The sequence below is a fragment of the Hyla sarda genome, chromosome 2 (assembly GCF_029499605.1).
Source record: "Hyla sarda isolate aHylSar1 chromosome 2, aHylSar1.hap1, whole genome shotgun sequence".
NCBI lineage: Eukaryota > Metazoa > Chordata > Amphibia > Anura > Hylidae > Hyla > Hyla sarda.
Genome location: NC_079190.1, coordinates 8,120,327 through 8,192,415, shown reverse-complemented (window position 1 = coordinate 8,192,415; position 72,089 = coordinate 8,120,327). Strand labels below are relative to the sequence as shown.

General features: G+C 44.1%; 4 protein-coding genes across 5 annotated transcripts; 1 reads left to right on the top strand and 3 right to left on the bottom strand.

The window, feature by feature from the left end:
• Positions 1-7,558: 7,558 nt before the first annotated feature.
• On the top strand, positions 7,559-8,586 carry LOC130357314 (olfactory receptor 1509-like). Its single transcript, XM_056559996.1, has one exon. The coding sequence runs from the start codon at positions 7,591-7,593 to the stop codon at positions 8,584-8,586; it is 996 nt and encodes a 331-aa protein (XP_056415971.1). The 5' UTR covers positions 7,559-7,590.
• Positions 8,587-14,830: 6,244 nt separating this feature from the next.
• LOC130357574 (olfactory receptor 142-like) lies at positions 14,831-25,049 on the bottom strand. The gene is made up of 2 exons (XM_056560279.1): positions 24,150-25,049; positions 14,831-14,988 (listed from the first exon to the last, which is right to left on the bottom strand). The coding sequence occupies exons 1-2, from the start codon at positions 25,047-25,049 to the stop codon at positions 14,935-14,937; spliced, it is 954 nt and encodes a 317-aa protein (XP_056416254.1). The 3' UTR covers positions 14,831-14,934.
• Positions 25,050-35,655: 10,606 nt separating this feature from the next.
• On the bottom strand, positions 35,656-38,272 carry LOC130357573 (olfactory receptor 4C6-like). Of its 2 annotated transcripts, none has more exons than XM_056560278.1 (2): positions 38,169-38,272; positions 35,656-36,798 (listed from the first exon to the last, which is right to left on the bottom strand). In XM_056560278.1, the coding sequence occupies exon 2, from the start codon at positions 36,756-36,758 to the stop codon at positions 35,760-35,762; it is 999 nt and encodes a 332-aa protein (XP_056416253.1). In that variant the 5' UTR covers positions 36,759-36,798; positions 38,169-38,272; the 3' UTR covers positions 35,656-35,759. The 2 variants fall into 2 exon arrangements, with proteins under 2 accessions (XP_056416253.1, XP_056416252.1); XM_056560277.1 differs by lacking the exon at positions 38,169-38,272 and adding an exon at positions 37,022-37,048.
• A 21,646-nt stretch (positions 38,273-59,918) lies between these two features.
• Positions 59,919-60,923, bottom strand: LOC130357313 (olfactory receptor 52E8-like). The gene has a single exon (XM_056559995.1). The coding sequence runs from the start codon at positions 60,921-60,923 to the stop codon at positions 59,919-59,921; it is 1,005 nt and encodes a 334-aa protein (XP_056415970.1).
• Between the last annotated feature and the right edge of the window lie 11,166 nt (positions 60,924-72,089).

Sequence of the window (72,089 nt, the reverse complement as noted above, 5' to 3'; positions counted from 1 at the left end):
GAGGCAGACAGCTGAGGAAGGCTCCCAGGTCGAACTGCATCCTTCCGTGGAATCTGCAGTGGTGCACAAGGTAGGGTAATGCCACAGGTAGAAGAAAAATTATACCCAGCACTGGTTTAAGGACGCATTTCATCATCAGAGCCTACGGCAGACAGCTGAGAAAGGCTCCCATGCCGAAACGCGCCCTTGTACTTCACTATGGCATGATTAATCTTCACTGTGCATTACTGGTGAGTGCTGGGTATCATTTTTCTTCTACCTGTGGCTTTACCCTTAGTGTAGTACAAGGACTTGTTTTGGCATGGAACCCTCAGCTGTCTGCCATAGGCTCCAACGCCAAAATGCGTCCTTGAACCACACTATGGCATAATAAATCTTCACTGTGCATTACTGGTGAGTGCTGGGTATTACCCAGGTGAGTGCTGGGTATCATTTTTCTTCTACCTGTGGCTTTACCCTACCTTGTGCACCACCGCAGATTCCATGCAAGGACGCGTTTCGGTGTGGGAGCCTTCCTCAGCTGTCTGCCTCAGGCAGACAGCTCAGGAAGGCTCCCATGCCGAAATGTTTCCTTGTTCCACACTATGGCATAATATATCTTCAATGTGCATTACTGGTGAGTGCTGGGTATCCTCTTTCTTCTACCTGTGGCTTTACCCTACCTCGTGCACCACCGCAGATTCCACGCAAGTGCTGACATATCACTATATAAAGGAAGGGGATCAGGCTCTGCTTCAGTACGTCACAGTACATGTCGCATTCATGGTTCCCTCAATGATCTGTAGCTCCCCCAGTGCCAGCAGCACTCATGCTCTACCATTAAGCATGGTGGTGGACAGGACACATTTGTCTTTGTACTCATCGCCTGGTTGTCACCACACACGCATGACACCATCTGAACCAAATAAGCTTATCTTGGTCTCATCGGACCACAGGACATGGTTCCAGTAATCCATGTACCTTAGTCGCTTGTCTACAGCAAACTGTTTGCAGGCTTTCTTGTGCCTCATCTTCAGAAGATCATTGAACAACAAACCCCAGGAGGTTACAGGGTAACTAACAATGAGCAACAATTTCAGGGGAAACCCCCAAAGGGGTGCCCTAAACTAGAAACCACACCCCAAAAAAACAAATATGAAAATGTAACTTTTATTGTACACTTAAAATAGTGAGCAAAAAAACCACATATGGTGATTAAACTAGACACCACTGGGTGCCAGTACCACACTGGATTAAAAGCACAGGGTTAGTCTAGCACATATAAATATGTCTGCTTATTGAGATGCCTTTCCATATGTTTGCCACTTACAGTATATTTACATGGCCGCTATTGAGGCTATTGATATATAGAGGTGATAAGGCTGACTATAATCACTGCGGTTAAAAAGTGACAAAAGCCAGAGTCTTGACGTTTCGCTGGCAACCCAGCTTCATCAGAGGACTGGCGGCTGAGTAGCCGCCAGTCCTCTGATGAAGCTGGGTTGCCAGCGAAACGTCAGGACTCTGGCTTGTGTCACGTTTTAACCACAGTGGTAACAGTCAGGCCTATCAAATTCAAGAAGAGAAAACAGACATGGTCGCATGTCCATAAATTGTATTTGGATCTAATTGTTTCTCAGCATAAATTCAAAAACTAACTGGTAGTTAGTATACATTTTGATCAAAACTTACAAGCCCACTCACCACCTCAAGGCCACCTATTTAGATGGGTCCCTAACTTCCCTAGCATAAAATGGCGTAGCACTGGGCGGCGACCACCACCGCCGCGACACCAGTGCCCACAGGGGAAACGACCCACTGGCAGAGCAGCCCCGATGTCACTCAAACCAGTCCCAGGGCCGCGCCTCCCCATAGACATGGTGCCACGGCAGCAACTGACGTTGCACAGCACCACACCAGTGTGAAACATAGAAACTGGGGCAGAGTGCAGACCAAGTAAAAAAAAAAAAAAAAAGAAAGGGAATGTGGATGTGTGACCATGTCTGTTTTCTCTTCTTGAATAGTCAGCACTATCGCCTCTATATATCAATAGCGACCATACAAATATAAGTGGCACATATACGGAGAGGCATCTCAATAAGCAGATATATGTATATGTGCTAGGCTAACCCTGTGCTTTTAATTCAGTGTGGTACTGGCACCCAGTGGTGTCTAGTTTAATCACTATATGTGTGTTTTTTTCATTATTTTAAGTGTACAATAAAAGTAACATTTTAATATTTGTGTTTTTTTGGGGGTTCCCCCTAAAGTTGTTGTTCATTCATCTTCAGAACAGACTTGCTTCTGATACGACAGCCATGCAGACCAATTTGATGCAGTATACGGAGTATGGTATGAACACAAAAAGGCTGACAGGCCCCTATTTTTAGGGGACACAACATTAACCATTTAGGGACCACGGGCGTACAGGTATGCCTTCGCTCCCTGGTACTTAACCCCTTAAGGACTGAGTTTTTTTTTCGGTTTTTGCACCTCACCTTTTAAAAATCATAACCCTTTCAATTTTGCACCTAAAAATCCATATGATGGCTTATTTTTTGCATCACCAATTCTACTTTGTAATGACGTCAGTCATTTTACCCAAAAATCTACAGCGAAACAGAAAAAAAATCCCTGTGCAACGAAATTGAAGAAAAAACGCCATTTTGTTACTTTTGGGGACTTCCGTTTCTACGCAGTACGTTTTTCGGTAAAAATGACACCTTCTCTTTATTCTGTAGGTCCGTATGGTTAAAATGATCCCCTACTTATATAGGTTTGATTTTGTCGTACTTCTGGAAAAAATCATAACTACATGCATGGAAATTTATACGTTTCATATTGTAATATTATGACCCCTATAACTTTTACATTTTTCCGCGTATGGGGCGGTATGAGGGCTCATTTTTTGTGCCGTTATCTGAAGTTTTTAGCGGTACCATTTTTGTATTGATCTGACTCTTTGTTCGCTTTTTATTCATTTTTTCATGATGTAAAAAGCGACCAAAAATACGTTATTTTGGACTTTTGAATTTTTTTGCACGTACGCCATTGACCGTGCGGTTTAATTAACGATGTATTCTTACAGTTCGGACATTTACGCACGCGGCAATACCACATATGTTTATATTTATTTTTATTTACATAGTGGGTTAAATCACATTTATTAACTTTTTTTTTTACACTTTTTTTTGCAGTGTTATAGCTCCCATAGGGACCTATAACACTGCACACACTGATTGCCAGCACTGTGCACTGCAAAGCCATAGCTTTGCAATGATCAGTGTTATCGGCGGTCGATTGCTCAAGCCTGCATCTCAGGCTTGGAGCAATCAATCGCCGAGGGGACACGCCGGAGGCAGGTAAGAGGACCTCCGCTCATGTCCCAGCTGATCAGGACATCGCATTTTCACTGCGGTAGTCTTGATCAGCCCCGCTGAGCAGCCGGGCAGCTTTCACTTTCGTTTTAGACGCGGTGTTCAACTTTGAACGCCGCGTCTAAAGGGTTAATAGCGCGTGGCTGCCGCACGCTATTAGCCCCGGGTCCCGGCAGATACATGCCGGGACCGGCCTGATATGACGCGGGGTCACCGCGTGACCCCGCGTTATATCACAGGAGCCGGCCAAAGACGTTAATATACGTCCTTGGTCGTCAAGGGGTTAAGGATTAAGGGCATACCTGTACACCGGTGGGAATTTTGGTCCCCGCCGCGCGCCGTAAGGGTAATTTCTTCTGTGTCATTTTTGTTAGCCTTGGCAGCAGCTGCCTGGCATTGATCACTAAAGTTGAGTTTACTGTCAGGTTTACTGTAGGTTTTACCTAATGTTTTATTATTTATCACATCATTGTACATTTTGTTATTTTCGGACATCTATCCACATTACAATCTGTTTGCGATGTCTGTGCCCAAGCCTCCAGCTTTCCCAGATCCCTCTGTAATATTATATTATCCTCCTTTGTGTATATAGAAATTCTATAAAATGTTGCTGTAATGATACTTACTAAGTTGCTCAAAGCTGAAGGTCTGAACAATATTTTGACTGGTTGGAATATTGTTCATCAAATATTGGCTTGTCGAAAAAAATTCTTTCATTTTATATCAACTCTGAATATTTAATATATTTTGGATATTCTTTACATGAGGCTTCATCTTCGATGTCCCTGGATGTCAGTAAGGCTGCATTCACACGGCTGTCTGGACCCGTCCTTCCCCCGTCAAAAATTAAAACGGACTTTAAAACGGACAATAATGGATGCAAACGGATGACATTAAAGGATCATCCGTTTTCCATAGACTTCAATGTAAAACTTATTGTATCTGTTTTTTCTTCCGTTTTTTTTCTCGTTTTTTGACAGAAGAAAAACTACTGCATGTGCCATTTTTTCTGCCGTCAAAAAAACAGAAATGAGTGCAGACGGGTACAAACGGATGTAAACGGATTGTAAAAAAATCCCATTGACAATGAATGGGATTTTTTTAAAACCGTTTTTAATCTGTTCACAGCCTTTAAGAACGGAACCGAAACGGGGATAAAAAATTGTAAACGGCGTAAAACAGTAACTGACAGTCAGAAACAGTGTAGCGCAAGGAACAATGAAAAAATTTGAAAGAATTCTTTACTTTCGTTTTTTTACCGCATGCATTCGGTAAATAATTTATGCTTTTGTTTTCGGATAACGAATGCATTCGTTTTTTTACCGCATGCATTCGAAGAATAATGAATGCATTCGTTATGTTGCTATTCGTTTTATCGGTGCTATTCGGAAATATTCAAAAAATGTTTTCGTGCATTCGGAACGGCCCGAATGCACGAAAACGGCAAAATTCGATAAATTTGACATTGCTATTGCACGCTTTATGATAAAAATTTTTTCTAATGTACTTTGTTTAAAAAAAATGAAGTTTTCTATGTTTTATTTGTGTTTAAAAAGCTGCCACTAGGTGTCTCCCTACTTGTCCAGAGCACATTTCCCCTGTATGGCTTCAGACGATGTCACGCCTGCTGGGGAACGCCCCTTCCCAATCTGTGAATCTGACTGAGACTGAGCAAAAAATACAGAGCGATATCAAGGTAGAAAACTAAAAAATAATAAAAATAAAGGCAGGGGGTGGTTTATCATGATGGGGGCAGTGAACTTGGAAGGATAATAAAATGTATTAAGATCATGAGAGGTTCTCTTTAAAGGGGTACTCCGCCCCTAGCATGTTATCCCCTATCCAAAGGATAGGATGTCAGATCGCGGGGGTCCCGCTGCTGGGGACCCCAGGGATCTTCACTGCAGCACCCGTTATCATTACTGCACAGAGCAAACTCGCTCTGTGTGTAATGACCGGTGATAGAAGGGCCGGAGCATCGTGACATCACGGCTCCACCCCCTCGTGATGTCGTGGTCTGCCCCCTCAATACAGGTCTATGGGAGGCGGCCATCACACCCCCTCCCATAGACATGCATTAATGGGGCGGGCCGTGACGTCACGAGGGGGTGGAGCCGTGATGTCACGATGCTCCGGCCCCTGTATCGCCGGTCATTACGCACAGAGCAAGTTTGCTCTGTGCAGTAATGATAACGGGGTTCTGCAGTGGAGATCCCGGGGGTCCCAAGCGGCGGGACCCCCGCGATCTGACATCTTATCCCCTATCCTTTGGATAGGGGATAAGATGCTAGGGGCAGAGTACCCCTTTAATGTCCTTTCTGATTACTTCTGCTTTAAATTTAAGGTGTATCCTGACAAGGTCAATAATTGAGTTACAGTAGGGTCTCTGTAGGACTTCCTTTCTTCTTGTTGGCTCTTAAGCATTTTTTTTATGGTTTCCCTTTTTCTGAGCAGATTCTTTCGAAGGTAAAAGGTTCACATAATTGTAATGATGCTGGATGTGGATCCACTGACTTGTGTGGCAGATAACTGGGCCGTATCGGGGAACGGAGTCTAAGGTGCCACTGGTCTTCACCAGAGCCCAGGATGGGCTTGTTGCAGCAGGCGGTACCCAGGTCGCTACCCCCGATATGACTCGACCACACAGGTAGCTGGGCGAGGCGAGGTACAGAAGGATGAGGCAAATGCGTAGTCGGACTTAGAAGAGAGGTCAAGGCAGGTGACAAGGAGGCATAGTAAAATAACGTAGCGGTAGGGTCAAGTACACGGGCAAGCAACATACAAAGGAATGCTTAAGCTCAGGCAATGGGGCACTGAAGATCCGGCAGGGAAGAGATGGCAGAGCTGCCTAAAATAAACTAGCAGAAAGACCAGGCACCAATCAGCGGTGCACTGGCCTTTTAAATGTCAGGAAGCCGGCGTGCGCGCCCAGAACCAGAGAGCAGAGCAGGTAAGGGACGCGTCGCGACTCTCATGCAGATGCGTCCCCCGATGCCAATCATGGCCCGGACAGGAGAGCGGGGCGGCGAGCGCTCACGGTAAGAGCGCCGGACTGGTGCGCTCACTGTGACAATAATTGTACTAAAGATTAAGGTTTATTGTTATAATTTAGCAATAAGTTCAAGACATTTCTTGGCAAAGTCAAGGATTAGTGTTGAGCGGCATAGGCCATATTCGAATTCGCACATCAGTCTCACACAGTAGTATTAGAGCCTTCTTTACACCACACAAGCTGGAAGCAGTGATGTGTACTGTGAGAAAAAAAAATAACCAAAAAAAACCAGAATATTCGTAATTACGAATATATAGTGCTATATTCGCGAATATTCGCGAATTCGCGAATATGCGATATTCGCAAATAAAATTGGCATTGCGAATATTCGCGAGCAACACTATCAAGGATAAAGTTCGTTTTGACCACACAATGGTGTTTGCCGAGAACTTCCTCTCTTCTCTTTGGATCTTCAGCATTCTTGATATTTTTTGTAGTTATCTCTATCCATCCTTTATTGTTAGTCTTCGTCTCTTTTATTATCCCTTTACATTTTTTGGGCATAATTACTTTCTTTTTTGAGTTGAGTCTTCACATAATTTGTACTTAAAGGTGTACTCTGCCCCTAGACATCTTATCAGATAAGATGTCTGATTGCGAGGGTCCTGCCGATGGGGACCCCTGCGATCCTGGCTGCGGCACCCCAGACATCCGGTGCACGTGGCAAAGCTTGCTCTGTGCCGGATGATTGGCGTTGCGGGGCAGAGGCTCGTAACCTCAATACAAGACTATGGGAGGGGGCATGACAGACTTGCATTGAAGGGGCGCGGGCGTGACATCATGAGCAGGGTGTGGCCGTGATGTCACGAGCCTCCGGCGCTGCACCGGACGCTCTAAATAAACACTGGGTGCCACAGGGAGATCGCGGGGGATAGGGGATAAGATGTCTGGGGGCGGAGTACCCCTTTAAGATTAAGGTTTATTGTGATAATTTCTGCTATAAGTTTAAGACATTTCTTGACCAAGTCAAGAATAAAGTCTGTTTTGACCATAGTGTTGGTCCAGACGTTGCCGTCTTCTCCTTCAGGCTTCTCGATGGCATGTCCATGACTTCAGTCATCGATCTCATTGTTGATCAGATCTGAACTGATAATATCTTTGGGGGAAAAAATGATTAATCTTATATCTTCTTCTGTTCTATAGGATCCTGTTTTAATATCTCGGGTTTGGAAAAGAAATAAGATGGAAAATGCCTTCAACCTCAGCAAAAATCTGGTCCTCCTTGGACTTTTGGAGATGGAAGGACTAAGATATCTGTACTGCGTCCTGTCTATTTTCCTATATTCATTTATTTTACTCTTAAGTGTTATTATTGTTTTTATCATATTCATAGATAAAAGGTTACATGAACCCATGTACATCCTCATAAGTAACCTGGTCCTCAATGGAATTTTTGGCAGCTCGTCATTTTTCCCGAAGTTGATATTTGACCTCATGACCTCGTCCACGACCATCACTCATGGTAACTGTGTTGCGCAAGCTCTGTGTGTTACGTTATTTGCTTTCTATGAAATGAGCACCTTCACCATAATGGCGTATGACCGATATTTGGCTGTTTGTCACCCGCTGCACTATGGCATGTTGGTAACCAATGAGAGGATTATACAGCTCACTGTTGGCTCCTTAGTATTGGCCTTCATACTTGTACTCATAGGCTTGCTCCTCACATGGAAGCTTCCCCTTTGTGGGAACATGTTAAACAATATTGTTTGTGACAATATGTCCATGGTCATTCTCTCCTGTGTGGACTCCTCCATCAGTCAACTCTACTCCGCTTCTGTATCCGTCATCTACTTGTGTGTCACCATCTTGGTCACCGTTTTCTCCTATCTCAAGATATTTTTTGTTTGTTTGAAAATCTCTGGAGAATCGCACCAAAAAGCCGTCCACACCCTGGTCACCCATCTACTCAACTTCTCTGTATTTTTAGTTGGATTCTTCTTCGTTTTCATGCGTTACAGGCTAGGCAATGTTAAGCTCCCGATTGTGATTCACGCTCTTTTCTCTGTGACAGCTCTCATTGTCCCACCATTGCTCAACCCCTTGATCTATGGAGTCCGGACACATGTCCTGAAGATGAAGGTTACTCATTATTTACAGACGATGCACACTTGGCCAAAGTCTACTAAAATACATAGGCCTTCTGCACCTATATCTGTCATAAGTCATAATGAGTAGTGTGATTCCTCTATGTTTTTCCATTTCATGATGTCATGGTTGAATAGGAAAAGGAGTATTGTGAGTCCTCTAAAGTCCCTGACAAACTAACCTAAGCCAGATCTACTCAACAACTGAAGTTTGTTACTGTGTATCAGTCTGGTTAACCCTTTTATAGCTAAACACGGAGACAGCAGCATGAATCTATCTCCTGTCTCTGATTCCAGGCTGACTGCCATAAGGCTCTGTGCTTCATGGGCTTTACTTAGAGCCTCCATTGCAGATTAAATCCTGATGTTGACAAGTTGAGATCCCTCCTGGAACACTTTAGAGTAATGGCCATACCACTGGTTCCATGACAAAATCAATGTAAAGCCGAGCTGTTATTGTAATTAGAATAAAGACTAGAGGGGTCTGGCTGCCATCCATTATGCCACCTTACACCATAATTCTAGGACGGGTGTGACATTCTCTCATGAAGGTCCTTTCATGTTGGTGCCCACTTGGTCTCCAGATCAATCTTCTGTTATCATACAGTGGGGATCAAAAGTTTGGGCACCCCAGGTAAAAATTTGTATTAATGTGCCTTAACTTCCAGGCAGTGGAAGAGAGAGGTGGATTGTGGTAAATATAAAAAACAAGTACACTAAGCGATTGTTGAGCTAGCGATTGTGTGTCTGTATACAAGAGTGTGAAGTATACAATTGAGTGTAAGTATAAAAGTGATGGGAATTTAAATTCAGGGAGTTTAAATTGAAACATTTGATTGTTTTTTGTTTTTTTTCTGTTAAATTTTGCAATCTGCAAATCTAGTATGGCCTCCATGTTGGAAAAGGCAGTCCAGTGTGCATCTTGCACAATGAATGCAATCCTTGAACAGCAGTTTGCGGGTGCATATTGTTGTGTGAGATGTGTGTGAGTTGTTCATTTGGAAGCCCAGATCCTGGATCTAGAGGAGCAACTGGCAACACTTAAACCCATTGACAACTTAGTATTCTTTGGGGTAGAGGTGGGGGAGGGTAGAGGGACGGAGGTGCAAGACAGTAAGGCAGTTAGCTGGGTTACAGTTAGAAAACGGGGTAGAGGGAAAAGTGTCAGGGAGGCTAGTCCTGATCTAGCCCACCCCAACAAGTTTGCCCTGTTGGCAGATGAGGGGGATGCCATTTCAGAGCTAGCAGTACTGCAGCAGGACTCTGCCTCTGACCGCCGGTGGGGGGGGGGGGGGGGGGGGGGGGTTGGTCTGCTTCAGTAAGGAGGGAGGGAGGAGTACAGGGCAGGCCAGACAGGTACAGTGGGGGACTCAATTATTAGGGGGACAGACAGGGCGATCTGTCACAAAGGCCGGGATCGCCGAACAGTGTGTTGTCTTCCTGGCGCTTGAGTTCGGCACATCGCGGAGGATGGGGTTAACAGGTTGCTGGGTGGGGCTGGAGAGGACCCAGCAGTCATGGTACATATTGGCACCAATGACAAAGTAAGAGGTAGGTGGAGTGTCCTTAAAAATGATTTCAGGGACTTAGGCCACAAGCTTAAGGCAAGGACCTCCAAGGTAATATTTTCAGAAATACTACCAGTACCACGAGCCGCACCAGAGAGGCAGCGGGAGATCAGGGAGGTAAACAAGTGGCTTATAAGCTGGTGTAGGAAGGAGGGGTTTGGGTTCATGGAGAACTGGGCTGACTTCACTGTCACATACCGGCTCTACCGTAGGCACCTCAATAGGGAGGGTGCAGCTGTGCTTGGGGCGAAGATGGCCAGAAGGATGGAGGAGTGTTTAAACTAGGGACTGGGGGGGAGGGAACCTACAGCAAAGAGGGGTAAGATAGTGTAGATAGAGGGGGGGACTTATTAATGTACCTGGGGGTGGAGCGGAGGGAGGGGTTAGAATAGTTAATAGGGATAGGCTTCATAGGGAAAAAAAAACACACACCATTGAAGTGCATGATGACTAACGCCAGAAGCCTGTCCAATAAAACTGACGAACTGGAGTTGAACATTTCTGAGGAGGATTATGACATAGTGGGTATAACAGAGACTTGGTTGGACGATAGCTGTGACTGGGCGGTCAACATACAGGGTTATAGTCTATTTAGGAAGGATCGGACAAAATGGAAAGGGGGAGGAGTCTGTCTTTATGTAAAGTCCAGTCTGAAGGCCGCACTGCGGGAGGATATACGGGAGGGAAATGATATTGTGGAGTCATTGTGGGTAGAAATATATGGAGATAAAAATAAAAAAATTCTGATAGGGGTTTTCTATAAGCCACCAAACATAATGGAAGAGGCAGAAGATCAATTACTGAGGCAAATAAACAAGGCAGCAAATCAGAATGAGGTGATAATAATGGGGGACTTTAACTATCCTGATATAAACTGGAGACTGAGACCTGTGAATCTCATAACGGAAACAGGTTTCTGACTATAACTAAAGACAATTATCTGTCCCAAATGGTGCAGAGTCCGACCAGAGGGGGCGCCCTACTAGACTTAATATTAACAAACATACCTGACAGAGAAACTAATGTGCAGGTAAAAGGACACCTAGGAAATAGTGATCATAATATAATACATTATAACTTGTTCTGCAATAAGGGAATCTCTCGAGGGGCCACAAAAACAATGAACTTTAGGAAGGCAAAGTTCGATCAACTCAGAGAAACCCTTAAAGGGGTACTCCGCCCCTAGACATCTTATCCCCTATACAAAGGATAGGGGATAAGATGTCAGATCACCGGGGTCCCGCTTCTGGGGACCCCGAGGATCGCTGCTGCAGCACCCCGCTATCATTACTGCGCAGAGAGAGATCGCTATGCATGTAATGACGGGCAATACAGGGGCCGGAGCATCGTTCCATCACGGCTCCACCCCTCGTGACGTCACAGCCCGCCCTCAACAATACAAGTCTATGGGAAGGGGGCGTGGCAGTCGTCACGCCCCCTTCCATAGACTTGCATTAAGGGGAGGGGCCGTGATGTCATGAGGGGCGGAGCCATGATGTCACGCTGCTCCGGCCCCTGTATCGCCCGTCATTACACACAGAGCGAACTCGCTCTGTGCAGTAATGATGGCGGGGTGCTGCAGCGGCGATCCCCGGGGTCCCCAGCAGCGGGACCGCGGTGATCTAACATCTTATCCCCTATCCTTTGGATAGGGGATGAGATGCCAGGGTCAGACCACACATAGAATACTGTGTACAGTACTGGTCAGACCACACATAGAATACTGTGTACAGTACTGGTCAGACCACACATGGAATACTGTGTACAGTACTGGTCAGACCACACATGGAATACTGTATACAGTACTGGTCAGACCACACATAGAATACTGTGTACAGTACTGGTCAGACCACACATGGAATACTGTGTACAGTACTGGTCAGACCACACATGGAATACTGTGTACAGTACTGGTCTGACCACACATAGAATACTGTGTACAGTACTGGTCAGACCACACATAGAATACTGTGTACAGTACTGGTCAGACCACACATAGAATACTGTGTACAGTACTGGTCAGACCACACATAGAATACTGTGTACAGTACTGGTCAGACCACACATAGAATACTGTGTACAGTACTGGTCCGACCACACATAGAATACTGTGTACAGTACTGGTCCGACCACACATAGAATACTGTGTACAGTACTGGTCACACCACACATAGAATACTGTGTACAGTACTGGTCAGACCACACATAGAATACTGTGTACAGTACTGGTCACACCACACATAGAATACTGTGTACAGTACTGGTCCGACCACACATAGAATACTGTGTACAGTACTGGTCAGACCACACATAGAATACTGTGTACAGTACTGGTCACACCACACATAGAATACTGTGTACAGTACTGGTCAGACCACACATAGAATACTGTGTACATTACTGGTCAGACCACACATAGAATACTGTGTACAGTACTGGTCAGACCACACATAGAATACTGTGTACAGTACTGGTCAGACCACACATAGAATACTGTGTACAGTACTGGTCAGACCACACATAGAATACTGTGTACAGTACTGGGCCCCAGTGTACAGATGTTTTGGAGCTGGAGAGGGTTCAAAGATGGACAACCAGGGTAATAAGGGAATGGGAGAACTACAGTACCCAGAAAGATTATCAGAATTAGGGTTATTTAGTTTAGAAAAAAGAAGGCTTAGGGGCAACCTAGTAACTAGTGTTGCTCGCTAATATTCGCAATTCGCAATATAGCACTATATATTCGTAATTACTTTTTTGTTTTATCACAGTACACATCACAGTGATCATCCCTCTCTGCTTCCAGCTTGTGTGGTCTAAAGAAGGCTCTAATACTACTGTGTGAGACTGGCGTACGAATTTTCGCATATGGGAAAATTTGCATATGCTAATTTTCTCATATGCTAATTTTCGCTTATGCTAATTTTCGCATATGCTAATTTTTTGCACATTTTTTGCACGTTTATGTTAATTGTAGCATAAGCAAATTTTCACATACGCGAATTTTCGCATATGCGAAAATATAACGCAAATATTACGAATATGCGAATTTAGCGAATATATGACGAATATTCGTCCATATATTCGCGAAATATCACGAATTCGAATATGGCCTATGCTGCTCAACAATACTAGTAACTATGTATAAATATATCAGGGGACTGTACAGAGATCTCTCCATGATCTATCTATACCCAGGACTGTATCTATAGCAAGGGGGCATCCTCTACGTATACAGGAAAGAAGGTTTCTACACCAGCACAGACGGGGGTTCTTTACTGTAAGAGCAGTGGAATTCTCTGCCTGAGGAGGTGGTCATGGTGAACTCTGTAAAAGAGTTCAAAACAGGTCTGGATGCATTCTTGGAGAATAATAACATCGCTGGTTATGGATACTAGATCTATAGGGACAGAACCTTCTGATGCCATATTTGGAGTCAGGAAGGAATTTTTACCTCTAGTATGAGGTTTTTTTTTTTTTCCTTCCTCTGGATCAACTCAGTAGGGACTTATTAGGGGTATAGGTTGAACTTGATGGACTCTGGTCTTTTTTCAACCTTATGAACTATGTTACTATGTTACTAAAGAAGCCAAGGAAAGATGGAAAAATCTCCAAAAGGTATCAAATTACAGATTAGACATTCTTATAATATGTCAACAAAAGTTACATTTTATTTCCATCATTTACACTTTAAAAGTAACAGAAAACAAAAAATGGCATCTGCAAAAGTTTGGGCACCCTGCAGAATTTATAGCATGCACTGAGACTGAGACCTGCCAGTGTCATGGATTGTTCTCAATCATCATCTGGGAAGACCAGGTGATGTCAATCTCAAAGGTTTTAAATGCCCAGACTTATCTGACCTTGCCCCAACAATCAGCACCATGGGTTCTTCTAAGCAATTGTCTAGAAATCTGAAACTGAAAATAGTTGAGGCTATAAGAAGATAGCAAAATGCTTTCAGATGTCAATATCCTCTGTTCGGAATGTAATTAAGAAATGGCAGTCATTAGGAACAGTTGAAGTTAAAGCAAGATCTGGAAGACCAAGAAAATATCAGACAGAACAGCTTGCAGGATTGTGAGAAAAATAATTCAAAACCCACTTTTGACTGCACAATCCCTCCAGAAAGATCTGGCAGACACTGGAGTTGTTGGACACTATTCCACTATAAAGAGATACTTGTACAAATATGGTCTTCATGGAAGAATCATCAGAAGAAAACCTCTTCTACGTCCTCACCACAAAAATCAGCGTTTGAATTTTGTAAATGAACATATAGACAAGCCTGATGCATTTTGGAAACTAGTTCTGTGGACCGAAGAGGTTAAAATTGAACTTTTTGGCCGGAATAAGCAAAGGTACGTTTGGAGAAGAAGGGGAACAGAATTAAAAGGGGTATTTCAGGCAAAAACTTTTTTTTATATATATCAACTGGCTCCGGAAAGTTAAACAGATTTGTAAATTACTTCTATTAAAAAATCTTAATCCTTCCAATAGTTATTAGCTTCTGAAGTTTTCTGTCTAACTGCTCAATGATGATGTCACGTCCCGGGATCTGTGCATGATGGGAAATTATCCCCATAGGAACTGCACAGCTCCCGGGACGTGACATCATCATTGAGCAGTTAAACAGAAAACAACAACTCAACTTCAGAAGCTACTTCTATTTTTTAATAGAAGTAATATACAAATCTGTTTAACTTTCCGGAGCCAGTTGATATGTATAAAAAAGTTTTGGCCTGGAATACCCCTTTAATGAAAATAACCTCTGTCCAACTGTTAAGCATGGGGGTGGATCAATCATGCTTTGGGGTTGTATTGCAGCCAGTGGCACAGGGAACATCTCACGAGTAGAAGGAAAAATGGATTCAATAAAATTTCAGCAAATTTTGGATGCTAACTTGATGCCATCTGTGAAAAAGCTAAAGTTAAAGAGAGGATGGCTTCTACAAATGGATAATGATCCTAAACACACCTCGAAATCCACGGGGGATTACATCAAGAGGCGTAAACTGAAGGTTTTTCCATGGCCTTCACAATCTCCTGACCTCAACATAATTGAAAATCTATGGATAGAACTTAAAAGTGCAGTGCGCGACAGACAGCCCAGAAATCTCAAAGAACTGGAAGACTTTTGTAAGGAAGAATGGGCAAAGATACCTCAAACAAGAATTGAAAGACTCTTGGCTGGCTACAAAAAGCGTTTACAAGCTGTGATACTTGCCAAAGGGGGCAGTACAAGGTATTAACTCTGCAGGGTGCCCAAACTTTTGCGGATGCAATTTTTTTTTTGTTTTCTGTTATTTTGAAAGTGTAAATGATGGAAATAAAATTTAACTTTTGTTGACAAATTATAAGAATGTCTAATCTGTAATTTGATGCCTTTTGGAGATTTTTCTATCTTTCCTTGGCTTCTTTATGCACATTAATACAAATTTTTACAGACAGAAGTGGAATTTATGGATTTATCGTTGAGGAGGATAGACCTCCATTCCAGCCTTCTTTGCTGTCTTGCTCGGCACCATAACCTTACCCCTTGTCCTTTTTTGAGTACCGGTAGTACTCCAGGGATTATGGTGTAGGGTGGCATGATGTACGGCAGTCTCTAGTCTTCATTTCAGGTATACTAACAGCTCAGCGTTACATTGATTTGGTTGTGAAACCAATGGTACAACCATTTCTCTGAAGTCTCCTGGGGGCTGTTTTTCACACAACACCAGGCTACTTGTTGCTCATACTACTGTGAGCTGATTGCATGGCCTAAACATTCTACGATGTCTTTTAGGGCCTCTGAACTTGTCAACCATGGTGCACATCTAGGACATCATTGGTCGGAGGTTGCAGAGGGCGCTGTCCCCAGAGAATTTTGATGGTTTTCATGCTTAAACGGGTACTCCGGCCCTTGACATCTTATCCCCTATCCAAAGGATAGGGGATAATATGTCTGATTGCGGGGGTTCTGCTGCTGGGGACCCCCCGCGATTACCTTGCTGAACCCAGTGTTCGTTTAGAGAATCGGTGCAATGCCAGAGGCTCTTGACAGCACAGCCACGCCCTGCTCGTGGCATCATGGCCACACCCACTCAACGCAAGTCTATGGGAGGGAGCATGACGGCCGTCACTCTCATAGACTTGCATTGAGGGGGTGTGGCCATGATGTCACTCAATGCAAGTCTATGGGAGGGGGCAAGACGGCCGTCATGCCCCCTCCCGTAGACTTGCATTGAGGGGGCGTGGCCATGATGTCACTCAATGCAAGTCTATGGGAGGGGGCATGACGGCCGTCACACCCCCTCCCATAGACTTGCATTGAGGGGACATGGCCGTGGCCGGGCCTGACGTGACTCCACACAGCAAATTTCGCTCTGTGCACCAGATGTCTGGGGTGCCGCAGCCGAGGCCCAGGATATGGGGATAAGATGTCTAGGGGCAGAGTACCCCTTTAAGTGCATTTAGCGTTGCAGAACATTTCGTAAACATCCATTAATAATCTCATTGACAGAATGCCAAGGTGTGTAAGTGCATGTATTTCTGTGAGTGGCATTCATACTCCATCCTGAATAAATTAAGATATTTTAAATATTTTGTTTCATTTTTTTTTCATTATTTGCATTTTATTAAATTGTCTTAAATTTGCATTTTATTATCGATCCTGTTATTTCCATAATTCCATGGCCTTTGCTTCTTTGTGTTGCAAACTAGAGTGTAGGATAGCAAATCCCCTTAGACCCTCCCCCTCCCCCTCCCCAGCAGCTGTAAGTGGGCCCTGCAGATAGTGGGCGGTGGTCAATTTTGAATATCATTGTGAACTAGGGCGGTATACTCCCATCTAGTGGGCAAATTTAGGTATTACTGTGACATAGTATGGTATAATGACATTATATTGATCTGCATATTTTTATTGTATTTTAGATTTCTATATTTTTATTAATAAATTGAATATCTATTTTTACATATTTTATTGTTGAGGTCTTACTTGTGCAACGATATTCCTATCTTCCAAATATTAACGAATAATAGAGGTACTTGTTGTGTCGGCCTCTGAGGATTTCACTTGTTTAAAAAAATGTTATCCGCGGTCCTCATATTTTTATTTTTGAGAGATAACGTTTATTACTTTATCTTCTTCGTGTATAAATGATACGACAGGGCTCCGCCCCCGTGTGACTTCACGCTCCGCCCCCTCAATGCAAGCCTATGGAGGAGGCGTGAAAGCTGTCACGTCCCCTCCCATAGGCTTGCATTGAGGGGGCAGAGCGTGACGTTACACGAGGGCGGAGCTGTGACATCACTATGCTCCGTCCCTGTGATCGCCAGTAATCAGACCCGGAGCAAGCACGCTCCGGGGGCTGATTCTAATGAGGTGCGATGTGGAAGATCACAGGGGTCCCCAGCGGCGGGACCCCAACGATCAGGCATCTTATCCCCTATCCTTTGGATAGGGGATAAGATGTCTTAGCGCCGGAGTACCCCTTTAATCCCAAAGGTGTTGAGGTACGGACTCTTAGGCCGGTCACGTTCTTCCACACCAGACCCTCCCTCCATATTGTTATGGACCTTGCTGTGTGCACTGGGGCACAGCCATGTTGGAACAGAAAAGAGCCGAACCCAAATTGTCCCTGTAAAGATCAAAGCAACAATTGTCCGAAATGTCTTGGTGCTGAAAAATGAAAATTTCTCTTCACTGAAACCAAGAAGCATAAGCCGACCCCTGAGGAGCGACCCTCTAGCATTATCCCTCCTCCACCCCAAAGCTGGCACAATGCAGTCTGGTAGGTAACGTTCTCCAGGCTGTTTCCAAACCCAGGTTCATCGATCAGAAAGAGAAGCGTGAGTCTATTGGTGGCTTCCATCATGCTCTGTAACATTACATTTAAAATTTAAAATTCATACATTTAAAATTCATAAAATATATGTAAAGTCATAGAGGGAGATTTATCAAAACCTGTCCAGAGGAAACATTGCCCAGTTGCCCATAGCAACCAATCAGATTGCCTTTTAAATTTTTTTCAGAGGACTTTTCAAAAATTAAAGCAGCGATCTGATTGGTTGCTATGGGCAACTCAGCAACTTTTCCTCTGGACAGGTTATGATAAATCTCCCCCATAGAGAGTAATATTGGTAGGAATGGACCAGGGATGATCACACCCCAGAAGAAGCCATTGGAGCGAAACGTTGGGGTTTGGAGGCTTACCTGTCATATCTTTCACTTGGTAATGATTGTTTGACATTTTTCTTTTTTTGAATACTTCTGTATCTTTTTTGCCATTAGACCATATCTATTAAGCACTGTGGGGGAGATTTATCAAAACCTGTCCAGACTAAATGTAGCCCAGTTGCCCATAGCAACCAATCATATCGCTTCTTTCAATTTTAACAAGGCCTCTGCAAAATGAAAGAAGAGATCAGTCATCACGCCCCCTCCCATAGACTTGCATTGAGGGGGCGGGGTGTGACATCACGAGCTCCTGACTCCGGCTTCAGCGTTTGGAACAGTTTGTCCCAAACCCTGAGCAGCGGAGTACCCCTTTAAGCCTATCAGGCTGTATTTGTGGGAGGGGCATTAGTATCTTCCGCCCCCCTTCACTTCTAGGTGGGGCGTCAAGGAGTTGTATGTAGGGGGCGGGGGCATATAACGCCCCTGCACCTAATAGGTGACATTTTGTGGATTCCTCCCGACCCTTTTTCAATGTATCCATTACAGGGTATGCCCTCTAAAGGTGTGCCCTCCGTTTGCGGTTATGGGCACAAATCTGGCCGCTTAGTTAAGTTTTTCATACAGGTATGTATGCATCATTGTAATCACGAGCACGAGTGTCAAGCCCTGAGCACAACTAACTTATTAAAAAGGAAAAACTGAAATCTTGCAGTGACATAAGTATTCATGCCCTTTACTATAACTCATGCCATAATTATTCATTCCCTTTACTCAGGACTTTGGTGAAGCCCCTTTGGCAGTGATTCCAGCCTCCAGTCTTCTTGGGGATGAGGCCACAAGGTTTACACACCTGGATTTGGAGATTTTCTGCCATTCTTCTCTGCAGATCCTCTCAAGCTCTGTCAGATTGGATGGGCGCCGCCGGTGGAAGACATTTTCAGTTCTCTTGAGAGATGTTCCATTGGGTTTGGGCTCTGGCTGGGCCACTCAAGGACATTCAAAGAGTTGTCCCTAAGTTACTCCTGTGTTGTCATTGTTGTATGATTCGGGTCATTATGGTGTTGGAAGATTGATCTTCACCCCAGTCTGAGGTCCAGAGCTCTGGATCAGGTTTTCATTAAGACTATCCCTGTACTTTGCTCTACTCAGCTTTCCCTCAACCCTGACCAGTTACCCCCTCCCCACAGTATGATGCTGCCCCCACCATACTTCACTGTATTAGAAGTAGAGCAGGAAAAAACCCTCAGGTATGGCGCTGCAGACTCTTGTAGACAGATGAGGCGGATGCCAAAGGTAATAGGAAAGTCCTCAGCAGGACATTTTATTAAAAAAACAATAAAATGGACAAGATTACGCGTTTCGGGAGGATCCCTCCCTTCCTCAGATCAGGAGGTGGTGGGCAGTGCCTGGTTTCCCCCAGACATGATGCTGCCCCCACCATGATCACTGTAGGGATGGTATTGGGCAGGTGATGGGCAGTGCCTGGTTTCCTCCAGACATGATGCTGCCCCCACCATGATCACTGTAGGGATGGTATTGGGCAGGTGATGGGCAGTGCCTGGTTTCCTCCAGACATGATGCTGCCCCCACCATGATCACTGTAGAGATGGTATTGGGCAGGTGATGGGTAGTGTTGCTCGCGAATATTCGCAATTCGAATATTATTCGCGAATATCGCATATTCGCGAATTCGCGAATTTCGCGAATATAGCGCTATATATTCGTAATTACGAATATTCGTTTTTTTTTTTTTTTTTTTTTCTTCACAGTACACATCACAGTGATCATCCCTCTCTGCTTCCAGCTTGAGTGGTGTAAAGAAGGCTGTAATACTACTATGTGAGACTGACGTGCGAAAATTCGCATATACTGAAATTCGCATATGCGAAAATTAGCATATGCTAATTTTTGCATATGCGAATTTACGCGCGTGTTAATTTTGTATGCCAATATTCACATGCTAATTTTCGCATACGCGAATATTCGCATATGCGAAAATAAAACGAGACTATAACGAATATGCGAATATTCGCGAATATATGACGAATATTCGTCCATATATTCGCGAATATTCGCGAATTCGAATATGGCCTATGCCGCTCAACACTAGTGATGGGCAGTGCCTGGTTTCCCCCAGACATGATGCTATCCCCACCATGCTTCACTGTAGGGATGGTATTGGGCAGGTGATGGGAAGTGCCTGGTTTCCTCCAGACATGATGCTGCCCCCACCATGATCACTGTAGGGATGGTATTGGGCAGGTGATGGGCAGTGCCTGGTTTCCTCCAAACATGATACTGCCCCCACCATGATCACTGTAGGGATGGTATTGGGCAGGTGATGGGCAGTGCCTGGTTTCCTCCAAACATGATACTGCCCCCACCATCATGACTGTAGGGATGGTATTGGGCAGGTGATGGGCAGTGCCTGGTTTCCTCCAGACATGATGCTGCCCCCACCATACTTTACTGTAGGGATGGTATTGGGCAGGTGATGGGCAGTGCCAGGTTTCCTCCAGATATGATGCTGCCCCCACCATACTTCACTGTAGGGATGGTATTGGGCAGGTGATGTGCAGTGCCTGGTTTCCTCCAGACTTGATGCTGCCCTCACCATGATCACTGTAGGGATGGTATTGGGCAGATGATGGGCAGTGCCTGGTTTCCTCCAGACATGATGCTGCCCCCACCATACTTTACTGTAGGGATGGTATTGGGCAGGTGATGGGCAGTGCCAGGTTTCCTCCAGATATGATGCTGCCCCCACCATACTTCACTGTAGGGATGGTATTGGGCAGGTGATGTGCAGTGCCTGGTTTCCCCCAGACTTGATGCTGCCCCCACCATGATCACTGTAGGGATGGTATTGGGCAGATGATGGGCAGTGCCTGGTTTCCCCCAAACATGATACTGCCCCCACCATGATCACTGTAGGGATGGTATTGGGCAGGTGATGGGCAGGGCCTGGTTTCCTCCAAACATGATACTGCCCCCACCATCATCACTGTAGGGATGGTATTGGGCAGGTGATGGGCAGGGCCTGGTTTCCTCCAGACATGATGCTGCCCTCACCATGATCACTGTAGGGATTGTATTGGGCAGGTGATGGGCAGTGCCTGGTTTCCTCCAGACATGATGCTGCCCCCACCATACTTCACTGTAGGGATGGTATTGGGCAGGTGAGGGGCAGTGCCAGGTTTCCTCCAGATATGATGCTGCCCCCACCATACTTCACTGTAGGGATGGTATTGGGCAGGTGATGTGCAGTGCCTGGTTTCCCCCAGACATGATGCTGCCCCCACCATGATCACTGTAGGGATGGTATTGGGCAGGTGATGGGCAGTGCCTGGTTTCCCCCAGACATGATGCTGCCCCCACCATACTTCACTGTAGGGATGGTATTGGGCAGGTGATGGGCAGTGCCTGGTTTCCTCCAGACATGATGCTGCCCCCACCATGATCACTGTAGGGATGGTATTGGGCAGGTGATGGGCAGTGCCTGGTTTACCCCAGACATGATGCTGCCCCCACCATGATCACTGTAGGGATGGTATTGGGCAGATGATGGGCAGTGCTTGGTTTCCCCCAGACATGATGCTGCCCCACCATGGTCACTGTAGGGATGGTATTGGGCAGGTGATGGGCAGTACCTGGTTTTCTCCAGACATGATGCTGCCCCCACCATGATCACTGTAGGGATGGTATTGGGCAGGTGATGGGCAGTGCCTGGTTTCCTCCAGACATGATGCTGCCCCCACCATACTTCACTGTAGGGATGGTATTGGGCAGGTAATGGGCAGTGCCTGGTTTCCTCCAGACATGATGCTGCCCCCACCATGATCACTGTAGGTATGGGATTGGGCAGGTGATGGGCAGTGCCTGGTTTCCTCCAGACATGATACTGCCCCCACCATGATCACTGTAGGGATGGTATTGGGCAGGTGATGGGCAGTGCCTGGTTTCCTCCAGACATGATGCTGCCCCCACCATGATCACTGTAGGTATGGTATTGGGCAGGTGATGGGCAGTGCCTGGTTTCCCCCAGACATGATGCTGCCCCCACCATGATCACTGTAGGGATGGTATTGGGCAGGTGATGGGCAGTGCCTGGTTTCCTCTATACATGATGCTGCCCCCACCATGATCACTGTAGGGATGGTATTGGGCAGGTGATGGGCAGTGCCTGCTTTCCCCCAGACATGATGCTGCCCACCACCATGATCACTGTAGGGATGGTATTGGGCAGGTGATGGGCAGTGCCTGGTTTCCCTGGTTGGGGAACACTGCCTTAGGGCCTGGAAGCCTTACTGTTGTTGAGAGGACAATATATTCAATGGATTAACAAACCATAGTACAGAAGACTGTAAGGCTAGCAGTCTATATGCGTTTTTTTCCCAGCAGGATTAGCCACAGAAATATGGACTGAAAATCACTGTGTAATTGACCTATGTGCTTTTACTTCCAGATTCTGGTGGAAAATTGTTCATTCTTTTTCCAGAATTCGAATCCCCATCGGAGGTTCCATCACGGAAAGTCACTAGGAATGTGATACAAGGCAGAATCTGCGAGGAATTTCTTGCAGAATCCACCTGGAATTTCTGTAGTGTGAATGAGCCCTAATTGTGACTTAAATGAAGAAATCCTAGTATTCCCTATGGGTTCACTTTCCTTTTCTTGCAACTTTACAAAGCTCAAAGGGATCCGCAACATAGGATCAGCAGATAGACCTCAGGTCAAGCAACAGAGACCTTAGCAGTACAGGATACAACCTTGCTGAGGCATTCTTTATAAAGGGAGTGCCCTGCAGGAATTGGAGGGGGAACCACCAGGGAGTGCACACTGACTGTATAAAATGCAACTAGTGCTCTTGCTCAGCTCCTAGTGGCCAGAATGAAAACTGCAGCATGAGACACATCAGACCGGGAAATACAGCAGCCAGGACACATCGTTGTGATCATATTAACTGAAAAAATTAAGATAACATGTCAATTTGACCGAACGGGGAATGGCATAAAAAGGAAACAACAGGAAAAAAGTATATGGGGCCGTGATCTGAAGTGTTGTCCTAGAAACATTTATAGTAAGTTGGAAGCACGAAGATCAGGCAGCATCCAAGCCGTCTCAGTGTGTGGGCAATCCAAGGAAAAGAAGGGGAAAAAAAGATTCTCCTGCTTAAAAATCTCAAAATGTATTAGTACATATTAACAATCTAAGGGACATAACAATGTATAAAAACAATGCAACAATAGAGTCACATAAGGGCTTATCTTTTTGGTGTTTTGTATAACAAATCTTTCATGGTCATTTTACTTTTTATATGTACTAATACATTTGGGAATTATTTATTTTGGAGACCCTTTTTTTATTCTTTTTTATTGGATTGTAAAAATATTCCTTACCTACCTCCTCCCCCCCCCCCCCCCTCAAATTTGCAAAATTGCACTATATTTTATATAGGCAAATCCTAACAAAAAGTGAGGGGGAACAAACAAAAACTTAAAAAGTTCTGAAGGGGTTATTCAATTCTCAGGGTTCAACCAATGCTTTTTATTATTATTTATTTAATTTTTTTTTATACACTGTGGTGTCTTTATGTATAGTCCAGCCAGACGTTGGGACACAGCATGGTAGACAATGGGGGTTCTTCAGCTGTAAAGGGAACTGTCCCATTATCTGGTGGAGACCTCAGTGTGCAGTAAAATCACAGACTATCAGGGACTACAGAGAACTCACAGTTTTCCTATCACCGATCAACCATAACATCATTAGAATTAAAATACATAATCGAGTCATTGACCTTTATTTCTTTATGGTTTTATCAATTCATCGACCCTGGTTGTGACTTATGACAAATACAGGTGCAGAAGATTTATGCATTCTAGTCCATTTTGGCCAAGCGTAGGTTGTACGTAAATAATGAGAAACTCTGATTTTCAGCACATGTGTCCGGACTCCATAGATCAAAGGGTTGAACAATGGTGGCACAAGGAGAGGAGTGACAGAGAAGAGTATGTGGATGATAACCGGGAGATTAACACCGACCAGCCTGTACCTGATAAAAATGAAGAAAAGTCCAACAAAAAAGACAGAGAAGTTGAGTAGATGGGTGACCAGGGTGTGGACGGCTTTCTGACGTGATTCTCCAGAGAGTTTCGAGCAGACAACAAATATCTGAAGATTGGAGAAAACGGTGACCAAGATGGTGACACAGATGTAGACGGCGGATGCAGAAGCGGAGAAAAGTTGACTGACGGAGGAGTCCACACAGGAGAGATTAACAATCGACATATTGTCACAAACAATATTGTTTATTAAGTTGCCACAAAGAGGAAGCTTGGATGTGAGGAGCACGGCTATGAGTGAAAGTATGAAGGTCACTAGAAAGGACCCAATGGTAAGGTTTATAATCCTCTCATTGGTTACCAACATGCCATAGTGCAGCGGGTGACAAACGGCCAAATATCGGTCATACGCCATTATGGTGAAGGTGTTCATTTCATAGAAGGCAAATAAGGCAACACACAGAGCTTGAGCAACACAGTTGCCATGAGTGATGGTCGTAGACGAGGTCATGAGGTCGACTATCAACTTTGGGAAAAAGGACGAGCTGCCAAAAATTCCATTGAGGACCAGATTACTTATGAGGATGTACATGGGTTCGTGTAACGTAGTATCTGTGAATATGACAAACACAATAATAACACTCAAGAGTAGAATAAATGAATATAGACTAATAGACAGGACGCAGTACAGATATCTTAGTTCTTCCATCTCCACAAGTCCAAGGAGGACCAGATTTTTGCTGATGTTGAAGGCATTTTCCATGTTTCCTTAGCTCCAAATTAAAGAGGTTTAAACATAAGATCCTGAACGAAACAAGAAGATTTCATTATTTTCATGTAGTAATCTCATTGGCTGCTCAGAACCTGTTGACTATATGAAAGGAAGTATTGAAGAACTATCAAGGAAGAGACGTGGATCCTTTTCCTGAGGTCAATGGATCAGGGTGAAAAATGATTTTAAAGAGGTTTCCAGGCTTTGTAAAATTTGTACAGGGGCTGAAATGGGAGTGAGAATTAAAGTAAAAAAAACAAAAAACAAAACAACAACAACAACATATGCTTTCTCTCATTCCCAGACCAGTGCTGCGCCACTTTATAGTTCCCGGCAATATTGGCCTATTGATGCCTCGTACACTCTACAAGTGCAAGAACAAAATCCCTTAAATATGGACAGATTACGAGAAGACCCAACTCAGGGGAGAAGACCGTTCAGTTTTAAAGAGTTGGAAGAGAAGGACGACAATGAGATGAATGAAGACAAAATGAGGAACAGGCGATAAAGAAGCCTGAAGACCCAAGGAGAAGACAGGACGGTCTAAACAAACACCATTCATGTCCTTGAAACAGACTTAAAGGGGTACTCTGGTGGAAAAAAAAAATTCTAAATCAACTAGTGCCAGAAAGTTAAACAGATTTGTAAATTATAGAAAAATTTATGGAGATACAGACCTCTAGATGCTCATATGCTAATAATATGCTAATAAGCTATGAGGGATGTAATGATGGGATATATAGTGATTGCTGGTCTGGTGTTGGAATGTGGTGATTGTATAATACTGACTGGATTAGATAAATGTAGTACTAATAAATATATAAATTATATGTAAAATGAATACAGGCTAGGTGATAAAAGTAAAATGAATATAGATTTAAATTATTTTACTTTTATCACCTATATTAATTTTACTTTTATCACCTAGCCTGTATTAATTTTACATATAATTTATATATTTATTAGTACTACATTTATCTAATCCAGTCAGTATTATACAATCACCACATCCCGACACCAGACCAGCAATCACTATATATCCCATCATTACATCCCTCATAGCTTATTAGCATATTATTAGCATATGAGTATCTAGAGGTCTGTTTCTCCATATATTTTTCTATATTATACCTAGACACGTAGGGTTAACGTGTATCATACAGCAACTCGACACTCATTCATCACCTATTTAGTGTGAGCCCCCCCACCTCCAATTTCAGATTTGTAAATTACTTCTATTCACATAGTAGAGTTTTTTGGGTTGTTTACATTGAAAAATTGGTACATATTTTGGCATGTAAATGACCCTAAAGATGTCCTGTGCACTTACTTTTAAAGGGGTACTCCGGTGAAAACCTTTTTTCTTTTAACCCCTTAAGGACCAAGGACGTACCGGTACGTCCTTGGTCCTGCTCTTCTGATATAACGCGGGGTTACACAGTAACCCCGCGTCATATCATGGCGGGCCCGGCGTCATAGTGAAGCCGGGACCCGCCTCTAATAGCGCGCGGCTAAAAGTGAAAGTGAAAGTTCCCGGCTAGCTCAGTCGGGCTGTTCGGGATAGCCGCGGCTAATCGCGGCATCCCGAACAGCTGACAGGACAGCGGGAGGGCCCCTTCCTGCCTCCTCGCTGTCCGATCGCCGAATGACTGCTCAGTGCCTGAGATCCAGACATGAGCAGTCATGCGGCAGAATCGTTGATCACTGGTTTCTTATGAGAAACCAGTGATCAACATAGAAGATCAGTGTGTGCAGTGTTATAGGTCCCTATGGGATAATAATGATCAGTATAAGAGATCAGTGTGTGCAGTGTTATAGGTCCCTATGGGATAACAATGATCAGTGTGTGCAGTGTTATAGGTCCCTATGGGATAACAATGATCAGTGTGTGCAGTGTTATAGGTCCCTATGGGATAACAATGATCAGTGTGTGCAGTGTTATAGGTCCCTATGGGATAACAATGATCAGTGTGTGCAGTGTTATAGGTCCCTATGGGACCTATAACACTGCAAAAAAAAAGTGAAAAAAAAAAGTGAATAAAGATCATTTAACTCCTCCCCTATTAAAAGTTTGAATCACCCCCCTTTTCCAATAAAAAAAAAAACACAGTGTAAATAAAAATAAAAATAAACATATGTGGTATCACCGCGTGCGGAAATGTCCGAATTATAAAAATATATCATTAATTAAACCGCTCGGTCAATGGCGTGCGCGCAAAAAAATTCCAAAGTCCAAAATAGTGCATTTTTGGTCACTTTTTATATCATTTAAAAATGAATAAAAAGTGATCAATAAGTCCTATCAATGCAAAAATGGTACCGTTAAAAACTTCAGATCACGGCGCAAAAAATGAGCCCTCATACCGCCCCATACACGGAAAAATAAAAAAGTTATAGGGGTCAGAAGATGACAATTTTAAACGTATTAATTTTCCTGCATGTAGTTATGATTTTTTCCAGAAGTCCGACAAAATCAAACCTATATAAGTAGGGGATCATTTTAATCGTATGGACCTACAGAATACATATCAGGTGTCATTTTTACCGAAAAATGTACTACGTAGAAACGGAAGCCCCCAAAAGTTACAAAACAGCGTTTTTTTTTCAATTTTGTCGCACAATGATTTTTTTTCCCGCTTCACCATAGATTTTTGGGCAAAATGACTGATGTCATTACAAAGTAGAATTGGTGGCGCAAAAAATAAGCCATCATATGGATTTTTAGGTGTAAATTTGAAAGAGTTATGATTTTTTAAAGGCAAGGAGCAAAAACCGAAAATGCAAAAACGGAAAAACCTCCGGTCCTTAAGGGGTTAAATCAACTGGTGGCAGAAAGTTAAGCATATTTGTAAATTACTTCTATTAAAAAATCTTAATCCTTCCAGTACTTATTAGCTGCTGAATGCTACAGAGGAAATTCTTTTAATTTCACCCCGCCCCCTCCCATAGACTTGCTTTGAGGGGGCGGGCTATGACGTCAAGAGCTCCCGACGCCGGCTTCAGCATTCGGAACAGTTTGTTCCAAACGCTGAGCAGCGGAGTACCCCTTTAAGAATGCAGGATGTATGTTTTACGTCTTGTAAGCTGCGCTTGTAAGCTGCGTTTACGGTGCCCCGTGCCCTTTGCTGACGATCACTTACCTGTCCTCGGGGCTCCGGCGCGTCCTCTTCGGGATCCCCTGCATGGTCGCCGCGCACGCTGTTCCGTCATCCAATAGGAGCCCTGTGCGTAGCGTCGTGATGGCAGCGACGGAGAGCGAGGATGCCGGGGAAGCAGAGGCCTTACCAGAGTGTCGGGGACACCCCGGGGACGCAGCGACAGCGATGGACGGCGACATCCTGGGCAGCGGTGACGGTCCGGAGCGGCGGGGACACGTGAGTACAACTTCGTCTAACAGTGGTCTACAACCTGCGGACCGCCAGATGTTGCAAAACTACAACTCCCAGCATGCCAAAACTACAACTCCCAGCATGCAACTTTACATTGCACGGATCCCTCAACATACGATGGTTTCAACAAACGATGGTCCATTTGGAATGGATTACCATCGTATGTTGAGGGACCACTGTACTATATATATAAACAAGTTAAAGCACATATACAAATAAAATGCTGTAGTGAAAAAGACATAACATGGCTAATGATACTACACGTTTGGTGTAAAAACAGCTAACTGGTGTAATTCTAAGATCCTGGCCTGCTATTAGTGTTGCTCACGAATATTCGAAATTCGAATATTCGTCGCGAATTCGCGAATATTACGAATTTCGCAATTAAAATTCGCTATTACGAATATTCGTCTTTTTTTCAAACTGTTTTAAAAACTGAGCACATTGTAGGGATCTCCGTCGACTGATAAATGCAACGCTTGTATCATTTCATTAACCTCTTAAAGGGGTACTCCGCCCCTAGACATCTTATCCCCTATCCAAAGGATAGGGGATAAGATGTCAGATCGCTGGGGTCCCGCTGCTGGGGACCCCGGGGATCGGTGCTGCAGCACCCCACTATCATTACTGCGCAGAGCGAGATCGCTCTGCACGTAATGACGGGCAATACAGGGGCCGCAGCATCGTTACGTCACGGCTCCGCCACTCGTGACATCACGGCCCGCCCCCGTCAATACAAGTCTATGGGAAGGGGGCGTGGCGGTCGTCACGCCCCCTGCCATAGACTTGCATTAAGGGGACGGGCCGTGATGTCATGAGGGGCGGAGCCATGACGTCACGCTGCTCCGGCCCCTGTATCGCCCGTCATTACGCACAGAGCAAACTCGCTCTGTGCAGTAATGATAGCGGGGTGCCGCAGCGGCGATCCCCGGGGTCCCCAGCAGCGGGACCTCGGCGATCTGACATCTTATCCACTATCCTTTGGATAGGGGATAAGATGCCAGGGGCGGAGTAGCCCTTTAAGGACCCAGGACGTATGGGTACGTCCTGGGTCCCGGTCCTGCGATATAACGCGGGGTCACACGGTGACCCCGCATCATATCACGGCGGGCCCGGCGTCATAATGAAGCCGGGACCCGCCTCTAATAATGAAAGTGAAAGTTGCCGGTTAGCTCAGGGAGCTGTTCGGGATCGCCGCGGTATAATCGCGACATCCCAAACAGCTGTACTACAGGAGGAGGTCTTCTTACCTTCCTTCCTGCAGTCCGATCGCCGATTGAATGCTTCAAGCCTGAGATCCAGACTTGAGCAATCAATCGCCGAAAACACTGATTGATACATCCCTATGGAGATGGATCAATCTGTGTTAAAGATGAGTTAATGCAATGTTATAGCCCCCCCTATAGGAGCTATAATATGGCATAAGAAAAGTGTAAAAAAATCATTAACCCTTTCAATGATCCCTTCCCCTAATAAAAGTTTGAATCACCCGGCATTTCCAAGAATAAAAAAAAACACAGTGTATATAAAAATAAAAATAAACATATGTGGTATCGCCGCATGCGGAAATTTCCGAATTATAAAAACATACCGCTTTTTAAACCGCACGTTCAATGACGTACGCGCAAAAAAATTCCAAAGTCCAAAATAGCGCATTTTTGATCACTTTTTATACCACAAAAAAGTGAATAAAAAGTGATCAAAAATTTTGATCAGAACAAAAATGGTACCGCTAAAAACTTCAGAGCACGGCGCAAAAAATGAGCCCTCATAGCGCCCAGAACACAGAAAAATAAAAAAGTTATAGGGGTCAGAAGATGACCATTTTAAACCTATACATTTTCCTGCATGTATTCATGATTATTTTCTGAAGTGATACAAAATCAAACCTATATAAGTAGGGGATCATTTTAATCGTATGGACCTACAGAATAATGATAAGGTGTCATCTTTGTCAAAAAATGTACTGCGTAAAAACGGAAGCCCCCAATAGTTACAAAATAGTGTCTTTTCATCAATTTTGTCGCAGATTGATTTTTTTCCCGTTTCACTGTAGACTTTTTGGGTAAAATGACTGATGTCATTGCAAAGTAGAATTAGTGACGCAGAAAATAAGCCATCATATGGAATTTTAGGTGAAAATTTTAAAGAGTTATGATTTTTTTAAGTTAAGGAGGAAAAATTGAAAATGAAAAAATGGAAAAAGCCCGGGTCCTTAAGGGGTTAAAGACCCAGGGATGAGACCGTGAGGCGAAAGGTTTATGCATGCGAATATTCGTGGAAATTCCGCCCTACTTATGCCTGTGAGCCAATGAGAGTTCTGCAAGCACAGTTGTCAGAGCTTAGCAACGTCCCTAGCAACGTCCCTCGCATGATGTTATAGCGCGCATGGGCAGATGAGCGAAATGTCACTATTAATTTCGCATTCGCAATAGCGAAATTTCGCAATTCAAAAAAATGTCACGAATATTCGAATTTCACGAATATGGGATGAATATTCGAATTCGAATATGGCATATGCCTCTCATCACTACCTGCTATATGAAATCTTTACATGCATACATATAAAAGTAAATGTGGTCAAAAACATACGTAACAAGAGAGGAAACAATCCAGGCATGTAACAGTATGTAGACATGCTAACATGGCAAGAAAGCAGGCTAAAAAGTCCAGGGCCTAAATTATATACTCTGCCCTACGTGTATTGCCAGACCACACAGTGTTCTTCAGGGGTCCAATAGCCACAAGGAACATTGCTATCATGTCTTAAGAGGCTCAGATCCGGTCATGAGAAAATCTACAGGTAACAATATATTGCAATGTAAAGGACCTGATGGACTGTGACATATAACACCAGCAAATACATGGAAGCATATCCATACCTCACATCTAGGGATCTCTGCAGATGGGAATCGCACTAAGTTTCTGAATATTTATATACTGTATATATACTGTAAACGCTCAAGACTGAAACCACAGGGGAGGAAAATCCTCCAGATGAGCAAATGTAGAAAATGGCAGTAAATGAGGCTGGGAATATATAGACGCAATGGAAAACATAGACGAAGATGTGTAATGGGGATTCATGATTTATAATGAGGGGGATAGACTGTCACCTAGACCAAGAAGAGTTAAACCAATACACCTCAGAGAAAATAGGTATATATGAAAAGTCATGTCAATGTAGGATGAGAATGGGCCATAAGATCATGGAGTTCTACCATATTCAGTGTTGGTCCAGAGAAAGACAAAACAACGTCTACTGAACCTCACCCAAAACTGTGTACAGGACTCTGTGTGTGGTCTAAATATAGATTTCTAGTCTATAATAGTCTATAAACCTGGGTTCTTATCTCGGCCACATTCGATGTGTCCTATGATCTTATTTGACTTTGCAGCAGCTGCCTGGCATTGGTTGCTAAAGTCAAGTTTACTGTCTCCTCGAGACTCTTTTAAGGTCAGTTGTAGCAAGTATTTTTAATATACAAACCTAACTTGCCTGTCTTTATCTATCGTACAATATTACTTCTTGGGCGACTTATTTTACAGAACTATTTTACAGAGCAGGGCCACCCAACCAGTTTAACTTTGTCTAAGTCGCCCATGGTAGTCCCTAGGTTTTCACTTTTTACCGCTCTCCTATGAGGATCTGGTTTTTGTTGCTAGGGACTACCAGGTCGCTACCTCTCATGGTCCTAGTGTGGGTGGCTGCAGGTCTAGGGGGCCAAGAGACACCGACAGAAGCACCTAGGGGTCAGGCATAGGATGAGGTCTTGGGCGGGTAGCAGGATAGCATAGTCAGGAACAAGTAATCCGGTTAGGGCCACCAGCACAGGTAAGAAGTAAACAATACAGCTCATACAATGCCTTTGGCATTGGCCGAAACGCGTCATACTTTTGAGTTGTTATCCACACCGTGTGAATTAAACACGTTATATTTGCAAAATATCCAGCGAGTGCCGGGAATTCTTTATCTTACCACGGTTTTTGATCCAGGTGAAAAACTGTATTAAATCATATACGTTTTTTTTTTTAACATTGGAGTCAATGGGAATCGTACAGAACTGTATGTGCTAATGGTTCCATACGGTTTTCACCATATAGTTTTTGACTTTGCACAGTTATTTTTTCTTGGAATTTCAATCAAACAAGTAAGTCTGGAGAGGAAAAAATGGCAGAGCTCCTCATGGGACAAGTATCGTTTGATACACAGTGTGTTATCAAGCAAGTGGTGTGCAGTGGGTGTTAGTGAACCACTCACCTTGCTTAGTTGTGTATGAAGACACAACTACAAATGCGCTTGTGTGATCATGCAGGTGGTGCAGCCTCCTGGTCCCGGATCTAGGAGTGCTCCTGGCCAGTGGGTACAGTGGTAAATATGAGAGTAAAAATTTTCCAGGTTTTCGGCGCAATCCACCAAGGATGGGTCAGAGTTTCTTCAAAAAAAATTTATTTGCCAAAGAAGCAACGCGTTTCAGAGCTTTGGAGCTCCTTTGTCAGGTAAACATGGCAGTATGACAGAACTGAGTGCAGGAGTGCTCTTTATGTTCAAAATTGGCGCCAAAGTGTAGTTAGCCCCGCCCCCTGGGCGTGGCCACCAGCTCCAGGCCAATGATAGACACAAGAGTTTAACATTGTCTCACTTAATAACATTGGATAAAAACACATAAAAACGTCATAACATCAATATGGTTGAACACATGAATAGACTTAGTATACCTTGCTATCGGTTTTGAGTCACGGTAATGGCTCATATAAGCCGCTGAACACTGAGTGTCTAGTGCGCATGTGTCCGGTAGTAAAATGCGGACACAGAGCGCACGCGTCCACTGGTCTGGTGCGGGTGTAGTGAAGGATCATGACGTGTGTCGGCGCACGCATACTAAGTGCTGGGGCCGCATTGACTAGATCTTGGATTAGGCGGCACCTGTGCACGCGTTCGCAGTGAAAAGAGGAGGGGGCGGGGCTATTAGACACATATGGCGCGTGCGTACTTGTCAATGGCCAAAATGGTCTTAACTGCGCATGCGCTAGCAGCGATGTGTAAAGAGATAGATGTGTGTGTGGGGGCACAAAGTGCCAAGCTGTCTTACATAGCGCATGCGTAGAGAAAAAAGAGGGGGGGAAAGCCAAGGCTCTAAGCGCAAACAATCCATTATTGCTAGTAGTGCGATATGTTTAAGCACTGGAATTTCTAATATTAAAAAAGGGGGAACAATTAGTGATCAAATGCGATGATAGTTCATATTTGAATGGATAAATAAATGCATGCCTTGTACATCTAAAAACAAAAATTTACATTTAAAATACATAATTAACATATAATTAGCATATACTATATATGTCAAGGTATATGTCACATGCATGGGGAGCATATGACAAATATGTATAAAATATAACACGTCGTCTGACAAATAGAAGAAACCTAAATAGTAGGATCACACAGGAATATAAGGTGGGTAGTGTTTATGGTAGATACAATAGGATACATGCTATAAATGATATGCTGTGTATGATGTATATGACTAACGAATGATATCGATTGCTTCATTCAGACCTGCTGGATGTAAGCTATTGAGCTTATAAATCTAGTAGGATTCACGGCGTTGAAGTTTCTCAAATCTATTGTAAGTGTGACTTGGAATATGTTCAATTGCTAGTAACGAAAATGCTGTAAAATCACTATTGTGATGTGATGCCGCATGTCTGGAAACACTATGTTGTAGGAATCCTCTGGTGACATTATACCTGTGACTATTCATGCGGGTCCTAAGTTGTTGAGAGGTTCTGCCCACATAATGGAGTTTACATGAACATTCCAACAACTTAGGACCCGCATGAATAGTCACAGGTATAATGTCATATTTGTCATATGCTCCCCATGCATGTGACATATACCTTGACATATATAGTATATGCTAATTATATGTTAATTATGTATTTTAAAAGTAAATTTTTGTTTTTAGATGTACAAGGCATGCATTTATTTATCCATTCAAATATGAACTATCATCGCATTTGATCACTAATTGTTCCCCCTTTTTTAATATTAGAAATTCCAGTGCTTAAACATATCGCACTACTAGCAATAATGGATTGTTTGCGCTTAGAGCCTTGGCTTTCCCCCCCCTCTTTTTTCTCTACGCATGCGCTATGTAAGACAGCTTGGCACTTTGTGCCCCCACACACACATCTATCTCGTTACACATCGCTGCTAGCGCATGCGCAGTTAAGACCATTTTGGCCATTGACAAGTATGCACGCGCCATATGTGTCTAATAGCCCCGCCCCCTCCTCTTTTCACTGCGAACGCGTGCACAGGTGCCGCCTAATCCAAGATCTAGTCAATGCGGCCCCAGCACTTAGTATGCGTGCGCCGACACACGTCATGATCCTTCACTACACCCGCACCAGACCAATGGACGCGTGCGCTCTGTGTCCGCATTTTACTACTGGACACATGCGCACTAGACACTCAGTGTTCAGCGGCTTATATGAGCCATTACCGTGACTCAAAACCGATAGCAAGGTATACTAAGTCTATTCATGTGTTCAACCATATTGATGTTATGACGTTTTTATGTGTTTTTATCCAATGTTATTAAGTGAGACAATGTTAAACTCTTGTGTCTATCATTGGCCTGGAGCTGGTGGCCATGCCCAGGGGGCGGGGCTAACTACACTTTGGCGCCAATTTTGAACATAAAGAGCACTCTTGCACTCAGTTCTGTCATACTGCCATGTTTACCTGACGAAGGAGCTCCAAAGCTCTGAAACGCGTTGTTTCTTTGGCAAATAAAATTCCTTTGAAGAAACTCTGACCCATCCTTGGTGGATTGCGCCAAAAACCTGGAAAATTTTTACTCTCATATTTACCAATCAAACAAGTAAAACTTTATTCATAATGGAGTGAAAAGTTAACAACGTATACGTTTTTTCTTAAAAAACTGATGCAACCGGACATCATTTTTTAAACCGTATACAGTTTTTAACTGTATACGGGTTAAAATTTGTACACACATTTTGATACCGTTTAGTCCGGTTTTGAGGAATCAGCTTTTCATCAAAAACCTGATACGGGAACTGAATTGCAAAGACGTGGTGTGAATGCAGCCTTATTCCTATGTTGTAACTTCCCAATACTCATCCCACTATAGTGACACCACAGTGTGTATTATTTCTGTGCATTAGGTGAACTGAAATATTCCCAATTTTACTATAGTGCCTCATGGTTAGTTTTTACACCTCTCAATAAGATGCAGATACATTGTGGAATAACTTGACCTTTATTTCTTATTTTTTTTGCTACTGATTAACTCTGATTGTGACTTATGACTAATTTAGATATAGATGGCCCGTGTATTTTAGTCATTTTAGGCCAAGCGGGCATTTTCTGCAAATTGTGAGTAACCCTCATCTTCAGAGCATGTGTCCGGAATCCATAGATCAAGGGGTTAAACAATGGTGGAACAATGAGAGATGTGACTGAGAGTAGAATATGTCCAATAGTCAGGAGCCTAACACTGCTCAGCCTGTACCGGATGAAAACAAATAAAAGTCCTATTAAAAAGACAGAGAAGTTGAGTAGATGGGTGACCAGGGTGTGGACGGCTTTCTGACGTGATTCCCCTGACACTTTCAAGCAGACAACAAATATCTGTAGGTTAGAGAAAATGGTGACCAAGATGGTGACACACAAGTAAATGGTGACAAAGGAAGCGGCGAACAGTTGACTGAGGGAAGAGTCCCCACAGGAGAGAATGACCATGGACATATTGTCACAAATAATATTGTTTATCTTGTTCCCACAAAGAGGAAGAATCCATGTGAGGACCAAGCCTATGAGTACAAGAATGGAGTCCACCAGTAAGGATCCAATGATGACATTTATAATCCTCTCATTGGTTACCAACATGCCATAGTGTAGCGGGAAACAAACGGCCAAATATCGGTCATACGCCATTATGGTGAAGGTGCTCATTTCATAGAAGGCAAATAAGCCAACACACAGAGCTTGAGCGGCACAGTTACCATGAGTGATGGTCGTGGATGATGAGATGAGGTCGACTATCAACTTTGGGAAAAGCACAGAACTTCCAAAAATTCCATTAAGCACCAGTTTACTTATAAGGATGTACATGGGTTCGTGTAACCGTTGATCTACAAATATGACAAATACAATGACAACACTTAAGAGTACAATGAATGAATATAGGACAATAGACAGGACACAGTACAGATATTTTTGTCCTTCCATCTCTACAAGTCCCAGGAGGACCAGATTTTTGCTGACGTTGAAGGTATTTTCCATGTTACCCTTATTCCAAATTAGAGATGTTTAAACTTGGATCCTGGAGGAGAGAAGAAGATACGAGTTCAATCATTCTTATCCAAAGATCTGACCAACTGCACAAAAATGGTTAAATAGATGAAAAAAAGTACAAATATCATGAAAAGATGGAGATCCTTCTCCTTCTCAATAGAGGAGAGAATTCTGCTCAGGAGAGGTAAAGGGGGAAAAAGAAAACCAATGGGGAAAAAGGGAGAAAAAGAAAACCAATGGGGGAGATTTACCAAAACCTGTGCAGAGGAAAAGTTGCCCAGTTGCCCATAGCAACCAATCAGATCGCTGCTTTCATTTTTGAAAAGGCCTGTGGAAAATGAAAGCAGCGATCTGATTGGTTGCTATGGGCAACTGGGCAACTTTTCCTCTAAACAAGTTTTGATAAATCTCCCCCAATGACCAACAACAAAATGGATGACGATGACCACAAAATCAGGATCAGATGACCAGAAAGCATGAAGATCCAAGAAGAAGACAGGAAGGTCTAAACAAGCACTTGGTTCCCGGGTACTGTACATATGAGACGGGCTCCAAAACATAATAAAAATGCAAGTACAATGAATGAGAAATGGTAAATGACAGAACTGATATAGACCACATGCAAAGAAACAAAGAAAAAGGGATACGCGCCCCCTAGAGTAGTATATTACACAATGTGGAGAAAACTTTAATGCAGAAGATTGCCCTTAGGGTGGGTTCACACCAAGTACGGTTCCCGTATACGTTTTCATTATAGAAAACGTATGGAACCGCATTGAAAACCGTATACATAGACAAACAATTGAAAACCGTATGCACCCGGATGCATCCGGTTGCGTACGGTTTACTTGCAATATTATTTTTTCCCATACTCAAAACCATGGTTGACCACGGTTTTATCTCTGGGTTAAAAACCGTACTGCAAACACATACGTTTTTTTTAAACATGTGCGTCAATGGGAAACGCACATGTGTACGATTCCATATGGGAAACCATATACAGTTTTTACTTTGCACATGCGCTTTTGCATCCTAAAGTTACAATTTAAAAAAAATTATATATTTTAAATAACATTTTCAAAAATGTTTTTTTTTAAATTAAAACGGACGGAACCGTATGCACTTTTAAAAAGAGTATACAGTTTAAAAACTCATACGGTTTACTTTTTCCCTTACGGTTCCATCCGTTTTTTTCCCATACGGTTTTGTTTATTAAAACTGATGGCAAAAACGTGATGTGAACCCAGCCTTACCCGGTGGGGTTGCGCTAAGAGCACAACACCTCAGAAGGCTTCTAATATTAGGAACTGATGCTGCAGTTCGGCCATTGGAAGCTTGACTATCGCCGTATAACAGATTGGTAGCAAAGGAAAATGAACTTTCTGCCGCACTGGTCACCTTAAACTGGGTACTCCACTGCTCAGCAAACTGTTCCGAACGCCGGAGCCAGTGCCGGGAGCTTGTGACATCAAAGCACCGCCCCCTCATGATGTCACATCCCGCCCCCTCAATGCAAGGCTATGGGAGGGGTGTAACAGCTGTCACGCCCCCTCCCATAGACTTGTATTGAGGGTCAGGGCGTGATGTCATGAGGGGGCGGGGCTATGAAGTCATGAGCTCCCGGCACCGGCTCCAGCTTTCGGAACAGTTTGTTCCACCCCTTTAAGTCACTCATTGGCATCAATGATTGTTATTAAAATCCATTTATTAGCACAAAGCATCGCGTTTCCAGTCCGTTCCGGACTCTTCGTCAGGCAGGTGCATCTGCCTGATGAAGAGTCCGTTCCAGACTGGAAACACGATGCTTTGTGCTAATAAATGGATTTTAAGAACAATCATTGATGTCAACGTGTGACTTAAGGTGACCAGAGCTGCAGAAAGTAAATTTTCCTTTGCTACTAATCTAGAACTGATATAGAGGGACTGAGGGCCCTTCCCCTGAGGGCTTAAAGGGGTACTCCGCCCATAGACATCTTATCCCCTATCAAAAAAAAAAACGTATACATAATAGGTATTGCCACATGTGTAATGACTTATCAAATTAAACAATAATGTTATTTATCCCGATCTGTGAATGTCAAAAAAACTGTCCAGGAACTGTCCGGAGCAGGAGCAAATCCCCATAGCAAACATCTCCTGCTATGGACAGTTCCTGACACAGACAGAGGGGGCAGCAGAGTGAACTGTGGTTCACAACTTGCTGTGGAGCATACAGCAGCTGATAAGTACTGGAAGGATTAAGTATTTTAAATAGAAGTAATTTACAGATCTGAATAACTTTCTATCACCAGTTGATTTAAAAAAAAATAATAATTCCACCAGAGTACCCCTTTAACTCCTTAACGACGCAGGACGTATATTTACGTCCTCCACCGACTCCCGCGATATGCCGCGGGATCACGCGGTGTCCCCGCGTCATATCGGGTCGGTCACGGCGACTATCAACGGCCGGGATCCGCGGCTAATACAGGACATCACCGATTGGGTGTGAAGGTGAAAGTATCCCGGCTGCTCAGTCGGGCTGTTCGGGACCGCCGCGGTGAGATTGCGGCATCCCGAACAGCTTACAAGACACCGAGAGGGCCCTTACCTGCCTCCTCCTTGTCCGATCGACGAATGACTGCTCCGTGCCTGAGATCCAGGCAGGAGCAGTCAAGCGCCGATAACACTGATCACAGGCGTGTTAATACACGCCAGTGATCAGCATGAGAGATCAGTGTGTGCAGTGTTATAGGTCCCTATGGGATAACAGTGATCAGTGAGATCAGTGTGTGCAGTGTTATAGTTTTATTAAAAGTTTGAATCACCCCCCTTTTCCCATAAAAAAAATAAAACAGTGTAAATAAAAAAAATTTATAAACAAATGTGGTATCGCCGCGTGCGTAAATGTCCGAACTATAAAAATATATAATTAATTAAACCGCACGGTCAATGGCGTACGCGCAAAAAAATTCCAAAGTCCAAAAAAGCGTATTTTTGGTCACTTTTTATACCATTAAAAAATGAATAAAAAGTGATCAAAAAGTCGGATAAAAACAAAAATCATACCGATAAAAACTTCAGATCACGGCGCAAAAAATGAGTCCTCATACCGCCCTTTACATGGAAAAATAAAAAAGTTATAGGGGTCAGAAGAGGATATTTTTAAACGTATACATTTTCCTGCATGTAGTTATGATTTTTTCCAGAAGTGCGACAAAATCAAACCTATATAAGTAGGGGATCATTTTAACCGTATGGACCTACAGAATAAAGATAAGGTGTCATTTTTACCGAAATATGCACTGCGTAGAAACGGAAGCCCCCCAAAGTTACAAAATGGCGTTTTTTCTTCGATTTTGTCGCACAATGATTTTTTTTTTCTGTTTCGCCGTGAATTTTTGGGTAAAATGACTAATGTCACTGCAAAGTAGAATTGGTGATGCAAAAAATAAACCATAATATGGATTTTTAGGTGGAAAATTGAAAGGGTTATGATTTTTAAAAGGTAAGGAGGAAAAAACGAAAGTGCAAAAACTGAAAAACCCTGAGTCCTTAAGGGGTTAAGGGGTTTAAGGAGAAAACAAATCTGGTAAGAAGAGGTGAAGAGGAAAGAAAAAGACAGAAAAAAGGATGAAATTGATGGAGACAACTGCAAAAAACTTTTCATCGACAATACTGACGTCTCAAAGAAAAGACTATGCTTTTTTTTTTTTTTTTTACCATAGGAACCTATGTCAGACAGAATCCACAAAGTTGTGTCCATCACAGTTATACAGTTGTAGCCATTGTCATCTTGAGTGCATTATAATGACACATGAATGTGTTGTGTTGGGATGTTGTGTGGTATGTGTGGTATACCGGTGCGGAACACACTAGTCCACCTGCCCTGTCAGGTCGATGTCACTTCCGGCCCACAGTTCAGGTTTACATGTTACAGTAGAATGTCCCAATAGCAGACACAGGGAATAAAAAAGTGTCCCCTATTGAGAGATGTCCCCTATTGAGAGATGTCCCCTATTGAGAGATGTCCCCTATTGGGAAAAAAGGCACAAAAATATTTCTTAATGATCGAATACTGTCCTGTACTCACCACAGAATGTAATTACCTATAAAAAAAAATGATAAAAAGCAATATTACAGTAGAATCTCCCAGTGTTGTTTAATCACCCCTTATTCCCCCCCCCCCATCATTTCATCCACCCTTTATACCCTGCGCCACCTTATGCCTTGTGCCAAACTATCCCCCCCCCCCCTGGGCCACATCATTCCCCCTGTGCCATTTCATTCCCCCATTATTGCCCTCTGTGCAAATTCATCACCCCCCTCTATATGAAGTGGCACAGGGGAATAAGGGGGGAATGAAAAAGCACCGGGGGGGGGGGGGGGGGGGGGGGTTGTGGATCAAGAGGAAATTATGTGGCAAAGGGGGTAAAAAAAGGGGGGGGGTCTGACACAGGGGGAATAAAGTGGCACGGGGGGGGGGGGGGGGGATCAGGGGAGGAGGGGAGTGAATGATGTGGCTGGCGGACGTAAGGAAAGAGACCATTATTTAAACATTGGTCTTCTGCTTCTGTGCTGGGGCTTCTGCAGGGAGGGTGCAATGGGGGCCTCGGCCCCTCACTGGGGTATTTGCTGTATCCCCTTGACAGTGACCCTGTGTACAAGGTAGGGTCAACACATAAGCCTAGTTGCCCCTATTGGGAGTGTTTTGTCCCCTATTGGGAGTGTTTTGTCCCCTATTGGGAGTGTTTTGTCCTCTATTGGGAGTGTTTTGTCCTCTATCGGGAGTGTTTTGTCCTCTATTAGGAGTGTTTTGTCCCCTATTGGGAGTGTTTTGTCCTCTATTGGGAGTGTTTTGTCCTCTATTGGGAGTGTTTTGTCCCCTCTATTGGGAGTGTTTTGTCCTCTATTGGGAGTGTTTTGTCCCCTATTGGGAGTGTTTTGTCCCCTCTATTGGGAGTGTTTTGTCCCCTATTGGGAGTGTTTTGTCCTCTATTGGGAGTGTTGTGTCTCCTATTGGGAGTGTTTTGTCCCCTATTGGGAGTGTTTTGTCCCCTATTGGGAGTGTTTTGTCCTCCTATTGGGAGTGTTTTGTCCCCTATTGGGAGTGTTTTGTCCCCTATTGGGAGTGTTGTGTCTCCTATTGGGAGTGTTTTGTCCCCTATTGGGAGTGTTTTGTCCCCTATTGGGAGTGTTTTGTCCCCTATTGGGAGTGTATTGTCCTCTATTGGGAGTGTTTTGTCCCCTATTGGGTGTGTTTTGTCCCCTATTGGGAATGTCCCTTATTCGGAGGGAGCAAATACATTAAGTCTTATGGGACTCTGACAGGGAATTAAAAACTGTCTGCTGTTGGGAGGTGTCCGCTAAGGGAGATTTCACTGTATATGTTTTATGAGGTCTTTTGATGTGTTGTCATTTATTTAATGTCTTTGCATTCTTTATTACCATTAAAGTGTTAACTTTGTCTGTAGAATGATGCATAGAAAATCACATGAGCACTTTGGCCAATCAGGGCCTTCTGCCTTGCCCCCCAGGTCTGTCTAGACAGGTAGGAGTATAGTTAGTTATAAGTAGTGTGAGTCTGGAGTTGAGAGTGAGTGGAGGTCCAGTCCAGACCTCTGCTGTGTGACCTGCCCCTCACCCCATAAGGACAGGCCTGAAAGACCCAGTTGCAAAGATTCCAGTTCCAGAGTAACATCACCCTTCACAAGGATCCTGCTGACCAGGTCGTCCATCTATTAAGTTCCAGTCAGCTTTGGGGACAAGTGCCAAGAGAGCCATCGGGCCCCATAGCAAATGAAAATATAACGTGAGTGAAGATCCTCTGGCCACTCTGGTCCATACAGGTCTACCCTGGTGGTAAGCCCTTACACTGGGTCCTCAAGTGAAGTTCCAAGCGTCAGTCATCTCCCATGTCAAGCCTATTTCCAGTCAAGTCTATCTCAGTCAAGTCTCAGTCAGCCAGTCTAGTCATGTCAAGGCTAGCTCAGTCAAGTCTGTCCACATCAAGTTCAGATCAGTCGAGTTACAAGTAAGACTGAGAAGACTACAAGTCCCTGGGTGCCAATACACCGACTGTGGTTCACTATAGCATCCTTCGGCAAAAATTGCCCTAAAGTGGAACTGTCCTGTTTGTATTACACTGCTGCAATTCCTGAAGTAATGTTCCAAAGTGGTTTCCCTAACCTTGCATTTGTGATATTCCTTACCCGGCGCTTGGCTCCGGCAACCGCTTCATCCTTGAAGTGTGGTGGGTTAACACTCCTGGTTTTAAGAACACTTACCATAGTCACATCACCCATAAGTCTACATACACGTCACCCTGCTCCCCACAAATGCACCAGGAATCAAGATATGGACGGTAATTGAGGAGACATGTTAAATGTAGCTTTCTGTAATGAATTAAGACAACTTATCTGAACTTTAGGAGTGCAGGATAAATATCTTAACCCACCAGGGATCACGATGAGTCGGGCTACATGTGAATGTGAGATGTACACGTATATGTATACTTCCCTTGACATATAAGCCAAGCCAAGCCCAATTGTTTGAGAAGTTGCCTCAGAGATGGTTATACCTATAAATGTTTAACGTAAAGACGTAAAAGGTCAGATGAGTGTCGGACAGAACGCCCTGCGGGATAGTAAGCTGCTTTGTTCTCATTGTGCACACAGGTGATGTAATCTATAAGTGGTAACAGAAATGAGAGGAAACAAGAGAACCACCACCGAAAAGAAAAGGGATATATCCACAATTGTCAGGCAGAGTAAACCGATACTGCACTTCACATTCCGAATGACCCCTTTGTCAGACCTGACGTGGCCAACAATGGGGCCAATTTAACCGTGAAATGTGTTGCCAAGTTTACAATGAAGGTCTTTGCTGTTACGCGAGCGCTCCGGGTCCCTGCTCCTCCCCGGAGCGCTCACGGCGTTCTCCTCTCTGTAGCGCCTCGGTCAGACCCGCTGACCGGGAGCGCTGCACTGTCTCTGCCGGCGGGGATGCGATCCGCGTAGCGGGACGCGCCCGCCCACGGGTCGCATCCCAATCCACTCACCTGTCCCGTTCCCCGGCTGTCACATCCCGGCGCGCGTGGCCCCGCTCTCTAGGGCCAGTACACCACTAATTGGTGCCTGGCCCAATCAGTGTCAATCACTCCAGTGTTATTAAAACCCATTTCCCCTTCCTGTCCTTGCCGGATCTTGTTGCACTAGTGCCCTGTGAAAGAGTTTAGTGTGTTCCCAAGCCTGTGTACCCAGACCTTCTGCTGTTGCCCCTGACTATGACTCTTGCTGCCTGCCCTGACCTTCTGCTAGGTCCGACCTTGCTCTTGCCTTGTCCCTGTGTACCGCGCCTGTCTCAGCTGTCAGTGGGGTTGAGTCGCTATCGGGTGGAACGACCTGGGGGTTACCTGCCGCTGCAAGTCCATCCCGCTTTGCGGCGAGCTCTGGTGAAAACCAGTAACCCCTTAGATTCCGTTCCCCTGGTACGGCCCACGCCATCACCCCACTGACACAGAGGATCCACCACCAGTGTCCTCGCTGCATACCAGTCCGGATCCTGACATTTGCTTACCTGAAGAAGGTGGATAGATTTCCTCTCACTTTCATGACAGCTCGCCCAAGTTCTCTCGTCTTTATTCTGCCGGTTTTCTACTTCGAAAGGTGAATTCCATAAAATGATAAGAAGCAGATGTCACAATTCCCTCTCACTATTGTTCTCCATGTGACCGTAACCCAACCCAGCTCATGCACCCTACACACCTGCACTGTGAAGCAATTTTATTTTTATTTTTAGGACTGAATATTGGGGCATAACCTAAAAAACTGGTAAACCGAACCCTACCGCTCTCCTATTGTCACATCCAGTCTTAAGACAATCTGCTTGTAATGTTGCGCTGCGCCGTTCTTATGAAGAAAATGCTTCAAGCAGCTGAAGGACTGTAACTAATACACAGAAGTATATTGGTCACTTTCTTGCTGTATCTCGTGTCATGCTATGTTTCTGAATATTTATATACTCTATATATATATATATATATATATATATATATATATATATATATATATGGTGGCAATTCTCACGAGTGAAATCACAGGGGAGGGAAATCCTCCAGGCAGAGAATGGCAGCAAATGAGACTGGGAATATGTTGGTGCAATGGAAAACAGAGGAAGATATTTATGATTTATAATAAGGCCTTAATGACCTTGAGGAGCGGCATCAATACACATTAGAAGATATTAAGATTCAATTCACAAAAGTGCATCTATACGATTATATACAAAAAATGGGAATGTAATATAATACAAATGAAATGAGTCCATAAGTTCAGTCTACTATGCTTCCCTGATGATAGGACAGAACAACCTCTGATGGACTTCACCCAAAACTATTCTCATATATCAATTTCTTATCTATTTATTCAAATAAGGGTAAAACTATAGATGAGGTCAATTGACTAGGACATATATGACAGCCATGTTGCGTCCATACTGTATACAGTGGTCCCTCAACATATGATATTAATTGGTTCCAGGAGAACCGTCATATGTTGAAACCATCACATGTCGATTACATATGTCTATGTAAAAATGGTAATTGGTTCTGGGGCCTCGGAACCATTGTATGTTGAATACATATCTCTATGGGAAACTGCTAATTGGTTCTGGGATGACCATTGTATGTGGAGTGTATGGGGAGTGTTTAACAAACCAGGGTGCCTCCAGCTGTTGCACAACTACAACTCCCAGCATGCATGTACAGCCATTGACTGTCTGGGCATGCTGGAAGTTATAGTTTTGCAACAGCTGGAGGCACACTGATAGAGAAACATTGATGTATGGGTTGTATAGTGTGTATATGTATTGTATGTGATGTGTGACATTGCATACAGTACTGTACAGTTCTTTAAATACCTTCAGGGGGGACAGAATGTCCTCCATTACCATCCTGCCGACTACAGCTCTATAGGAAAGGAAGGGGAGGGCAGCCAGCAGCTCATTGGATACCTGCAGCAAGATGCACAAGGCTATTGGCTATGGCTGCACTGGGGGGCAGGGCTTACATGGAGCTCACAGTGGAAGCCTGTATGAGTTAGCAGGACAGCATGTGAGTAACAGGAGGCAGAACGGGGCACACGCGGCACATTATACAACTATCTGTCAGTTGCTGAAGTTGTCAGCGCTCTCAGATAGCTGTTTGTACGATGGCCCCGACACACAGCAGCATCATATGTCGATGCTGCCTTCAACATACGATGGGCTCTGAGAGGCCATCATATGTTGAAATGATCATATGTCGGGGCCATCGTAAGTCGGGGGGTCACTGTACATGATTCATACATTGCACATACAAGGACCAAGCACAACTGATAATAAGGCAAGCTAACACCGACGGAGTGTGACACCAAAACAAACCGACACCAGACAGGCCAACACTGAGGTTGGTCAATACCGACACTGAGGCAGTGAGACACCAAGACAAACCGAAACCAGAAAGACCAACACTGAGGTTGGTCAATATCGAAACAGAGGCAGTGAGACACCAAGACAAACCAAAACCAGACAGGCCAACACTGAGGTTGGTCAATACCGACACCGAGGCAGTGGGACACCAAAACAAACTGACACCAGACAGGCCAACACTGAGGTTGGTCTATACCGACACCGAGGCAGTGGGACACCCAGACAAACTAAAACCAGAAAGACCAACAGTGAGGCAGGCTGACATCAAGACAGATTGAAACAAGACAGGTCAACACCGAGACTGTATGACCCCAGAACAGACCAACATGAGGCAGGTCGACATATAGGAGAGCAGAAACCAAGACAGACACCAAGGCAGACATACATTGGGTCAGACCAACAATTACATTTGTAGTCAATATATATATATTGTTTGCCATGTGTTATACTGTATAATTCATATAGAAAGTGTTATTACTTTAAGCGAGGTTAACATGTGACCATTAGTTGTCATTTGAGTGTAACCCAGGAGGTATCAGTAACCATGTGACTTAACCACTTAACAACTCAGGACGTAAATGTACGTCCTGGTGAGCTGGTACTTAATGCCCCAGGACGTACATTTACGTCCTATGCATAACCGCGAGCATCTGTGGCAGTGCGGTACTTTGAATGGATGATCGGATCTGATCATCCAGCATGGCAGCCGGAGGTCCCCTCACCTGGCTCCGACTGTCTCCCGGGGTCTTCTGCTCTGGTCTGAGATCAAGCAAACCAGAGCAGAAGATCACTGATAATACTGATCAGTGCTGTGCCCTATACATAGCACTGAACAGTATTAGCAATCAAATGATTTCTATAAATAGTCGCCCATGGGGACTAATAAAGTGTAAAAATAAAAGGAAAAAAAAGAAAAAAAAGAATAAAAAAAATTGGAAAACCCCCTCCCCAATAAAAACGTAAATTGTCCCATTTTCCCTATTTCACCCCCAAAAAGTGTAAAAAAAACATATTTTATATACATATTTGGTATCGCCTCGTGCATAAATATCCCAACTATTAAAATAAAATGTTAATGATACCGTACGGTGAATGGTGTGAATGTAAAAAAAAAATTCCAAAATAGCTGCTTTTTTTTTATAACATTTTATTCCAAAAAAATGAATTAAAAAAGTATTAAAGTTTTATATAAGCAAATATGGTATTAATAAAAAGTTCAGATCACGGTGCAAAAAATGAGCCCTCATACCGCCGCTTATACAGAAAAATGAAAAAGTTATAGGTCTTCAAAATAGGGGGATTTTAAACGTACTAATTTGGTTAAACAGTTTGCGATTTTTTTTAAGCGCAACAGTAATAGAAAAGTGTATAATCATGGATATCATTTTAATCGTATTGAGCCAAAGAATAAAGAACACACGTCATTTTTACCGTAAATTGTACGGCGTGAAAACGAAACCTTCCAAAATTTGCAAAATTGTGGTTTTCTTCTCAATTTCTCCACACAAATAGTATTTTTTTGGTTGCGCCATACATTTTATGGTAAAGTGAGTGATGGCATTACAACGGACAACTGGTCGCGCAAAAAAAAAAACAAGACCTCATACTAGTCTGTAGATAAAAATATAAGAGAGTTATGATTTTTTGAAGGCGAGGAGGAAAAAACGAAAACGTAAAAATTTAATTGTCTGAGTCTTTAAGGCCCAAATAGGCTGAGTCCTTAAAGGGGTACTCCGCACCTAGACATCTTATCCCCTATCTAAAGGATAGGGGATAAGATGTCAGATCGCCGCGGTCCCGCTGCTGGGGAGCCCCGGGATCCCCGCTGCGTCACCCCGCTATCATTACAGCACAGTTCGCTCTGTGCGTAATGACGGGCGATACAGGGGACGGAGCAGCGTGACGTCATGGCTCCGCCCCTCGTGACATCACGGCCCGTCTCCTTAATGCAAGTCTATGGCACGGGGCGTGACGACCGCCACGCCCCCTCCCATAGACTTGTGTTGAAAGGGGCGGGCCGTGATGTCACGAGGGGCGGAGCCATGACGTAACGATGCTCCGTCCCCTGTATTGCCCATCATTACCTGCAGAGCGAACTCGCTCTATGCTGTAATGATGGCGGGGTGCTGCAGCGGGGATCCCGTGGGTCCCCAGCAGCGGGACCGCAGCGATCTGACATCTTATGCCCTATCCTTTGGATAGGGAATAAGATGTCTAGGGGCGGAGTACCCCTTTAAGAGGTTAAGGGTGACCTATGGGACCCCACCGGAGTGTCCCCTATAAAAGCCCTGGGAGGAGCTAGTTCTCTCTCTTACTTCTCTCACTCTTTCTGCTGAGTTGCATTGCAGTCAAGTCCTATAGTGTTTCTGGATTCCATTGGAGGCATCAAGTCAGTCCAGCAGCCACAATTCTACAGGTAAGCTACAACCACAGCATTATCAGTCTCAAGTCAAATCAGGCATAGTCATCTATTGTCAAGTCAGAGTGACCTGCACTAAAATTGTCCAAATCCCACAAGTCCTTAACCCCTTAAAGGGTACCTCTCATCAAAAAAACTTTTGATATATTATAGATTAATGTATGCAGAATAACTTCACAATTGCATGTTATTAAAAAATATGCTTCTTTCTATTTAATTTTCCACTTTGAAGAAATGACCACTAGGGGTCTCCCTACCAGTCCTGGCAGCAAGCATTTCAGACTCATGCTGGAGTCCTAAACACTACGAGCTGCCAGTCTGCTTTGTTCACAAAGGAGAACACTCAGAGCTGCCAGCCTGCTTTGTTCACAGCCTGTTTGGCTGTGAACAAAGCAGGCTGGCAGCTCTGAGTGTTTAGGACTCCAGCATGAGTCAGAAATGCTTGCTGACAGGACTGATTGGGAAAAATACAATAGAAAGAAGCATATTTTTCATTAACATGCTATTGGAAAGTTATTCAACATTCATTCATCTAAAATATATATCAAAAGTTTATTTGATGAGAGGTACCCTTTAAGTTTTTGCACTTTCGTTTTTCCTCCTTACCTTTAAAAAATCATAACTCTTTCAATTTTGCACCTAAAAATCCATATTATGGCTTATTTTTTGCGCCACCAATTCTACTTTGTAATGACATCAGTCATTTTACCCAAAAATCTACAAATCTACAAAATTGAAGAAAAAATGCAATGTAATTTTTGGGGGCTTCCGTTTCTACGCAGTACATTTTTCAGTAATAATGACACCTTCTCTTTATTCTGTAGGTCCATACGGTTAAAATGATCCCCTACTTATATAGGTTGATTTTGTCGGACTTCTGAAAAAAATCATAACTACATGCAGGAAAATTTATTCATTTAAAATTGTCATCTTCTGACCCCTATAACTTTTTTTTATTTTTCTGCGTATGAGGCAGTGTGAGGGCTAATTTTTTGCGCCCTGGTCCCAAGTTTTAGCTGTACCATTTTTGTATTGATCAGACTTATTGATCGCTTTTTATTCATTTTTTATGATATAAAAAGTGACCAAAAATACGCTACTTTGGAATTTTTTTGCGCGTACGCCATAGACTGTGCGGTTTAATTAACAATATATTTTTATAATTAAGACATTTCTGCACGCGGCGATACCCCATATGTTTATTTTTATTTACACAGTTTTTTTTTTTTATGGGAAAAGGGGGGTGATTCAAACTTTTATTATTAGTTAACTTTATTAACTTTTTTTTCACTTTTTTTTTGCAATGTTATAGCTCTCATAGGTGGCTATAACACTGCCCACACTGATCTTATACTGATCATTGTTATCCCATAGGTGGCTATAACACTGCCCACACTGATCTTATACTGATCATTCTTATCCCATAGGGGGCTATAACACTGCCCACACTGATCTTATACTGATCATTGTTATCCCATAGGGGGCTATAACACTGCCCACACTGATCTTATACTGATCATTGTTATCCCATAGGTGGCTATAACACTGCACACACTGATCTTATACTGATCATTGTTATCCCATAGGTGGCTATAACACTGCACACACTGATCTCTTATACTGATCATTGTTATCCCATAGGGGGCTATAACACTGCACACACTGATCTTTTACACTGATCATTGTTATCCCATAGGGGGCTATAACACTGCACACACTGATCTCTTATACTGATCATTGTTATCCCATAGGGGGCTATAACATTGCACACACTGATCTTTTACACTTATCATTGTTATCCCATAGGGGGCTATAACACTGCACATAATGATCTTTTACATTGATCAATGGTTTCTCTTAGAAAACCATTGATCAATGATTCTGCCGCATGACTGCTCATGCCTGGATCTCAGGCACTGAGCAGTCATTCGGCGATCGGACAACAGGAAGCAAGGTTATGGATCCTCCTGCTATCCTAGAGCTGTTCGTGATGCCGCGATTTCGCCGCGGCAATCCCGAACAGCCCCCTGAGCTAACAGGCAATGTTTTACTTTCACTTTAGACGCGGCGTTCAACTTTGAACGCCGCGTCTAAAGGGTTAATAGCGCGTGGCACCGGGATCAGTGCCACACGCTATTAGCCACGGGTCCCAGCCATTGTTAGAGGCCGGGCCCGACCAGCGTTATAGAATGGGAGCGGACTCAGGATGGAGGAGTTAAGGTCTGTGAAGAAGAGGAAGCACCACTGAATCACTTCCGGTCCCAGGCCCTGCTGAAGTTCTGGCCGGCGGCCATTTTTTCGACTGGTATAAGAAGCCGAGCAGGGCCAGACCTCTTCAGTCTTGCGGAAGTTCCTGGTGAGAACAAGAAGGTGGCAGAGGTACAGTAGCACACAAGGTAAGAGAGTCCCAAAATGGTGCCGGAGGCCCGCCAAGTTGCCGCGGCGCAGATGTTCCAGGAGTTAGCGGCTCATCTGCAGAGATTCTCCATCAGGGCCAAAGATGCCCATCTTAAAGTTCCGCTGCCTGAAGATGATGGAGATGGGACTGCAACTTCGGCGGGTGGAAGGCCCGCATCATTGCGAGGATCGTCACAGGTGAGGCTGTCTCCCCATCACCGGACCTGGGGATCCTGGGCGGAGATCTCTACGTAGGACTCAGAAGTGAGTACCTTGCGTTCTCTACCCCTCCATCTACCCCCAGCCCACAGCCAGTGCCCCAGGTCCAACAGACCCCAGCATGTCCCTGGTCACCACCCCTATCATGGTGGCTATTTGGCGACGAGCCAGGCTTATCCAGTACATGGGGACCATCTCCTACCCCTGCCAGGGAAGTCCTATACTCCAGTTCCAGTAGCCCCGGCTAAAAGGGCCAAGCGAGAGGCCAAAGTGGCTGCCATAGTTGAAGAAATGCGGGCACAGAGGAGAAAGGAGTATGACCCTAATGCTACTGAGCCCACTGAGCGTTGCGTCTCTTGGATTATACAACACGATCCGGTTTGTCATCTCCTGTTTTAGGGGCTTTAAATCAGTTATATGTTCTTCCCATTGGAGCGCTCTGTGATTATTTTGTTCTCTAAGTACTGTCCAGAGCAGGAGAGGTTTGCTATGGGGATTTGCTCCTACTCTGGACAGTTCCTGACTTTGACAGAGGTGTCAGCAGAGAGCACTGTGGTCAGACTGGAAAGAACTACACAACTTCCTGTAAAGCATACAGCAGCTGATGAGTACTTGAAGGATTAAATTTTTTTAAATAGAAGTAATTTATAAATCTGTTTATCTTTCTAGCACCAGTTGATTTTAAAATAAAATTGTTTCCCACCGGAGTACCCCTTTAATGGAGTAAAAAGACGTGCACCTACACCATTTTTCATGACTACCCCCCTCTTGTCTTCCACAGATGTCCCTGCTCCCATATATACTTTGCAGGTGCGGTCAGAGGGCAGTTAAGTCAAATCTAAATTAGGATCCGATTAATCTTTTAATTAATTTCAATTAAACCTTTCGGTAAGATTTGTATAACAGGACCCAAAACAAACCTCGAGAGATTTACTCATCTCTAGTCTTCCTGCATCTCATTTATTTTGGTAACTCTCTTCAGTTCAGCCACAGGCTGTCGATAGATTCACTTCCATTCACACTGGCACCTTCCGATGTGGCGCTCTCTCTATGGCACACACTAACAGTGCCACCCTCCTTATGGCACTCAAAATTACTGATACTCATCCTATGGGTCTCAGTAGCACCCTTCTTATGATACTCAGAAGCATTGGTACCCACCCTATGGCTCTCAGGAACACTGACACTCTTCTAATGATGCTCAATAGGTATCGCACTCACCATGGCACTCCGATACACCGATACATCCCCAAAGCACTGAGTAACACCGGCAACCCCTCCTTCCCCCATTGCATTCAGATATCTGAATCTGAAGGGAACAGAGTAGTCTGGAGACAACAAAGGGGTCTGGAGGGAATAGTGGATAATTGAGGAGATAAAGGGGTCCGAAACAAGGAAAGGGGTCTAAAAGAGAACATAGGTGTCTGGAGGGAACAGTAGGGTCTGAAGGGGACAGGGGAGTCTGTGTTATGTCAGGTAGGGAACAGTTCTGCCCTAAACTGACTCCCAACAATGTTCCCCTACTGAGTAACTGTCCATACATTAGGCTAAGTGCTAAGAGTAACAGGGAAGGTCAGAAAAGCCAGGTCACAACCAAATAGGCAGGTAAAAGACAAAAACAGTGCACTAAAAAGGAAAACTAGAAAATAGGCCAAAGGGTCAAAACCAAGATAGCAATGCAGTACAGAATCAGAAACAAAGGGAGAACAAAAAACACCCAGAGGTCAAACCAGGAGAATAACGTCAGGTCCATATTGGCGAGCAAAATCAGAGTCAAGCAACAAGGCAAATGGTCAGGATCCAGGGAAAGCTGTGTACAGAAACGGTTGTAAGAGCAGCAGAGTAAGACCATTCATGGGCGCCAATAACAAGCAGACGCAGGTTTTATATACACACTTTTTTAAAGCATGGAATGCCAGGTCTGGCTCTGATTGGCCCAGCATCCAGGCCACAGCATCATGGGGAGATAGGTGAATGACCATCTCAAGGGGACAGAGCAGTCTAAAAAAGGCAGAAGGTTCTTAAGGGAACTGTGACGTGTAGTGTCCAGGTGCCCGTGTCCCAACTACCATATTTGTGAACTTATTATGTGGCTAAAAACCATCTTCTACCTGTATAATTCTGTGATTGGGCTACTGTGAATCGATCTGCATAACTGTTTTGTGTATTACATTGCCATATTAGCATACACTGAGGTGTTACAAGAGTGGAAGGGTTAAGTATTTGTATAATGCTGTAATGATGAGTGATTAATTGGTCACATGATGTTCCCTAGTTAGTTAGTATGCAGACAATTCCAGATGGGCTGTGGGGAGAGTCCCTAGTTCAGCCTTTTCTCCCCAGAGCGGTAGACTTGTCAAAGGGCAACATCTCTCCAAGCTCTGCTCCTTCTGGGCATATATACACCTAGTTTACAGTATTTCCCTTGGTCTACCATGTTTAAGTCAATTTCATATGGCGACTTCATGGGGTAGGGCAGGATCCAATCGGCGCTGACCAGGACAGGCACAAGAGATGAGGTAGGAATGGTTTAATTGATAAAATGCGACGCATTTCACCGCGCTTGCGCGGTTTCATCAGGCATCATTTGATCAAAAGAGAACACACATTTTTAAAAATAAAAATTTATTCCCTTCCCATTTTTTGATTATTTGCCTAAACTGCATAAAAGTTTAGTTAACCCCTTAAGGACGCAGCCCTTTTTCACCTTAAGGACTGAGCCCTTTTTCGCAATTCTGACCACCGTCACTTTACACATTAATTACTCTAAAACACTTTTACCGAATATTCTGATTCTGAGATTGTTTTTTCGTGACATATTCTACTTTATTTTGGTGGTAAATTTTCGGCGTTACTTGCATCCTTTTTTGGGTGAAAAATCCCCAAATTTCATGAAAATTTAGAAAATTTTGCATTTTTCTAACTTTGAAGCTCTCTGCTTGTAAGGAAAATGGATATTCAAAATTTTTTTTACATAGATTCACAAATACAATATGTCCACTTTATGTTGACATCATAAAATTGACATATTTTTACTTTATGAAAAAATTAGAGGGCTTCAAAGTAGAGCAGCAATTTTCAAAAATTTCATGAAAATTGCAAAATCTGAAGGGACAGATGTTACGTTACAGAACTACAATTCCCAGCATGCCTGGGCAGTCTAGGCATGCTGAAAGTTGTAGTTTGGCAACATCTGGAGGGCTACCGTTTGGGCACCACTGTAACAGTGGTCTCCAAACTGCGACCCTCCAGATGTTGCAAAACTACAACTCCCAGCATGCCCAGACAGTCTGCCTACCTAGTGGTTGCCACAGTAAAGATCGCTTTACTTTCACTTTCATCCCCCCCACTGTCATTTCCATACCTGAGCCGGGATCTCTGCAATCTCCATGATGATCTTCGGTCCCCACGCCATCTTCAGGTAAGGTACCTGCCTCCACCTCCCCCCCCCTGTTCTGCCCGACATCCAGGGGTGGGCAGAACAGGGGGTTTCCATGGCAACTCCCTGTCCTGCGCTGCCATTGGTCAGTACTCAGTTCTGACTAATGGCAGGGGATAGGAGGAGATCGCAGCTCTGCAATCTCACTCCTATCCCTCAGGATGATGGGGGCTGTCACTGACAACTCCGATCATCCCTATTTTCCGGGTGATCGGGTCACCAGAGACCAGATCAGCCCGGAATAGCAGAAAATCGCATGTCTGAATTGATGGTCTTGATGGTGATGGTCTTGCTGCGGCAGGCGGCACCCAGGTCTCTACCCCTGGCACGACTCGACCACACAGGCGGCTGAGGAGGTACGAGGCACAGGAGGGACACGGCAAGTCGTGGTCAGAATAGCAGAAGGTCAGGGCAGGCTGCACCAATTCGTAATGACATCAGTCATTTTACCCAAAAATTAACGGTGAAACGGAAAAAAAAATAATTGTGAGACAAAATAAAAATAAAAAACGCTATTTTGTAACTTTTGGGGTCTTCCGTTTCTACATAGTACATTTTTCGGTAAAATTGAAACATTCTCTTTATTGTTTAGGTCCATACGATTAAAATGATCCCTACTTATATAGGTTTGATTTTGTCGCACTTCTGGAAAAAATCATAACTAGATGCAGGAAAATGTATACGTTTAAAATTGTCATCTTCTGACCAATATAACTTTTTTATTTTTCAGTGTATGGGGCGGTATGAGGGCTCATCTTTTGAGCCGTGTTCTGAAGTTTTCATCGGTACCATTTTTGTATTGATCGGACTTATTGATCGCTTTTTATTCATTTTTTCATAAAATAAAAAGTGACCAAAAATGCACTATTTTGGACTTTTGAATTTTTTTGCGCGCACGCCATTGACCGTGCGGTTTAACTAATTATATATTTTTATAAATCGGACATTTCCGCACGCGCGATACCGCATATGTTTATTTTTATTTTTATTTACACAGTTTTTTTTTATGGGAAAAGGGGGGTGATCCAAACTTTTATTAAGGGAGGGGTTAAATGATCTTTATTCGGTTTTTTTTTGCAGTGTTCTAGCTCCCATATGGGGCTATAACACTGCACACACTGATCTTTTATATTGTTCAATGGTTTCTCATAGGAAACCATTGATCAATGATGTGTATGCCTGGATCTCAGGCACTGAGCAGTCATTCGGCGATCGGACAGCGAGGAGGCAGGTAGGGACCCTCCGGCTGTCCTGTAAGCTGTAAGGGATGCCGCGATTTTGCCGCAGCGATCCCAAACAGCTCCCTCAGCTAATCGGCATAGGTATACTTTCACTTTAGACACGGCATTCAACTTTCAACGCCGCATCTAAAGGCTTAATAGCGATCAGTGCCGCGCACTATTAGCCACGTTGTTAGAGGCCGGGCCCGACCCACTATGACGCGGGGCCATGCCGTTATAGAACGGGAGCGGACTCCTGGGTACTCCCTGGGTCCTTAACAGGTTAAGCGAGTGAAGGCTTTTTCAGCCTCAGGAGGCCAAGTCTTGGGGTTAGAGTTCTTCTTAGTGAGATCATTAATCAGAGCAACCAAGGAAGAGAAATGTGGAATGAACTGGCGATAATAATTGGCAAATCCCAAAAAGCATTGAATAGCTCGTAGACCAGTAGGACGAGGCCAATCCAATACAGCAGTCAGCTTGTCAGGATCCATCTGTAGGTTCTCTTGAATATATTTTGCCATGGCTTGAGTCTCTGGAACAGATAATGGATTGATATTTCCTTGAGGAGATCAGTGCAATGAGGCAGACATAGGAACGATGCGGTGGAAGGGTCTCAGCCTGCTTTTCTCTGAATATGTCTGAATAGCCTTGATATGGAAGAGACAGACCAGGCATAGGCGGAGAAGAAGAGACAGCTTTAGGTTGGATAGGCAGAAAACAGGCAGCTGAGGAGGTACGAGGCACAGAAGGGATAAGGTAAGTCGTGGTCAGAATAGCAGAAGGTCAGGGCAGGCGGCACAGGTGTGAAGTCAGGAACTTAGCAGGAGGTCAATTGGCAGGCAGCACAGGAGAAAGGTCAGGTCACGGAACAATGGGGTCAGGAACACAGCAAGGCTGGACTCAGAATAGCTTTCTCTAAGGCACAATGGCAAACAAAGATTTGGCTGGTGTAAAGGGGAGGTGCAGATACTTATAGAAAAGGTGCAGGTGAAAGTAATAATTACGGGCACACTGGCCCTTCAAATCTTAGAGCTCCGGCGCGCATGTGCCCTAGGAGTAGTGATGAGCGACATTGCCCATATTCAAATTTGCGATATTTCGCGAATATATAGACGAATATTCGTCCTATATTCATGAATTTTGCGTATTTGTTATGTTCACATTTTCACGTATTCGAGGAAGAAAACAGTGAGGGGGTGGGCAACTTTACTATTGGTTGCTAGGGATGTGGTTGATAAACCTCTGACAAGTGTATTTGCATCATTTTAGTTGGCTCATATGCGGAATATTTGTGAATTTGCGATATTCGCAATAAAAATTAGAAAATGCGAATATTCGCGCCCAACACTACCTAGGAAGCGGGGGCATGTGCACCGGCGCTGCGAGGGGACCAGAGGGGCAGCAGAGAGCAGAGGTGAGTGACGGGCTGGGATTCGCATGTGGGTGTGATTTGCAGCGCCGGCTGAGGAGGAGAGAGGAGGAAAGCGCTCACGGCCAGCGTGTCTGGCCGGAGCGCTGAACGTTACAGTTTATACTGGAACACAATGTTTTTACTTTTAATAATACAATATATAAGCAGACCAGGGGCTGTGTTATGGGGACTCAATTCACCCCTAGGTATGCTAATTTATTTATGGGACAGTTCGAGTGTCTACATATAGCACAGTCCCAGGCATATCTTAAATACATTTCTTTTTTTAGAAGATGATTTGTTTTTTATTTGGACTGGCACTCAGGTATAGGCCAAGGAATTCATCAGAATATTGAATCTGGATTCATGGGGATTACAATTTACACTGCATTTTCCTCATACATCCATAGTGTTTTTGGATCTAGAGATTAATAAAAATGATAATGGACTAATCACGACGCGTCAATTTTTTAAACAAGTTGACGTTAATAGCTTCCTCAGTTTTGATAGCGCACACTATCCCAATTGGCTAAGAAACGTTCCTTATGGACAATATATCCGCATCAGGAAAAATTGTACAACTGATGCAGATTTGATATCACAATCTGTTGTACTTAGGGAGCTTTTCTTCACCATGGGATATCCAAAAGGATTGTTGTCTACAGCATATAACAAGGTTAAAGGGGCACTCCGCTGCTCAGCGTTTGGAACAAACTGTTCCAAACGCTGAAGCCGGCATCTCGTGACATCATAGCCCTGCCCCTTCGATGCAAGTCTATGGGAGGCGGCATGACAGCTGTCACGCCCCCTCCCATAGACTTTCATTGAGGGGGCGGGGCGTGATGTCTTGAGGGGGGGGGGGGGTTATGACATCAAGAGTTCCATGCTAGCCTGAGGGTATAGAAGTGTGTGGACATCATAAAGGGTCGGAGCCCATGAGGACACAAGGGTCTGGTGAGAACAGAGGAGTCTAAAGGGGAGCCTGGAGGGGAAAGGCAAGTCTACAGAGTAGAAATATGTTTAGACTAGGGCAGAGGAACCTGTATGGGACAAAGGAGTCTAAAGGAAACAGAGGAGCCTGTAGAGAAAAGAGGAGTCTAAAGGGGACAGAGGAATCTGAAGTAAATAGACAAAGGAATGTGGACGGGACAGGGATGTGGAGGGGGACAGGGAAGTCTGAAAGGAACATAAAGGAGTCTAGAAGAGCATAGAAGTATTTGGAGCAGAGGGGTCAAGTGGAATGGAGAAGACAGAGGTCTTTATGGTGCAGATGTGTTTGGAGGGGACAGAGGTATTAGGAAAAGAGCGTATTTCCCTTTTCATCTTTTAAATACATGCCACAAGGCCAAGTATCCACATTTATGGGGGAGTCATTCATTAGTTTTTTTTTTACTGTGTATTTCTCTACAGACCTTGGTGTCTTGTTTAGTAAAAATTATTTAAACACCCCCTGTAGTAAATGTGACCTAATCTAAGTCTGAGCCAGAAACATCTAGAAACATAACATCAACAGCCGTACTCTGATCTAGGCCGGCATGATTGGTATCTCAACCCCAGGCTGATACCATGTCTTGTTTTTAATGAAGTTCTTACAATTACAGGCCTGTCATGTGCCCTCCCATTTTTTGACCTGTTCCCCCCCAAATATTGACACCATTTTCAGCAATCCTCTGGAACTAAAGCTTTAATTCTCCCATTGTTATTGAGTTCCTAAGGAGAGAATAGTTGGGTTTCCAAAACTAGTGTGAAGGTTAGACCAGAAGAATCCTTATGGCCCACCAAGCATCTCTTGCAAGGTTAAGGCTGCATTCACACTACGTTTTGGGCATAAACTGCCGGATCTGGATGGGAAATTCCAGCCGGCTCATTTAAATGAATGGGATGCCGCACAGATCCGGCAGCCGTATGCCCTAATTGTAGTGTGAATGTAGCCTAATAAAGAATATGAAGAAAAAAGATCAGACCGGCAGACTCACCACTATTCTCTTCTTCTTTATTTGCATTAGCAAGTCATAGACAAATGCTCACACAAAGGCAACAGACTCCGTTTCTCACGGACCACCGTGTTTCCTCCTGATGGCCGGAGGAAGCACGGTGGTCCGTGCGAAACGGAGTCTGTTGCCTGTTTATCCCCCCACTGCACGTCTCGATCCCCCAAGTGTGTGAGTATTTGTCTATGACTTGCTAACGCAAATAAAGAAGAAGAGAATCATGGTGAGTCTGCCGGTCTGATCTTTTTTCTTCATATTCTTCATTATCACCTGTGCATCAGCCTTGACCAGAGCACTACCACTCTCATCTACATTAATCCACTTATACCACATCGAGTCCATCAGTGAGAGCAGTGCCGTGCTACTGGTGTTATTTTGTGAATGTAGCCTAACTACTCCTTTTCTCTTTCTTCTGCTTTAACACTTACTTAAGACAACTGTCGTTCTCTTTCTTCCACATTTCCCTATGTAGGACAGAGGTCCTTCTGCTTCTTACAGGTTGGAAACACGAGAACAATGCAACCCACAAATAAATCTTATAACTGATAATGAACTTATTATTTTATTTCGCAATTATTATTACATCATCTACAATTTACATCTACTTATTGTCTCTGATAAGTGTTATTAATAACAGATACATGTGCAGAAGGCCTATGTATTTTAGTAAATTGTGGAAAAGCATGAATTGTCTGTAAATAGTAAGTGACCCTAACGTTCAGGTCATGTGTCCGGACACCATAGATCAAGGGGTTAAACAATGGTGGAACGATGAGTGTAGTGACAGAGAGAAGAACGTGGCTAATAATGGGGAGCTTGATGCTGCCTAATCTGTACCTGATAAAGATAAATAGGAACCCAAGTAAAAAGACAGAGAAGTTGAGTAGATGGGTGACCAGGGTGTGGACGGCTTTCTGGCGCGATTCTCCAGAGATTTTCAAGCAGACGACAAATATCTTCAGGTAGGAGAAAACGGTGACCAAGATGGTGACACACAAGTAGAAAAGGACCACAGAAGCGGAGAAGAGTTGACTGATGGAGGAGTCCACACAGGAGAGAATGACCATGGACATATTGTCACAAAAGATATTGTTTATACTATTCCCACAAAGGGGAAGTCTCCATGTGAGGAGCACGGCTGTGAGCACAAGTACAAAGGCCAATACTAAGGACCCAACAATGAGATTTATAATCCTCTCATTGGTTACCAACATGCCATAGTGCAGCGGGTGACAAACGGCCAAATATCGGTCATACGCCATTATGGTGAAGGTGCTCATTTCATAGATAGCAAATAACGTAACACACAGAGCTTGAGCGGCACAGTTACCATGAGTGATGGTCGTGGACGAGGTCATGAGGTCGAGTATCAGCTTCGGGAAAAAGGACGAGCTGCCAAAAATTCCATTGAGGACCAGATTACTTATGAGGATGTACATGGGTTCGTGTAACTTTGGTTCTTTGCAGACAACGAAAACTATAATAATACTTAAGAGTACAATGAATGAATATAGGACAATAGACAGAAAACCATACCAATATTTTAGTGCTTCCATCTCCACAAGTCCCAGGAGGACAAGATTTTTGGTGATGTTGAATACATTTTCCATGTTGCCCTTTTCTTTCTTATCCAGAAATGTTTGAACATAGGGTCCTGGATATGAGAAAATAAGGCATAAAATTACATATCCATATAATTGTACCCTAAAAATGAAGCCAAACATTCAAAGGTGTCCAGACGTTATCAGATAACATCAACCCTTATAGAAAACAATTGAGCCAAAGAGACATAAAGAGGTACTCCAGATTAGTAAATTACTTCTGTGGTGGCCCAGTACAGGATGGTGTTTCCCCGTACCCTTCTCCTGCCCTGTCAGGCAGAGTTCCTCTATGTCCCCAGGGTCCCCTGCAGCGTTATTTCCTATGTACATATGTTATCCCTTATAAAGTGTAATGTACCTTTGAATATTATACCATGTGATTAAAGGTATACCATGTGATTGTTACTCAGGAGGCTCTAGTGACCAGGTGACCCCCCAATTGACCTATGGACTCTTTGCACCGCCCCCCTATATAACCAGGGGAGGAGCTGCAATCTCTCTCGTAGTTCTTGAGGTCCAGTACAGTTGTCTCAGAGTGTGTCCGGAGCATTGGAGGCCTCAAGCCTAAAGTCTGCAGCCACGAGCCAATTGCAAGTAATCTAAAGTCATCTAATTGTCAGTCATCACGCCAGTCAAGTCAAGTCCACCTTATAGTCACCGTGGCCTGCACTAAAGTCAGTCTAACTACTGCAAGTCCAAGCAAGCCTGCGAGGTCCCCCTGTGTCACTGGTCACCTCCTTGGGATATTGGCTGTACTGCATTGACTGTGTCATCTGTCTACCCTCAGTAAAGCTACCGTTTATCTGTAACTTGTCGTCTGTGTCTTCATTGCCCCCGTGCCTAGCCCAGGACCAGCGGTATTACCTTCGGATGGTTATGGCCAAACCACGCCCTGGTTTCACGACAAGAAGGGGTTAATAACATCTGCCCCTTGGGCTATAACATCTACCCTTCATTGCACCCCGCAGCCACTACACTTCTATTTAAAAATCTTAATCCTTCCAGTACTTATCAGCTGCTGTATGCTCCACAGGAAGTTATTTTCTTTTTTAATTTTCTTTCTGTCTGATCACAGTGCAGGAACTGTCCAGAGTAATAGCAAATCCCCATAGCAAACCTATCCTGCTCCGGACAGATTCTAAAATGGACAGAGGTGTCAGCAGAGAGAACTGTTGTCAGACAGAAAGGAAATTCAAAAAGAAAACAGCATACAGCAGCTGATAAGTACTGGAAGGATTAAGATTTTTAAATAGAAGTAATTTACAAATCTGTTTAACTTTCTGGTACCAGGTGATTCAAAAAAAAAAAAAAAATGTTTTCCTGCCAGAAAAAAGGACATCATGGTAGCGCTTGATCCAATGATCCAAAGTCCAAACTATTCCAATTGTTGGACAGTAGGTAGGTTCATTTACTTGAACAATGCAACGTGTTTCGATCTCAAAACGAGATCTTCGTCAGACAATACAAAGTTTATAATGTAAATAATACTGACTTTGTATTGCCTGATCTCTTTCAAGTTTGAAACGCGTTCAATTGTTCCAATAAATTATACTACATACTGTCCAACAATTGGGATAGTTTGGACTTCGTCAACTGGGATCGTTTAGACTTCATCAATGGGTCGAGCGCTACCAAGATGTCAATTTCTCTTGCTGTTTAGTCTCTTTGGCCCAATATTCATTGCCATTTCTTTCCCGGGATGGGGTGGACCAGGCGGCTGCTAACCCTTCTTGGTCACTACATGCATTAGCACAACTTCATCTGATATTAGGCTTATTTTTATCCCTAATAATCTGGTTCACCTAGGGATTTATAGAAAACAATGCTGCCTACACGATGGAGAGACTTGTAGAGAACATGAAGAATAAAGTTCCGAAGGGAAGCCAGATTGAGGTTGAAACTCACTCAAAAGCCTGTAGAGATGTTGTCTGTATTGGGTATATAGAGGTTAAAGGGGTAATCCGTCCCTTGACATCTTATCCCCTATCCAAAGGATAGGGGATAAGATGTCTGATCATGGGGGTCCCACCGCTGCGACCCCTGCAATCTTTGTGCAGCGGCGGGGGCCGTTACGTCATGACCACATCCCTCGTGACATCACACCAAGCCCCCTCAATGCAAGTCTATGGGAGGGGGCGTGGCGGTTGCCACGCCCCCTCCCATAGAGTTGCATTGAGGGGTCTTGGTGTGATGTCACGAGGGATGTGGTCGTGACGTCACGACCCCCCGCCGCCCGCTCCAAGCATTCGGAACAGATGGGGCAGCGGAGTACCCCTAAAATAAAGAAGGCCTTCCTAAGAAAGCATCCTTGCCTAAAAGCCAGAGCCATTGCATAGGACCATCCTTTCCGATTTTTTTTTTTCTATTACAAATATAAAGGCGCACAATACCCTGAACTGCGTCCTGCTTTGGTCATAACTCCGAGCCGGATGTATTTGTCTGACATGGGGACCTAGATAAAAGGTGAGCTCCTATTGGCTACATTGGTTCACATCAATTAAAGGCAGCAAAGGATTGGTTAATCACTAAAGGGGAGGAGCCTAGGATGTTATAAAAAAAAAGAGCCTCCTTCCTCTGCATGTGGTCATATGTCTCATAGCCCCTGAAGACATGGTTGGTACCACGAAACATGTAGGGGAGACATAGCATTGTGGTTTTAATAACTGCCCTAGTCCCTAAATAAGACGTACTGCAGACGCCGATACGCTTATACGCTATACTCCACATATAGGGACTGTGCTGGTGTTTTTAACACATTTTCTTGGACCTTTTAACCAGTGTATGGTAAAAGTGACGTTTTGATATATTGACATATATTGGGGTTTGGTGATTAATTTCAATACCCTGGACTTGGCACATATGTAAAGGCAACATAAAAAAAAATGATATACTGTAGAAATCAATAGAAGCTTATTTAAAGAGTACCTCCATTAATGCCCTTCAACACCTTTTGCATAGTACAATGTGTAGAAGAGACACAGCTGAAGCATAGAGGTCTGGTTCCCATGGCAACAGTACAACACCCAGTGAGTTCCATGCACAAGCCATAAAATTTAGAGGGTGACTTGACAGGTAGCGGCACCTGCCAATAGGCACACAATCACGGGGTGCCTATTGGTTTCATAGGCAGGCTGTACAAGAAGAGCAGAGATCAATACAATTCATATACACTAAAAACTAAAAAAAAATAAGACCCTGTGTGGGACCAATCGTAAAAACAAAAGCCAATAATGAGGGGTATCGGCAAAATGGTTGTGCAATTCACTTCTATGTAAAGTGCTTAGTATAGTCATTCTGGGATGTTTGGGGGTTGATACAGCAGCTTGAACTATTCCCAGTTGGTGCTGTCTTTGTTTTTTAGTATGGGGTCTCATTGCTTTATGTAGACTTCTCAGACTCTGAAGTGTTCCTTCATCTGAATTGTATAGAATCTTAACCGCCCATTGAGTTCAAACTTCTGGGCGGTCGGCAATTAAGAGGGTAGTCAAAGATTATTAAAATAGAAATGATTTCTTCCAAAAACAGCGCCACCTGTCCTTAGGTTGTTTGGGGGTATTGCAGGAACCTAGTTGTAATACCACACGACCTGAGGACAGGAGTGGTGGCATTTTTTAGAAGAAATTAAAGGAATACTGTAGAAGTAAAATAACTTATCCCTTACCCAAGGATAGGGGATACGTTATAGATTGTGGGGGGGCTCTGACCGCTGGGACCCCCTGCAATCTCCTGTACGGGGCCCCAGCAGTCCAAAAAGAAGGGAGCGTTCCGTCCCTGCATGACGCGGTGGCTGACATGCCCCCTCCATGTACTGTATCTCTATGGAATACATAAGGGGGGGGGGGTAACGGGCATGTTGGCCACAGCGTTATGCTGGAATATACACACCCCCTTCCTGCAGACTGCTGGGGCCCTGCACAGGAGATTGCGGGGGTCCCAACAGACAGCCCCCCCGCAATTTATAACTTATCGCCTATCCAAAGTTATTTTCCACTACAGTATTCCTTTAACTCTGTTTTTCTATTCCTGGATTAAAGGGGTACTCCGCTGTCCAGTGTTCCGGCTGCATTTGGAACATTTAGTTCTGAATGCTGTGCGTGCTCTGCAGGAATCGGCCACGCCCCCTCGGGCTGTCAGGCCACGCCCCCTCTATGCAAGTCTATGGGAGGGGGCATGACGCCATCACGCCCCCTCCCATAGACTTGCATTGTGGGGGGCGTGGCCATGACGTCATGAGGGGGTGTGGCACGCACACAGCATACGGAACTAAATGTTTTGAACACTGCCAGAACACTGGCCAGTGGAGTACCCCTTTAACTCCTTTAACTCTTTAAGGACATTTCAGAATGTCCTTTCAGAGTTCTGCAGCGGCATGGAGAGAAGACAAAGGTGGTTTATTACTACTTCTCTATACAGCTTATTAGGAAGCCATAATTCTTTCTTCTTCCCATTTGTGTCATCATGTGACTCGGTGTCGGACAGCTACAGGAAAATGTTCGGTGGCTGTATTCCCAATATGTCAGCCCCAGTTACAGTAAAAATAAATTAATAAAAAGAATAATCATCATAATATATTTATAACAAATAAAAATAAAACAAATTGGCCAAACAATGATTCTCCCCCCACCCCTATATACATTCTTCATATAGAAATGACCATAATGGAAAGAGAGCAAAATTTGAAATATCGTATATACTCAAGTATGAGCTGAGTTTTTCAGCCCCCCTCGGCTTATACTCGAGTGAACTGTGAGGGCTTAGTAGTGAGGGGATGGCCCGGTCCGTCGATCTTCGGCCATCTATGCTGCAGAGACCATCCGGTGGGGAGAGTTAGTTGTTCCGGGCTGTCCCTCTTCACCGGGAGGCCCTCTGATGCTGCATTGACGCCACCGCGCAGGGACGTCACTGCGCGTCATCGTCAAGGCAACGTCACTAGTCCGTGGCCGGCCCGGAGGGGAGAAGAGGTCCTCCCGGTGAAGATAGACTGCCCGGAACGTCTAACCCTCCCCACCGGACGGTCTCTGCAGCATAGATGGCCAAAGATGGATGGCCTGGACCAGCTCACCCTTCCTTCCCACTGAGAAACTGGGGAGGTGAGTAGAAAACAAAAGGGTGGTCTGGATGATGACGAAGGTCGCAGTGGTCTTCAACCTGCGGACCTCAAAATGTTTCAAATCTACAACTCCCAGCATGCCCGGACAGCCGATGGCTGTCCGGGCATACTGGGAGTTGTAGTTTTGCAACATCTGGAGGTCCGCAGGTTGAAGACCACTGAAAGGGATTGACAGGCGGTGATGATGAAGGTGGGCATGATGATGGGGGTGATGATGACAGGGTGATGATGATGGGGGGGATGATGACAGGGGTGTTAATGACGGGGGTCTGGATGATGACATGGGGGGATGATGTATTTCCCACCCTAGGCTTATAGTCGAGTCAATAACTTTTCCTGGGTTTTTGGGGTGAAATTAGGAGCCTTGGCTTATATTTGGAATGGCTAATACTCAAGCATATACGGTAGTATTTTATCAGCACATATTAATAAAAAAAAGACAAAAAAAAAAAAATTGAGCAGAAATAATTTTAATCCCCAAACGAGAAGAAACTTTACAGCTTTGTAAGTTCACACATTGTAAAATCAAAATGAAAAAAATTAATAAAATAAAAAACAAACTGCAGACATGGGGGGAGTTATCACTAGTGCAATTTGTTTTTTCCTTTGCTCAAGGTGAAACCTGCTGAGCTACTGTGCGGCTTTCTCAGTTGATGCGCAAACTTAAAGGACATTTGTGCTGCATGAATGTTACATATTCCTGTGCCCGGGCTGCAAAAATAAACAAAATAAACTTTGACTCACCTTCCTACGTTCCCCCGTTGCTCCGGTACTGGCCTCACGGTCCTCCGCTGCGATCCTCTTGCTGCTTCCTGGGGACGGTAACATCACAGAGCCGTCAGCATATCCGCAGCGGCCGGTGATAGGCTGAGCGCACTGTCATGTAAGGAACCGGCCGGCTTGCCGACATGTCAATTTATAAATTAGCAAAAAACCTTAGACACATGTGGTGTCCCGGTATCCTATCCGGTACCTTTTAATATGGGTCCCCATAGCCAGAGTCCCTAGGACGTCGGGGTCCCCATTGTCTAGTTCACCCTTAGTCACCTCTCATCTGGATAGCTATTGCTCCAATAGCTTACTTAGGAAGCATGTAAGTATTATATAAATGCGTAGCAGGACCTGCGGGTCACGTGGTTAGGTGAACTCTATGGTATTTCTGCTTTAGGACCTTTGGAGGTCCTTGTGACGTAGTTAATCCCATCGCACTGTGTTACAGTGAGTGACAGATGTTCGGACCAATCAGATCAGCCCCGCCCCCTGCCCATATAAGGGCGCGGCGGCCATGTTCTCGCGCTCTTTTCGCTCTTGTTCCTGGGCAAGCAAGCAAGAAGCATCTGCGCTGCTGAGATCTGTGAGTCTAGGCCTGAACCTTGCGGCGACGGCCGATAACTTCTAAATTCTGAGTGTATCAATCCCCACGCACTCTGCAGGATCACCGGACCTTATCTATCCCCTAAATCCGGACGGATCTGCAATAATTACCCTAAATTCAGAGACTTTAGTTTATTTCAAGGTCTGCAACAATTGTCAGTCATTGCACTATATAGAGACTGTATTCCTGAGACTGTCATTGTACACTGGATGTACCGCAAGCACTTAAGTAAAGTTACCCAAGTTCAAGTTCAAGTACCTTGTGGACCTTCAGTCATTTCATTACATGCACCTGTCGTTTCTGGGAAGGGTGGCGATAGGCCAGAGGATTACCTCAGCATACTAGCCCTCAGCCTGGCATCACAAACTATAGGGTTAACATTAACCCCTCATCTACCGAAAGAATACCCCCACTACCAATACCCCCCGAGAGCTACCACACACATACCTAGGTCAGACCGTCATTGGAGTATATTTACGCCAAAATAATGTTTGCACAAGTGATAAATTCAGCTCTGCGACCAGCGCATCTGCTCACCTCACTCCCTGCAAGCGCACAGCGAGGAAAATGACAAAGTAAGTGCAGAAAACATAAAATAAAAACAAAACTTCATGTTAACTTTGGCGCAAGTCAATGCACAGAATAAAACACACTAGTAGGTGCACATAAATTCCCCCCATTGTATTAAAAAAAACTGCAGTAATTGTAGGGATTGTTTTATACAACGGCCCGGATTTACTATTGTAAACTCGACCTGTTGTGTTGAGTTGTGCACCAGAATTTGCACCAAAAAAAACCCAATTTTTTTACGTAAAAAACCCCAAAAGGGGCGTGGCCACCGGGAGAAGACAATTTAGAAAAATTCCAACATATTTATTAAAGTTTCCACAGAAAATGTGGGGGATTTGAGCCGAGGAAAACCCGACAGATCAGAACATGTGTGTAAAAAAAGAGCAAAATGTAGGAAAATACAAGTAAATACCATGGGCAAAAAAATTGTAGGGAATTAAAACCCACAAAGAAAACTACACAACACTGTAAAGGAGGCCCAATATTGGGGAAATTTATCATTTAGTCCAGATTTTAGCATGATGCGCAAAATTTATTATGTTGGTTTGTCCCATGATAGATTTGTGCAAATGACAGTAAGCGCCTGGATAATAAAAAAAAAGAAAATGTGAAAAGCTCACACATGTTCCTATGCCTGCTGGTCACAAATTTTTTTTGTTAAATTCAATGCACAAAAAAAGAATAAAAAAATGACAGCACAGATGGCAGCGCACGCAATCGAGTAGACGCGCGTCAGCTGAGAAATCCCAGTTGAATTAATTATTTGTAAGTAGAAATACATAACAAAAACAATATACAGTAAATTGGGTATTGTTGTAATTGTCCTGACCTAAATAATTAAAGATAACATGTTAGTTTCGACATATGGTAACAGCAACAGCATATAAATGCCCCCCCCCCCCTTTATGCCCGTTTTGCTGCAGTATTTTTGTTTTGATTTTGCAATGTGTGAACTAAGCCTTAAAGTGGTACTCCGGCAAAAAAAAAAAAAATATATATATATTTTTTTAAATCAAATGGTGCCAGAAAGTTAAACAGATTTGTTAATTACTTCTATTTAAAAATCTTAATCCTTCCAGTATTTCTCAGCTGCTGTATGCTCCAGAGGAAGTTGTGTAGCTCTTTTCTGTCTGACCACAGTGCTCTCTGCTGTCCAGAGCAGGAACTGTCCAGAGCAGGAGAGGTTTGCTATGGGGATTTGCTCCTGCTCTGGACAGTTCCTGACATGGACAGAGGTGTCAGCAGAGAGCACTGTGGTCAGAACTACACAACTTCCTCTGGAGCATACAGCAGCTGATAAGTACTGGAAGGAGTAAGATTTATAAATAGAAGTAATCGTACCTATTGACTTCAATGGGTAGAAAAATACGCAGCAGCAAATACCCAGCAAAATACAGCACGTGATCCTACTCTTATAATACAAATTTACATGTACGATATCCTGGCCAAATTTGATGCACAGGATTTAAAGCTGCAGATTTCAATGTAAACCAAATGACTGAACACAGCTTCAAATCTGTGCAGGATGCTGTATGTTTGAATAGGCCCCCCCCCCCCCCCCCAAAAAAAAAGGTGTCTGGTTAGGTAGTGGTGGTGGTGGTGGGGGATACAGCTTCATTCACACCAAATTTGGGGCATACAGCAGCTGGATCCGGCAGGAGAATTTGAAAAACCAGGTGCCGCCGCATCCCTGTTGGACACGTGCTGTATCCCATTCATTTCATTGAGCTAGTGACTCCAGTGGGCTGATTCTTTTTAAAGGCGGTGTGAACACGGCCTAAACCTGTTTGTCACCTGTAACATTGATGATCACAAGTTATAGAGAAAATAGGGAAAAATTCAATACCTGGTCACAAGGGGGGCCCGGTCCAGTCACCGTACAATCTGCTCCTTATAATGTGCCGCACCTGTTGTTCTGTCTATTTGGAAATACAATGTATCATGTCTAGAGAAACTGTAACCAATAATAAGATGTGCTCTGTTGTCTGGTATCTCAGCAGGATGGAATGATACAATGTATCTGGATATTTATATACTGTGTATATAGGGGAAAAGCTGAAGACCGAAACCACCGGGGAGGCCAATCCTCCAGACGGGCAAAGGTAAAAAAAAACACAAACAGCGATAAATGAGACTGGGAATAAGACGATGATATAGAAAACACTGAGGAAAATGTTTAATTAGTAATAAAGGATTATGTAAATAATATTTATTTATTTTTATAAAATCTCCATTATACCAGGGATTTCACCTTAATATCTGTGTGCCTGAAAAAATATTACAAACCCAAACTTCTTGGTGTGGGGGGAGTCTCCTATTACATCTCCCAGTACCTCCTTATTTTATAGTAAACAGGACAGAACTTTGCAGACTGTTGGTGACACCTTTTTATACCGCAGTGTTTGGTGATAAACTTCCCAACATACCGCAAATTGTACGTATCACATCACACATTCTCCGACGAACAACATGATACCAGTATCACCATCACAAATGTGGCTGCTATCCCCCGGTGCCACTTCATCACCCTCTTATGACCCCCGGTGCCACTTCATCACCCCCTGTGTCACTTTATCACACCCTGTGCCACTTCATCACCCCCGGTGCCCCTTCATCACCCCTGGTGCCACTTTATCACCCCCTGTGCCACTTCATCACCCTCTTATGACCACCGGTGCCATTTCTTCACCCTCTTATGACCCCCGGTACCATTTCATCACCCTCTTATGACCACCGGTGCCACTTCATCACCCTCTTATGACCACCGGTGCCATTTCTTCACCCTCTTATGACCACCGGTGCCATTTCATCACCCTCTTATGACCCCCGGTACCATTTCATCACCTTCTTATTACCCCTGGTGCCACTTCATCACCCCCTGTGCCACTTTATCACCCCCTGTGTCACTTCATCACCCCCTGTGCCACTTTATCATCTCCGATGCCACTTCATTACCCCCTGTGCCACTTTATCACCCTCTGTGCCACTTTATCACCTCCATTGCCACTTTATCACCTCCGGTGCCACTTCATCACCCCCTGTGCCACTTTATCACCCCCTGTGCCACTTCATCCCCCCCTGTGCCACTTTATTCACAAACTTTATTCACTTTATTCAAATTCACAAACCCCCTGAAGTGCAATCGTAGGGGTCTGGTGGGAAGGAGGAAAGATGGCGGCTCATCTCACTTGGTGTGGAGACTCCGGGAGGACACTAGAGGCCAAATCAACCCTTTATAACAGATTCATAGAGACACATTTCCCTCAGGAGGCTGAACCTAGGTGTGTTAGTGTCTCCAGTAACAAAGATGTCACCATATCTGTGGTGTCATCCTATCTGTGGTGTCATTCTATCTGTGGTATCATCCTATCTGTGGTGACACCATATCTGTGGTGTCTTCCTATCTGTGGTGTCTTCCTATCTGTGGTGTCATCCTATCTGTGGTGTCATCCTATCTGTGGTGTCACCATATCTGTGGTGTCATCCTATCTGTGGTGTCATTCTATCTGTGGTATCATCCTATCTGTAGTGACACCATATCTGTGGTGACACCCTATCTGTGGTGTCATCCTATCTGTGGTGTCATCCTATCTGTGATGTCATCCTATCTGTGGTGTCACCCTATCTGTGGTGTCACCCTATCTGTGGTGTCATCCTACCTGTGGTGTCATCCTACCTGTGGTGTCATCCTATCTGTGGTGTCACCCTATCTGTGGTGTCACCCTACCTGTGATGTCATCCTATCTGTGGTGTCATCCTATCTGTGATGTCATCCTATCTGTGGTGTCATCCTATCTGTGGTGTCACCCTATCTGTGGTGTCATCCTATCTGTGGTGTCATCCTATCTGTGGTGTCATCCTATCTGTGGTGTCTTCCTATCTGTGATGTCATCCTATCTGTGGTGTCATCCTATCTGTGGTGTCACCCTATCTGTAGTGTCACCCTATCTGTGGTGACATCCTATCTGTGGTGTCACCCTATCTGTGGTGTCATCCTATCTGTGGTGTCACCCTATCTGTGGTGTCATCCTATCTGTGGTGTCACCCTATCTGTGGTGTCATCCTATCTGTGGTGTCATCCTATCTGTGGTGTCTTCCTATCTGTGGTGTCACCCTATCT

What these genes read in the sequence shown, in the direction of transcription:
- LOC130357574 (XM_056560279.1), bottom strand. Translation starts at nt 25,049, where the DNA reads ATGGAAAATGCCTTCAACATCAGCAAAAATCTGGTCCTCCTTGGACTT. An exon ending in CACATGTGCTGAAAATCAGA is followed by an intron (nt 14,989 to 24,149) that starts GTTTCTCATTAT and finishes CTTTAACTTTAG; the next exon opens with CTTTTTCACAGATGGCATCA.
- LOC130357313 (XM_056559995.1), bottom strand. Translation starts at nt 60,923, where the DNA reads ATGGAAAATGTATTCAACATCACCAAAAATCTTGTCCTCCTGGGACTT.
- LOC130357314 (XM_056559996.1), top strand. Translation starts at nt 7,591, where the DNA reads ATGGAAAATGCCTTCAACCTCAGCAAAAATCTGGTCCTCCTTGGACTT.
- LOC130357573 (XM_056560278.1), bottom strand. Translation starts at nt 36,758, where the DNA reads ATGGAAAATACCTTCAACGTCAGCAAAAATCTGGTCCTCCTGGGACTT.